The sequence below is a fragment of the Pinus tabuliformis genome, chromosome 1_2 (genome assembly GCF_031772625.1).
Source record: "Pinus tabuliformis cultivar Carrire ecotype Pingquan chromosome 1_2, CPIR1, whole genome shotgun sequence".
Taxonomy (NCBI): Eukaryota; Viridiplantae; Streptophyta; class Pinopsida; order Pinales; family Pinaceae; genus Pinus; species Pinus tabuliformis.
In genome coordinates this window covers 677,876,684-677,948,772 of record NC_142298.1, presented here as the reverse complement: position 1 = coordinate 677,948,772, position 72,089 = coordinate 677,876,684, and the positions used below count along the sequence as shown (strand labels likewise).

General features: G+C 38.7%; 1 protein-coding gene across 1 annotated transcript; it reads left to right on the top strand.

The window, feature by feature from the left end:
* Positions 1-19,171: 19,171 nt before the first annotated feature.
* Positions 19,172-60,148, top strand: LOC149207502 (uncharacterized). Its single transcript, XM_089393908.1, has 5 exons — positions 19,172-19,381; positions 19,468-19,561; positions 19,720-19,957; positions 59,742-59,864; positions 60,007-60,148. The coding sequence occupies exons 1-5, from the start codon at positions 19,248-19,250 to the stop codon at positions 60,117-60,119; spliced, it is 702 nt and encodes a 233-aa protein (XP_089250034.1). The 5' UTR covers positions 19,172-19,247; the 3' UTR covers positions 60,120-60,148.
* The last annotated feature ends 11,941 nt before the right edge of the window (positions 60,149-72,089 follow it).

Genomic DNA, 72,089 nt, shown 5'->3' with positions numbered 1-72,089 from the left:
GATCTCATGACAACCCCATTCTAATCGTAGAAGACCCTCTCCCAACCATCTAGTCCGGCCAATACTCCCAACACATGAATTCCAAGTTCAGTTAAAGAGGAGGTCACTCCAGTACTTGTTCTTTGATAACCTTTAGTTATGTCTACATATTAGTTTTCTTGCACTCTAGCACATAGCATAAAGAAATAGGGCAAAGCTTTAGCTAGTCTAGTCATAGAGAATTTTTTGTTCTCTAAACATTACTAGTTTTTTGTGGGAATTGTTAAGTTTTTTCTTTATCAAGATGGTCTCATTGTAAATATTGGTTTCCCATAGTAGAAATATTTTTTGAACATTCAAGGGGGATTAGTTTCCCTAGTGGCAAGAACAATGTACTATGATTTGTAATTTTTGTTATACCTATCTATATATCTATATATATATGAACCATAATAGGAAACATTTCATATTAAAATATGTGCTTGGAGATGTAGCAATATAGTGAGAGTACAAACGTTATGGATCATGCCTAGTAATATAGTCTTTTCATCCATCCTGATGTCTAACCAAAATCCATTGAAAAATTCTACTAGAGTATGACTTCTAAATGTATAAAGCCTCCAATTCAAGTCTAAAATCCAACAAATTTTATCTTCCATTTAAACCAATTATGAAATTGATGTTCAACAATATGCACCTGATCTGGATCCGAAGAGGGTGCATTAACTTTTAAATCAAGAACCACTACATTATCAAAACTAAAAAAAGTTACTAGATTTGTTGAAGCTCCATAATTTCATTTTAGAGAATGTCAATTTCATCTTTGGCTTGTTGAAGTTGCACCTTTTGGTCCACAAAAGTTCACATGATCGATGTTAGACTCATTTCCAACTAATTATAATTTAATTGAAGTTGAAGAAGCTCCTCACGCAAGGATTGGATCTCCTACTCCACTCTGCGTCAATGATCCCCTCAATACATCCTCCAAATTGTAGACACGACCCAGAGTCTATTCACAATGTAGAGTATGAATATAACTTTCCAAAACTTGGAGGTTACCACATCATCGATAACGAACCTTCCCTTTCGAACCACAAAGAAAAATTTGATTTTTGAAGTGAACAAGCTTACAATGAGCGTCCGAGATGGTATAATTTTATGTCAATGAACTAAGGTTGACATGTAGAGACACCCTTCCTATACGTAAAAATGTATTGGAAAATGATAATAGCCAAGGGTTCCTTGCCCCACTCCCTCACCCTGTGATGCCGCCCATAATTCACCAACATTCCTAATGCTCTTATAGAGTAAACCTCCTTAATTGAAATAATTCACTCCCCATTTAACCGAACAACCTCCCACGCCATACCAAGTTTGTCCATGCACCAAGCCACCTTAAGAGAGTGATGCATTACACCATATCTTCCCCATTGAGTGTGACATTGAGCCACATGAATGCCCTTGCTGCCACCTAAGGAAATTGGAGCATGTGACTCTCATGACTACCATTACCATAATCCAATGATATTAATTGATCCATAGAATCAATTAAATCCAAGATTTAATACATGTGCACCAAATTGTCTTACGAGGGTCCTACCACCACCATGAGGTACATTAAGCACTTAATCCCCTACATGTCAAATAGCCCATAACATGAACATACCTCCACATGCCATCCAACTCCATGGGAAAAATGTGTCTCCATCCACCGTAATCCATTTCATTGATGCATAGAGATTAGGAGATAGGGTAATGACCTACCCTTACATTCACGAGAAGGATTCTAGATTCCAAAGTGGGGTCCTTCTTTGCTAGGATATCTGCTTCCTCATTGTTATGTCTTAAGACATGAATCACTAAATGATCCCTCGAACATTTTAATAGAAAATAGATCCTATTGAAGGTGATGATTAACTTTATATCCTTAGGAAAGGAACCCAGATAGATATGATGCATAATGTTTTGAGAATATCCCACAATTATTACTCTACTCATATTAAGAGAGGGAACCTGATGAAGCCCCTAGAAAAGGGCATAAGCTTATGCTTGATTATTTGTAACACACCCAATAATCCAAAAGAAAGATAAGTCTAATTGTCCACTAAGGTGAATGATCATTGCACCCCCCCCCAGCCCCCTGCTTTCCCACCTCACTTATACAACCATTTCGTAAATTTTGTTATATTATTGTGAAATAGAATGTTGTATTTCAATTAAAAAACAAACAAACTTAATAGCCTAACTTATGGTTGTAATTATGCATAAGTTTATACTTTTCAATCAAATTTAAATTTATACATGAATATAGGATCAAACATTTTCACCAACTCCATGATTGTGTATTTTGAATTTTAGGGAATATTCAATACATATCAATGTTCAAATCATAATGAATACTCATGAGATACTGTAAATTTTGAATTCATGCAAATATCTATATGGAAAATAAATGTTGCTAAAACTTATCTTGCTTTTAATTGATATATTTTAACACATACATGGTATATTATGTTATATATTTGTGTTCAAAAAAAAAATTGGTGTATTTTGAAATACGTATTACATTTCCATTGTCTTTTGTTGTAAGTCCTTTATAATTTATACGGAAGGTTTTTTCCTCTAAATATTTTACATTGAGTTTTTTTTGTTATTTTTTTCTATGATGTACATATTACACTAATGTAATGGTTTTCTCATCAAATTTTAAATGCAATAATAAGAAATAAATGGGTTATTACTTATGGTAAAGGATACCATATTTTTATAAATATGATTTGATTGCCAAACAATTTAATAAGTCACGGTTTATGTGGTTTGAAAGAAAAATATTATTCTTCACATCCTTCCCAACTTACTTTTAGTTGTCATGGGCATACTGTAAGTCTTGGTTCCCTCTAAGAAAACCAAAAAATTCCAATGGAGCACTAAAATGACATTTGCAAGCTTGAGAAAAATATTCCCAAATATGATTGTATGGTTGTCCAAAGGATCCATTGTCAAGTCCAAACTGCCAAACCAGTCTCCAATCTTCAAGGGTGTAGAATGAACTAATATTCTTGTTGATTTCATTGTTTATTTCACTCCCATGAATGTGGTGACACTACTCTAAGGCTTATGGTGAAGTGTTGTCACAATCTATTCACTTACAAAGTTGTGAGTTGTGCCAATGTCTATCAATGCTACCACCTTTAACCCACTCGCACTAACATTCACAAAATAGATACCATTCAAATCTTCACCTTGCAAACCATGTTCATGACCTTCCACCACAAAATCACCCATAAGTACTATCTAGGCACCCAAAACCTCCATGTTTCCCTTGAAGTTTATAGTTTTTTCAAAGGATAATTCATTGTAAAATGATTTTGGTAACAAAGAAGACAAGCAACATCCATATCTCAGGACTTACATAACTTATATTTCTTCCTTGCCATAATGTTTCTAGGCATACTCGTTGAGCAATCCCAACTTAGACATCATCTAAGTCTCTACTTGGTTTGTCAAAGCTTGCAACTTTAGAACCCATGCTTCAACATATGCACTATTTTTCTTCGGTGTCACTGCATGTGCCTAGTGTAAGTGATGGGGTCTTGATTCCAATGTTCCAAGCTCATGGTCAAATCATCCATTTTGTCCTTCCATGACTCTTCCTCTATGATTTCCATGTTGCAACTCATAATTGAGTTGAACTTTTAGGTATATACAAAACACTACCTAAGTCTCATAAATGTGGTTCACCTTGTTACCTTAAACTTGCAATGTACTTGAGGCAACAAGATCATTCGTTGCTCATTATGGACAAATTATCATGGCTCCCTACTGCACCAAAGCATTAAGTATATGTTTTCTAGTATCGATTCCACTTTGTATTCACTTTCCAAACTTGTCTAAAAGTATACTATTTTTCTTCAAGTTTTCCCAAATGTGATGCTGTAATTATTCAAATCTCACTTGCCATGGTATTGATAATGGTGAAAAGTATCCAAAAAAATTATTCTATACTACCTATCATGGGCCTATAGTCTGCCTAATTTTTCTTTTTGAATTGAGTTCTTCCCAAATAATTTTTGCGCCTGAGGTCATGCAACATTACTTTACCTTAGCTACATGGGCTTGGCTAGTTTGCACTTACTGCAACTAGACTAGGCCTCTTCACTTACGACAACCCATAACTTCACGTTAACCTATAAGAACTTATATACACAACTAACTCCAACACAACCTAATTAATCCAACAATGGCTATGCATCCAACTATAGTGTTAAGACATCCTAACAATTCTTAACACCTATCTGGTAAACATTGGTGTAAGGAATGAAAACACACAATAGAAATAAAATATTCACAATACAAAACTATAGACAATTCCCAAGACATGGGCCCTAACACTTTATAATATGAAGAATGTTTACAAGATATATCAAAGGAGCAAGGTGAATGGCCTATGGATCAATTATATGCTACAATTACACTTAGGAAAGACATCCTACAAAACTATCAATCCAACCCCTAAAGGACCCATAATTCAGTGTCCTTTGTCTCACTTAGAAAATTAATTCATTCCACTATGCCCAAATCCAAAACTTGGAACAAGTGTAAAACTCATTGCACACTTGCGAATGAATTCCAAGAACTCGTTGCTTCTTTCACCTTTGCAGTTGGAGACATCCTCCTTTTTAAAATGTGATTCTTGCCTTGCCTTATAACCCCCCGTTGCTCTGAGGTGGACCCAAGTTCCCACATAGTTGACTTTCTCCCCTTTTATGACTTTCTTGTCAAGTCATTCCAAGTCATGTTGGGTTTGCACAGGGTGTCCCAGGCACACCTAGGTCATCCCATCTACTCAATCAATCCATTTGACCATGCCCAAATATGGTTAGTGCATTTAGTGTATGTCAACTCATTTGAAGGAAAATCCATCCAAAACATCTTGGTCAGCCTGGTGGTCCCAAGTGTGCCCGATTCATCTAATTCTAAATGCTTATGATTAAAACAACCAAGTTCATCTAACTACTCACAAGCACACCCACCAATGTGCCCAACTACATTTGGTGGACATACACCTAATGGATGCATGCCAAATGGTGTACACCTATGAGTGCGCCCCACAATTGTGATCCACATCTACTTATACTCAAAGGCAATTCAACCATTTTTTGAAACCCTAGAGTGTGGACCACCCAAATTTGTTGGTTCACATAGTCTAGGCACCCCAATCATCAAGCTATTATATGCCCTCTTATCCCCCATGTGAAGTGATTATTTATAAAAACCTTCTTTGCCTCTTTTATCCAAGTCATTTTCAAAGTTTCTCTTGGTACATTTGACTTATGTGAGATGCTATTATTTGTAGTGCACCCTTTCTATCACTAGGACCACTTGATTTATCCAAGGTATGCTTTGTCAATGAGCCAAGGCATCCAAAAATTATTTTTCTGAGTATCATTTATCTCTCATTTCCATTCGTACTAATCACCAACCATGGAAATTATCATGCAATGGAGACACTCGATGCCACTCAAGGTGAGGGCCATACAAGAAGGTTGCAAAGGATAAATTAATCATTTTCCTTAATATATTTTTATCTTCATAATTTTTTTTAACTTAAAAATACCATTTCACAACAAAGAGTTCTTTAACTTGTTAAACACTATCAAATGATAAATATTTTATCACTAATATGTCAGAAAATGAAGAATTGTTAAGTAACATGTAGCTTGAGAATCCTTTAAAGTAAAAATAATTTTATTTTTTTCCAAATAAAAAATCATAATTTTATTAATCTGAAAACAAAGAACAAAATTACATTCTATAGATGTTGCTAAGCATTTGATCATGTCAACCTTTCGAATGATGCAAAATAAAAGAAAAAAATGTAAAAAATTACATAATTTTTTTGGTACTAAGTGTGATAATAATCACTTAGTTTCCCATTATTCCCTTTATTTTTCTAAACTTTTTTCCAAACCCCATGGTTGGGATCATCTATTACTATTTCCAACTAATTTCTAGCTTCCTGGAAATGGATTTCTTTGTCTGAATCTGAGCTCTCGGATACACGATTCCTCTTTATACCCTCCGGATCCATTTTCATTAAGTGTTTCCTCTTTATACTACTCTAATGCTTTGATCTATGCTAATTATGTACGCTTATGGATATGAGTCCCGACTCCTAACTAATCCCCAACTCCTTCAATTGCTTGGCTGCCTTATTGTGCATGAGCATCCATATTTGGAATATTCTCCATATTCTCTTCTTCTTCTCCTAAACTGTCATGTACCTGCCATCTCTTTGGATTATTGGCTTGCCTCTTTTTCCTTTTTTGTATCTTTTTTGCTAATAGGCATGTGTTTTGTAGGTGACCTGTTTGAAAACAAATTCAACATTTAAATGTCATGTTCTCATAATCTAAGACCTAGGTCCACTATAGGTTTCCAGGTTTTAGATGGATATGCCAAGGTAGACCTTTGCTAAGGTATAGCTCCACACAAATTCTAGAAAAAGTAAATATAACTTTTTCTATTCTATCAAAGTCCAATTTTTTGAATTTTCCAAGAGAATTTCTAATATCTTTCAGGACCTGATGGTGCCAGAAAGGGAGAGGGGGGTTTGGTAATATCACCCAAAATGACATTGTAGTGAACAACATGCTTTTAGCATCAAATTCTGGGAACCATGGGGTAATGAAAATCCCATCCCTACCCCAGAACCATGGTTCGTCTATTAGGACTTTCTCTATATCTTTCTATGTGTCAAATTGAACTATGAAGAAACCCTTGGAACATAAGTAGATATCATAGTTGGGTGTCCAATAATAATTTACTCATCGATTTAGATATCTATATCTTGACCAAAATCCATTAAAATTTCTTACAAATGCCTTAGATTAAAGGTCATCAAAAAATGATTTTATCTTCGAACGTTTAACATCAATCACTAGTTCTTTTTCCGCTTGTTCCACTATGTATGGTCCTGGCATGTTTTGGATATGATCATCAAGAGCGACAACCTTTCACTACATCCTTGAACAAGGCTGGTCCATTAGGGTTTGTGAAACTTGTAGCTCCACCCCGCAACATTAAATTTAATATTATGGTGGAACCTTTTGCCAAACCATAATATTTCAGCTGGAGAGAATCCTATAACACTTTTCCTTGATATAAAAAAACTTGAAGAGTTTCTGGTATTCCCTGGTCATTTTGAATGCTTTAATTCAGATATTCCACTAGATCCCAACCCCAGATCCACATGATAAATATCTTCCCATTAATTTTTTAAGGAAAATATAATATTTTTCTTTCTCTATCCATCTTTTATCCAGATCTCAAGATAAAAGACAAATAGGAGACCCATAGGAGGGAAAATCCACTTTGTGAAGCTTATCTCACCATCTAAAATACTAACCTCATATCAGGGACACAAACCTTCTAGACCCTTCTCAACTGAATGCATCACCTCTGGAATTGAAGTTTTGTTAACGCCATTGCCTAAAGCCTACACTTCCGCTATGATATCCTTGGGAAACAAGATAATTTCAACTTAATGATAAAGAGTTTGTAATTAATAATTTTGATAGAGAATTTGAAGGAAGGGGTTTATCTGCATTGGAGGATGGGATATACGTACTGGAAAGGACATCTAGGCCCAAAATCCTTAATGAATCAATAACCCTCATCTCCTTGATTAGAAACAAATCTATTAGTTGAAAAGTATCCTCAGATCTCGAAGACTAATAATTGTGTAAATGGAATTTAGGCATTCAATTTCTAAACTTGAACCACATCATTTGGCACATACTCTTGTGAACCCTATTAAATAGTTGGATGTATCTAGTGAAGAGGATAAGTGTCATAGCTCTAGCTCGTCATGGAAGAAGAAGTGCATTAGGGAAAAGCCTACGAAGGTGTCAATACTAGTCAGAATAGATAAGTTTGGGTGTCCTTCGCAAATCATTGGAAATACCTTAGTGGATCATTTATATGAAAATATGATCAAGTATGGCTCTCTGGAATAATGAATGGAGAAATTGTGGAGGCCTATTTTAGGGTATTTATTAGTCTTTCCGGTGGGTTGATCTTTCTAGTGCTAGAGCCCTAGATAAAAAAAAAGTTTTTCTGCATGGTGCATGTTGAGGATTTTTCAAGTGGGTTGATCTTTGGTTGGATTCTTGCATTAATAGCTCTCTCCACAGAGTTAAGGAGTTATATAGCGAGATGTCAATTTTAAATATCTATGGTCCCTATTTAGAGAGAATACCTTTTTGGAAAATCTAGTGGAGTTAAGTGTCTTGGCTGCCCCTTATGGCCTTATAGTCCATGATCTAAACTTTACCCTCTTTTTTAGGGAAGTTTGGGTGGTTAATTTGAAGTAAGACCGATGGAGTAACTTTTATCAACCTTTATAAAAAATAATCGATTGGACGATGTTGAACTTATTAAATTGTCTCTTACTTGGCATAATTTTTGTGTTAATGTGGAGGCAGTTTCAAAAAGGCTCGACCACCTTTTGGTTTTCGAAATTTTGATGGGAAATCCATTTATTCTAAATTCTTAGGTTGCTTCTTTTAGGGTTATCAAATTAACTTTTGATTATGTTTAGAATGGTTTTGGACAAATAAACACTACCTTCTCCCTTGAAATTCAATAATTTTTGGTTCTAGGAAGAAAACTTATGTGGAAGATTCTTTGGAACATCTTGTACTTTACCATTCCATTTCATTATTGTGTCAATTACAGAGAATATTACAAGGGTTGAGGCTGAAAAAAAAAATAAAAAAATAAAAATAAAAAAAAAATCTCATTTTTTATGCTGAAAATGCTCAAGTATAGCAGAAAGAGGCTAGGTCTCCTATTAGGAATATTTTCAAAGGCAATGCATAAGGAGTTTTTATTGAAATTTGTTGAGCATAGTGTTGGAATTGATGTCAAATGGGTAAGGATGGAAGATGTATGGTGTGTCAAGTTTAGGGGGAGTCTTCTGGTAGCTGTAGTCTTTAGTTGAGAACCATCATAGTAGCAAATTAAATGCTATAAAGTATTATAACTATGGTGGTTGGAAGTCCCAGTATTTGAAGGTTTTTCTGCCTCAATAAATCAACTCAGATGCTCCTAGAAGTGGCACTATTTGTTAGTTATCGGAAATATCTTTCCAATGGTATGCTGTAGTTTGAATTTGTCCCTTGGTAGAAAAAATATGGTTGTTCAAAGTTGAAAAATCAAAAGGGGTTAAAAATTGGTGTTCTTGGCCATGGGTTCTGCAGTCCAGTCAATGCAGAGGTGGAATTCGGTGCATACGTGGCAACATTGTATTGGTGCAGGGTAATCCTAGGAGGGATTGCATGGAGTCCACCCATGAGATGTAACCTTGATAATTAAATCTTGAAAATTGCCAAAGGAGCTCAAGACCAAAGTCTTGGGGACATGGCTGCCAGGATGAGTTGGCTCATAGGCCCAGGAGTTGGTGAGTTGAAACAATATTCAACCAACCAAATTCAGGATAGTCAATATGGGAGGTTCCACCATGGGACACATCACCTCGAAAGTTCTTTCCAAAGAGTTTCAAAGGCTAATCACAAAAAAAAATTCCAAGGAAATGGTTTCAATGAGATAAGGGCATGTCCATTAGTTGTAGTGGGTAATTCCTGACTTGGTGTTTGAAATATGTGTCTTGGAACTTATAATTTTGTGAAGAGATTCATTGAAAAAAAAGAAGTCTCAGACCACCCCCTCACCTCTGTACCACTCGACAGAGATGACATGGACCATAGGGGTAGGCACGGTGGTAGATAACATCAATAATCTAGAGGCTCAGTATAAAGTCAACATGACATAGACCAATCAGTGGTTGACACATGGCATGCATATTTGGCACTTTTGGGTGGCAAAGTGGGCCTATTTTGGGTGACAAGTGAACTTGTCAAGAGAGGCTATGTGGCACAGATGATGTCATCTTGGAGATATGACCCCAACGTTTTTGAAAGTAGCTTAACTGAAAAAGGCAGAGAAGACAGTCCCAAGGAAACAAAGAAATTTCATTGGTGATTAATAGGATACAAACATGTTTGGGGATGAGTTGGCATGGGACCCAATGGTGAAGTGGCATACACATATTGATGGAATTTTCCCTATTGGTCCACGTGTATATCATAGTCCCACAGGTGCACATCTCCCCGATGGATATTTCCCTAACATTTTCCAAGAGTGGTGCAAGAATTAGGTTCCCGGAACAAGATTGTTGGGATGAGGTGGTAGACATAGTGGTTTGAACATGTAACCCAAACAAAAATATGATTGGCTCATGATCAAAGTAGGGGACCCCACCAGGACATATCATCCCAGAGGTATGATCCCAAAAATTAGTAGAGGAGCACAAATTGTAAATGTTTGAGGAAAAAAAGTCGGGGAATGGGAATGTTCACAATATGTAGCAGATCTTTCAAGTGGTGGAAAGGGTTCCTAGGTCACGGTTTTGTGTGCATTTTTTTGCATTGAAAGACCATGGGACTACAAGCCTATTACATTAAAATGACGTCATGGGCTTGTACATAAAAGCACCAAAGGATTAGTTTTGTGGGATGGAGTATGAGCAAGTTGGTAGCTCCTTGTGTCATATTTAGTAGTTGTGCCAAATTAGTTGTCAATCTTACTAAGGAAAAAAGAAGGATGAACAGGTTGGTAGTAGTTATTTCCCAAACTTGAAGGGTTTCTAAAGATTAGAAGCCTTTGTCAAATTTTGTGATCACTGAAATTGACCACAGATCCTCAAGAAGCTTACTCACACAAAGGAGTTAAGACCAATAACAAAATGTTGTACTGATGCACAAAGGTTGATCAATGGAGTTGGTGAAGAGTTTTATTTTAGTGATGGAATTTATCTGCAATCTATCCAAATGACAAACAAAGTACTCTTGGTGCAATTATGTATTAAATGGAAGAAATCCCTTTAGGTAGTTGTAGAAGACCCGATACCCTATCAAATTCTATGATATGTACAAAATCGGAGTAGACTCTTCGTTTGAAGTAAAATGTAGAAAGAAACAGTACATCCCTATGCCATACAAAAAATTGAATGAACCAAGTCCTTCAATTGTATTGGGTAAAAGAAAATCACAAGTCAATGTTGAAGTCAGTTGACAAGAAAAAATTGAATAAGAAAGGGGAGGCATACTATGTAATTGAAGTCTACTAATGATCGTGTTGTTTTAGTTAAAGTGCTCAGATTCAAATTAATGTACTTTCTTTGTGTCAATGATAGAAAATTAGGCTACTCTGATTTGTGTATTGTGGCTTGTAGTTCTTTTTTTTTGGGGAAGAGAGCAACTGTATGTGAGTTAAGATAGCTAAGACTATTTTGAGCTGTGTAAGTGGTGTAGCTCTGTGCATTGGTAAGAAGGGCTTGAATGGTTGAGTGAATGTTGATATAGTTAAAAGAAGAGTAGAGGGTGCAATAGAATTGAAGAAGCAGAGTTAAGGGAAAGTGAGGGTGTATGTGTGTTGATTAGAGTTGGAGTTGTAGAATTCAACAAATGAGGCCATTTTAATTTGTGCAATAGAAGTAGGTCATTATTCTTAGTCTAAAAATTATATAAAAAGTAGGACACTTGGATGAAGCAAGTAGGGGCTTGCAACTATAAGAGGTTGGAGCCTCTATGAAAGTTGTCATTTTCTTATTTGAAGAGTAGCTCTTGTGATTAGGTGCTCACAAATATATTATGTAATCAGAGTTACCATCTTGATTATCATCGTAATACAATCTCCCTCACGAGCTATGCAGATAAATGTGAAGCCTAACAAGTGATTTGGTTCAGTTTGGTAATACGGGCAATGAATTTGGGTTGCAAGGAAATTGGAAGCATCCGGGTTTGCATCTATGGCGCCTCACTGGGGTTCCAACCTTGGGTGAGGAGGGGAGACGACGTTTGCAATTGCTTGGTGTGGATTGGGATATGTCTCTTGGTCTACCCTTGGGACCCAGGTACTCAGACAATTGTGGTTTGGTATTGCTCCCTCGCCTCTATTGACTGCAAGTCTTTTTTGCTCCTTCGATAGTTTTTGGCTCCACTCCCGCTCGCCAGGACCCTTCCTAGTCTTCATAGGTGTGTGGGTATTCGTCTGTATTCTAGTAATTTGTGCTATGGGTTCAAGTCTCTCTTTTGGCCTGAAGGTAAATTCAGTCTCTCGACCAACAATTGGGGTTATGGGGCTCACCATTCCGATGGTGAGGAAACGACCGCCTCTCTAATCAAGACTTTACGTGCGATGAGGTAAAGGCTTGATCTCACCAAAGAATTCAAAGAACCGCTCAATGCCGAGATATAGAAGTTGGTAAGGCGGTGTGCTTTCCCTTCCTTCTCTTTTGGTTATCCCTAAGCATCTCTTCTACGCTACCAGTTGTATGGTCTAACCCTAAGTCTCTATAGGTCTCTCTAAGCCTTTCTTAACCACCCAATGTTCGGCTTAAGACCCAGTGCTCTTGGCTTTATCCCACCCGATACCAGTTCTCCCTCTCACCCTATCTTTTTGGTTTCACTCAATGCAGTAGTAGGGGGTCAAGGGTATTCCCGAATAGTAGTACTTGTGTGAAAATTCGGGGTGGTATTTGGGAATAGCTCTGCTCTGTTACCTGATTTGGGTAAACGCGTGCCTGTCTCGCCTTTCTATTAGGGGTGTCAGTCTGGTGTTTCATCCTCGCTCGGGTAAGTGGGCACGTGGGTTTGGACCGTTTCATCTCCTGTGTAGGTAATGTCAAGGTCTCTTTGTGGGCTCCCACTGTTGCGAGCCATCAACCACCGTGACCAACAAGATGCCATGACAACGAGGTCGTCCTCGTCGCAGGTGGAGGCAGCAAACCCCGACTGGGTGTCTCGAGCCAGGCCACCACTCGTCCTCAGCCACCTCGTCCAGTTAGGAAACATAGGTTGCAAAGGCTATTTCTCCAGCTAGTTTGCGAGGCTGCCTAGTGGCTCCCGCCTCTATGGAATCTATCACTAAGCAATTGCGGCACATACAAATTGACATTGACATCCTAAGGGATCACATGTATGAAGATCACAATGAAGTTGTAGCCTATCTTGTTGATATTCAATACAGTCATAATGCCATTCTAGAGTAGTTAGACAACCTTCGACACAGTCAACAACGCACTAACGACCACCTCCGTAGCTTGGAGGCACAGGTGGAACACATTGACTTCCACATTCATGATCGTGTTGGTTACTTTCCAGCTCCCCCTGTAATGCTTCCTCATCCCCCTCCTTCATATGTTGCTATCAACTCAAGCTCAGGTCTCTTTTTGTGTCACTCATAGTTTGTTAAGGCCACAGGGCCCTCTGGAAATAATGTATGCACACTGTCTATCTTGGTATTCTCCAACCCCCAATCTCAAAAAGTTTGGTTGGAATGAGGGAGTAGGGGCTGTTGAGAGCATTTTTTTACGCTATGATGTTCTGGAAATTTAATGAAAGCCATTTTGAATGATGAAAAAAAATGAGTACCTTAACAAAACACCCACACCCAATCACCATCTATCCAAAACCCTTAGACAAATTTGATTTATAATTAATATTTATTTTATGTTGATAATTAGCTAAATAATCAATATTTTAAACTTAAATGGAAAAATAACATAATATCATCGTAATAACCAAATGTAAAGTTCATTGCATATTTTATTAATTCATCCTTGCAAAATTGTTTATCTTGCTGGTCGAATAATTCTATAAAGGTTAACAAAATCTCCAATATCCATAGAGATTGATTTGAGTAAAAGTTTATTTAATAATATCATGGTATAGTGTTGAGCCCATCACTCGCTCTAGGAAGGTTGTGATGAGAATACTAATTTTCATTGTAGAATACGTTAATAGGCAAGCAATTTCTAAGACCATGTCTAGCTACTTTAGTTTTTTCACGAAACAAAATTGAAAACAATAAATCGAATATATGACAATCATAGTGGAATAAACTTCCAAAAGTAGTTCCAACAAAAAGCATGCAAAATGATAAAACCAACGAGCTTGGGTAAGACACCCAACCCTTTTCCTAAAGTTGTGATGATGTGGATTTGATTCTTCCCGTTCTTTATGGGACATCATAGTTTGAAACCCATTGGGTAGGATAAAGAGGCATTATAAATTGAAGTCAAAAAGAGAAGCATTGTATCAATTGACTTTAACAAAAGTAACATGTTTTATGTCAATTATATATGTTGAGTTATAAATTGAAGACACAAAGGGAGCATGATATCAATATAGTGTAACAAAAATAACAGGTTTTATGTTAATAATATATGTTTAGTTTTGATTGGTAGTTTAGTTGGTTGAAGTTTTCTTGTTAAGTTTTTGGTTCTTTGTCACGAGGTGTGGGTTCAATTCTGAGGGCTCATCGTTTGGGCCATCATAAGCATATTACATAGGAAAAAGGAAATTTACATTTTTTTTTTCAGTTGGAAATTCATTAAAGTCTTGGTTTTGAGTTAATACAGATTAAATTCTACAATAATTTTTCTCATAATATTGTATTTTTCTTTCAATTCAATTTTAACTTGTTCTCTGAAAACTAAATAATATCAATTGATAACATATTTTATAAAAGCTATGTATTAAATTTTGCAGTAATGTAATGTAATGTTCCTTAAACATTTTTACTCAGTCAAAATAAAATAAAAATAAAAATAACCCTACTTTAAAATAAAAATAACTTTAAACTAAAATAATAAGGTAATCTTGATTTGGTCAAGGTACCAGTACTTGCAAATAATGGAGAAACGGATAATTGTTTGGTTGTGTGTTGTAATTAGGAATTAATTCGTGATTTTAGGGAATTAGTTCTAGCCATCCTAGTCTTATGCATCTTTATAAGGTTGTAATTGGTTGTTGTTAATTTAATGAATGTATTCAGCGGTATGGGCAACCTTAGGGACTCCTCTCCAGAGGACTGCCGATTTCATTCATCTTTTGTCTTCCTTCTTTCTAGTTTGGAGAGCAGCGAAAGAAGTACTCAAGTATCTTAAAGGTACAATTGATTTTGATCTTAAATATACTAATTCATTTAATGTTGAGCTAACAGGTTACTCAGATTAAGATTGGGCCGGTAATCTGGATGATAGAATATCTACTACAAGTTATGCATTCAGTATTGGATCTGGGATTGTTTCATAGAGCAACAAGAAGCAACCTACTGTATCTTTGTCATCTACAAAGGCAGAGTATAAAGCTTTGTGTGTAGCAACTTGTGAAGTTGTTTGGTTGAGGCGACTTCTTCAAGATGTTGGAGAAGAACAAAATAAGGCTACAGTGATCAAGTGTGACAACCAGAGCTCAATCAAGTTTACAAATAATCCAATCTTTCACGCAAAGACAAAGCATGTTGATGCCCAATTTCATTTTATTAGAGATAAGACATAGTCTAAGGAATTTTTTATTGAATATTGTAATACTTGTGACAATGTTGTTGTCATTTTCACTAAGCCCCTTGGGAAGATTAAATTTGAATTATTTAGGGAGGTGCTAGGTTTGGAAATCAATCATTTGTCCATTAAGGGGGGAACTTGAAAATGATGGAGAAACTGATAGCTATTTGGTGTTGTGTTGTAATTAGGAATTAGTTTTTGATTTCAGGGAATTAGTTCTAACCATCCTAGACCTATGGATCTTTATAAGGTTGTAATTTATTGTTGTTAATTCAATGAATGTATTCAGCACTATAGGCAACCTCAGGGACTCCTCTCCTGAGGACTACCGATTTCATTCATCTTTTGTATTCCTTTCTTTCTAGTAACAGTAGTTTTTAAGCTCCAGGTTTATGAGAACCCATGGTATTGACCTGTGGAATTCATATGGTATATACCTTATTTAAAGGACGAAATTAAACCAACCCAGATCCATCTTAACTCCGAATTTATCAAGCACCGAAAGGGATCAAATATCGTGAGATGCAGACCTCTTGAGTAAAAAGAGTTTTGATTCCTCTTGGCGCTTGGTAGATCCGAAGTTAAGATGAATCTAGGCTAGTAATATTAAATCTCTATCCCATTATGGTAGATATGTTGTAATGTAATGTTCTATTTAACATTTTGACTTGGTCAAAAATAAATAAATTAAAAACACAAAATTTATAATTATAATTAATTTATAATTAAACCAACCTAGATCCATATTAACTCTGATTTACCAAATACCGAGAAGGACCAAATCTCTGGAGATGTAAACTTAATGATATTTATTATAATAATTTGATTTTAAAGCTACAATTTTAAATGGTGTTTGAGATTTTTTTATTTTTTTTGGATAAAAGACTTCCCTTTACAATACACACACACACACACACACACATATATCGAGTTGTCTTTAGTGAGACTTTTTGGAAGCTTTTCCGGTGGGTTTTTCTGGTCTAATTTCTCTAAAATCCGGCAAGAATTTATTGAAATCACAAGCTTGATGGGTAACCCCTGCATAATCGAAGTGCCCTAGGGGTTTTTCAGGATGTTGAATCCATATATACAGTCAAAAAACCGGTTTAAATAACACAAATCAAGATTTCAAATGAAATTTTTCTGCTGGATTCCTGCACTGAAAAGTCCAAAAAGTTGCACTAAAGACAACTCGTATATATATATGACAAAATTTATATCATTGATTAGAAGATAACATTACATATATATGAGTATGATTGCTCACGTGCCACTAGGGAGACCAAACAGATAACGTAGTAATAAATCTAAGACCACGAAAAATATTCCAACATCTAGTAGCATTGCTTTAGATAATATAGTTTTCAACTATCAAGTAAACTAGATAAACGAACATGGCCAAAATTAACAATAAAGTAGGGAGCTTTGTAGAGCTTCTTAAAACACAAAATTGATACATAGTAGACCATGGTTAACTAGTAGGAGACTTGGGTGGGAGTTATAGCTTGTTCATCTTCCTCACCATTGTTGAAGTCCAAGTTGGTGAGTTTCTTAGCGAGTATTGATACCTTAGTATGTAAGTGTGTAGCTTATTGACTTGTTGCTACAAGGCATCTATACAAAGAAGTATTTCTTTTCGAGCTTAACTAAGCTTAACCAAGAGTTTACCCATCAAAGTTTTCAATTGCCAATATAAATCAACCATTTGCATGTATTGAGTTTGTTTGCATGAAATTTGAACACAAATCAAGATTTCAAATGAAATTTTTCTGCCGGATTCCTGCACTGAAAAGTCCAAAAGTTGCACTAAAGACAACTCGTGTATATATATATGACAAAATTTACATCATTGATTAGAAGATAACATTACATATATATGAGTATGATTGCTCACGTGCCACTAGGGAGACCAAACCGATAACGTAGTAATAAATCTAAGGCACGAAAAACATTCCAACATCTAGTAGCATTGCTTTAGATAATATAGTTTTCAACTATCAAGTAAACTAAATAAATGAACATGGCCAAAATTAACAATAAAGTAGGGAGCTTTGCGGAGCTTCTTAAAACACAAAATTGATACAGAGTAGACCATGGTTAACTAGTAGGAGACTTGGGTGGGAGTTATAGCTTGTTCATCTTCCTCACCATTGTTGAAGTCCAAGTTGGTGAGTTTCTTGGCGAGGATTGATACCTTAGTATGTAAGTGTGTAGCTTATTGACTTGTTGCTACAAGGCATCTATACAGAGAAGTATTTCTTTCCGAGCTTAACTAAGCTTAACCAAGAGTTTGCCCATCAAAGTTTTCAATTGCCAATATAAATCAACCATTTGCATGTATTGAGTTTGTTTGAATGAAATTTGAACACAAATCAAGATTTCAAATGAAATTTTTCTGCCGGATTCCTGCACTGAAAAGTCCAAAAAGTTGCACTAAAGACAACTTATATATATATATATATATATATATATATATGACAAAATTTATATCATTGATTAGAAGATAACATTACATATATATGAGTATGATTGCTCACGTGCCACTAGGGAGACCAAACCGATAATGTAGTAATAAATCTAAGGCACGAAAAATATTCCAACATCTAGTAGCATTGCTTTAGATATATAGTTTTCAATTATCAAGTAAACTAAATAAATGAACATGGCCAAAATTAACAATAAAGTAGGGAGCTTTGCAGAGCTTCTTAAAACACAAAATTGATACAAAGTAGACCATGGTTAGCTAGTAGGAGACTTGGGTGGGAGTTATAGCTTGTTCATCTTCCCCACCATTGTTGAAGTCCAAATTGGTGAGTTTCTTGGCGAGGATTGATACCTTAGTATGTAAGTGTGTAACTTATTGACTTGTTGCTACAAGGCACCTATACAGAGAAGTATTTATTTCCGAGCTTAACTAAGCTTAACCAAGACTTTACCCATCAAAGTTTTCAATTGCCAATATAAATGAATCATTTGCATGTATTGAGTTTGTTTGAATCAAGTGATTCCTATGTTAGGAATCCATTGTCTTATGCTTTCCACCACCTCAATGTTAGACAAGAACTTGTGCTCCACCTAACCTTCTTACTCTACCAGATCTATTTCATCCTAAGTAGATCGCCAGGTGCATTCCAATATTAATGAGGAGAGACCTTTACATTGGCTTGGGCCCTAGTGTGGGGAGGCTGCTCTTTACTATTGTCACCATGTTCAGAGGAGTTGCAACCATGATGAGGCATTATGACTACTGGTAGGAAGGAGTGGGGACGCAGAGGGGAAGAAAGACAAGGGAAAGGAGGCCCAAGGCCAACACTTCAACGAAGAATCACTCCAACAGAGCAGAGGAGTAGAGGAGCTCTCTAATAGAGTGGCGAAAAAGCACGATGAAGCTGAGAGAAAGAAAGTTAAAGAGAAACATAACCAAAAAGAAACAAGATTGATCATGTTGAAAACCAGAGAATTGAGAAAAAATGGAAGAAAAAACAGATTAAAAAACAATAAAACAAGAAAAACTAAAAAAACCCAAAGATATAACATGTACCCTACCCTAAACATGCACTCGAGAAAGAATTTGCCATCAATTCCAAATATCAAACTCATAACATACCATAATTGTTTCCTAATCTGCATCCCAAATGTCGAACTACACCCACCACTAATGATATGATGTTCTAAAGTAATGAGAATCATTATAGAGAACAGGAAAAAATGACAAGACTAGCCTTAGTGATCCTTAACAACTAAGTAACATACTCAACATTAAACTCCCGCTGCCCCAACTGACCTAAAGTCATTTGAATTTCACATATTTAAATAGCTGTTCGCCATCGGTATTGGACTTAAGTTCAAAACATTCATGTTTTCTTCCCGCCACTGGCACCGGCGCAGCAGAATGAGCATGATGAAGCCCAAACAATCTGCTGCATCATCTCCCTCAATCAGGCAGTTCGGGCAGCGATCCATTTTGTCAATTTTCGATCCCCAAGTCGTGTGAGTTGAATTCAGTTCTGTATTCTATGCGGGTCTGTTATGAGTCTCATTCAATTCATTCATCCTTACAATTTTATGAAACGCAGGGAAAAGAAAACCAGCAAAGCTTCGTCTTCTTCGGTCTCTCTGCTTGATTTTCTTGACAAAAGATTAGAAAAGAGGTCTGAAAAACCTTCTCAGGTACGATTAAATGTAAATATGTGTACGTGTATGCTTGTTTGTTTTATTCCTTATCAATCACAAAGATCGCTAAACCCTGGTATTAGATAAACTTGCAAACCCTGTATTCACTGGTATTAGATGGGGGTTCTGAGCAATTAGATTTTTGGTTTGTGTAGGGAAGCACGGACGACAAGCCTTCTAGTGCAATTGCTAGTCCTATTCCCAGGGTTTTAAGGGGAGGGAAATCTGATTTTCAGCCCAATACTAGTATCGCAAGTTCAGTATTCCAACAGTTGAAACATGTGCCCAAAGAGCTGAAGCAACTACAGGGAGACTCAAATCCACCCGCGAATCCTCCAGATGCCCCAATTAACAGAAGAAATTCACTAAAGAGGAAGAGCTTTTCATTGACAGGTATGGTGCTATTGCAAATGTTTCATTCTAGTCTCCCGTAATTTTAATTGGTGTCTATTTTCAATTGGTAGTCAAATTCAAGGCCTATCCCCGATCAACTGACTATCCTACCACTGAGCAACCTCCCCTGTCCCAGTTCCTCAAATCTAGTAACCATCTATATCTACTTTGTTCTGTTACCGTACTGAAAAGTGGACAGGCTACGGGACCATCCCGGGACCTATTCTCAGCCGACGGACTGATTTATTGTGGAGCTACACGTACCTTCATGGCAGGTACACTTAACAGTTTGATCTAAAGGTGTGGATTACTAACTCCTAACACCCCGGCTTAAGCCTCATTTTGGCTCAGGCCTTCCAGCCACTTCAAACTACTTGGTCTAGATGCCATGTTGAAAAGTAGACAGGCGAGGAATCAGACCCAAAACGTACTTTTCGCTAATGGGCTGCCTTATCATTGAGCTACATGCCCCTTCCTTATGGGCACCCTAAACAGTTTGATCTAGAGGTGTGGATTGCTAGCCCCAGGTTGCAACACCCTTCTTAAGCCACACTTTGGCCCGGGCCTTCCAGTCACATCAGCATACTTGGGTCTGATACCATGTTGAAAGTTGAGCAGGTTTATTCAAACCCAAGAATTACCTTTGGTTGACAGACTGTTTTGTCACTAAGATACATAATGATGAGCGGCTCTAATGGTTGATCAAAAGGTATGGATTCTGATTGCCACCTTCAAGCTTCTAACACTGTTCTGCATCCTCCCCTTCAAGCACTCTTTGTCAGGCTTTCTAGCCACTTTGACCTACTTGGCTTTGATACCGTGTTGAAAACTGAACATGCTAGGAGCCAAACCCACGATTTACCCTTGACTGAACATTGAGCTACATGCTCCTTTATGATGGGTACCCGTAACTTTTCGAATCTTCGACCGAAAGGTATGTGTTGCTACCTCCAACAATAATCTTGGAACCATCCTACAAATCTAAGTGGTCAAGAATGCATGATGCCCAAATCAAGTGTCAATGTAAACTGCCTGCCGAAGGAAAATCAAAGAAAGCCATTCAAAAGGAATTTGTACTATCTTTCACCCCCTTATCAACCTGTTGCCAAATGTCTTTCATTATTTATACCTTCATAGTAGAGAACACTTATTTTTATCGGCAAATATTCTGAGCCTCATATGGTGTATCACGATCATTGAATCTATGAAAGACTTGCTGTTTTGCATTGAATGAAGTTGTTTTGGTAATTGATATGCTTACTGCAATTGTGACAATAGGCCTTCCACAGGTAGAGTGAGTCCACAAAGTCTTTTGTGTTGTTATGCTTCTAGCAATGAGTTAAATTGGAGTTCTTCTATCATGTGAGGCTAAGCGTTTTATTATATTTTCAGGAAAAGATAAATTCACTAAATAGAAAAAATCAAGGCTTTACTGAGAAAAAGTGGATGACACTAGGAATCACCTCCCACATAGTGATCTCAGACCATGAAAATATAATGCCCTACTTGACACATCCCTCCGGATAGTCCAAATGGTATGAGCCAACTTGGGGATTCTCCCTTCGCTGGATTGGATCTGGGTGTTTTCTTACCAGAAATATTTTATACCAATGTGTCGGAAATAGTCACAGTATGGCAACTTATTCATAGTCCTTCACGTGGATATTTTGTTTTAGCTGTTTGGCATTTGAAAAATAGGGTTGCCAGGATTTAAGGGTTCAGGTTGGGGTCAATTATTCCAGAATCCAGGTTTGCACGTTTTAGTGCAGGGACAAAACAGACATAAAAATTAACATTCTAAAATGCCAAAACCTTTTGCCAGTGCAGAGTTTGCAGTCAGAGAACAAGTGTTCTCACTTTGATTTAGACAATGCTATAGATCCTAAGATGTAATTTGCTTAGATGTATGGAGTGAGTGTTTACTATCCTTGATGTCAAGTTCATTATGGAACTGTTAGGCCTTTTGAACTCTCTGGCCTCCTTTAAATAATACTGGGTATTTGATTTAATCGGGAGAATTACAAAATACAATTTTGGATGGTCCAATTCCCAAGATGCTGAATGCAAGTTTAAAGCTCAACTGTGCCAACAAAATTAATGCTTGCTATTCTATCTGAACTGTGTAAACAAAATAAAATTAATGATTGCTAGGCTATCTGGTGGATATTGCTTTTTCCAAGTCAAATTCATGGCTAGAAAGTTTCAGATGAATTGGGCCCATCTTAAGTTTGGAATTTTTGCATCACCCCAGAGCTAAACGTTCCTAACAGTTTGCCTGACAGTTTTTTCATTGCATCAATCCCATAAATGATAACAATGAAATTATCAACCGGCAGAAGCGTGCATCTTGACTTATGAGTATGCTAGGCATATAGAGAAAACTTGGGTTTGGAACAATGTTCCACAAAGTTTTCCTGAGAACGGGGAGATGTACATGGGATGTGTAGAAGCAATTCTAAATTTTGGAGAAATTCAGGGTGGATGTATGTCAGGGTTCTATTTAAAAAAAATATAAAAATAAAAATAATAGTGGTAAAATCTCAATAATGACATTTCATCCCATGCAAATTCATAATTGTACAATGTATTTTAAGCAGTAAATAGTCAAATAGTATTAAACCTAAGCAATCGGATTCATCCTCTCCCCTTGTGTCCCGAATCCCACGTGCTGGACATGATTCTCAAGGGACACATGTCTGATTTGTGGCTCGAGCGTGTAGAAAAATTACGATATGCACCCTTAACCCAATTTACAAGTTTGCATGTGTTTGCTTAGGCCCAACCCACATGTTTTGTCATGTTCATATAAATTTCAGTATGCATTCATTGCAAACATTAAAGAGTACCTCTACTATTTTTCACTTTCCTATCAACTGAAATTTAACACATAATTTTTGACAAACATTCACACATATGAGACACTTATTTTTGGTCAAGTTGATCCCGGAGAAACCCCACAGCCTCTTGGGAAAAACTGGTCTTCAAAGGAGGATTTTATTGCTTAAGAAAATTTAAATAAGTACATAAAACACAGTACTTATCTCCCTTTTTGCTGTAGCATTAATTGCACTCATTTTGGAAATTTGCGCCCACTGAAATTTCAGATTTCCACAAAATTTACATGCCCAGAAATTTAGCAAATTATCTTTGCCCAGCTCCTCAAAATTGTGCCTAGAAATTCCCTTGAAAATAATGCTGAAGTCTACCTCATTTTTTGTGCAAAAGGCTGACTGTACCTCCTCGAAATTCGTGCCCGACAGTAGTTGGAAACCTCCTCGATTTCCGCACCGTGTGTAGTAGACTTTTTGAAAGTATGTCTTGAATTTTGGGCCTGAATTGAGCTACTTTGAAATTTGTGCTCAAAACCTCCTCGAAAATTGGGCACAACCTGTTTTTTGTGCTTATGTCCCTCGAAATTTGTGCCGCATCTTCCTAGAAATGCGTGCAGCTGTTTGTATAGTCTCCTCCTTGGAGTTTGAGCCCCTTCTTCCCAGTTGTAAATTCTCCTCCTCCTTGAAGCTTCCTCTTCTCCTCGTGCTCTCTCAAGTGTGAAGTGAAGAATGAGATCCTTTTTCTCTCTTTTGTCTCATTGGAAAAGATTGAATCCCTAAACTTAGAATCCAATGGTTGAGATTTAAATTCTAAATCTCAAGATGTGTGGTTGAGATCAATTCTCTCAAATGACCCCCCTCACACATTGGCCCCATAACTTAAAAGTCTCATAGTGCTTTTTTTTCAAGTTGTGTACATTTTTCTATTTTTTCTATAAAAAGATTTTTCAACTCACTTTAATATTAGAAAAGTGCACTATGTACTTTACACATAAAGTCACTTTATAGAGTACAAGTGACTTTAATATTAGAAAAAATACATGGTACACCACTTCTAAGTATTTTTTCCACCCACAACATTAATATAACTCATAAATGTCATCAAGACAAAAGTAATTAATGTGTTCACTAAGCTAAAAGGGATAAATGCCTAGTAACACCTCTCCTTGGTACTATTTCCAACACTCTCTTACTGAGGAAGGTGTTGCTCACCACTCCTATCTTGTCTCTGAAGAAAACATGCTTGCTTCTTGGCAAAGACTTGGTGAGAATATCCACTGCTTGCTTATCAGTGGATATAGGCTCAAGCTTCACTACTCCTCGCTGAACCTAGTCTCTGATGAAGTAGTATCTGATCTATATATGCTTTGGTCGATCGTGAAATACTGGATTCTCAGCAACTCTGATTATCACAATAAATCGTAGTTGGTCTCAACATTTGACCAAATAAACCATGAAGCATCTTGTGAAGCCATAATGCCTTACACCTTCCCTGATTAGCTGCCATATACTCTGCCTTTGCGCTGCTCAATGCCATTGACTTCTGTTTCTTGCTAAACCATGACACCACTGTCGAGCCCAATGAGAAACAACATTTAAAAGTATTATTCTGGTCATTGACACTACCAACCCAATCTGAGTCTGTGCAACCAATCAATCTGACTTCATCACATCTGACATAGTCCAAACCATGATCCACACCTTGTAAGTACCTCAACACATGTTTTGTAGCCATCCAATGTACTCTCTTGGGCTCCATCATAAACTAACTCAATGTGTTGACTGTAAAACAAATATTTGGTCTAGTGTTGACCAAATACATCAATGAACCGATCAGTTGACGATACAAAGTGGGATCCACTAACTCGGAATTAACATCATGCAACATCTTCCAGTTGGTGATCATAGAGTAGCCATAGGCCTATAACCATCCATAAGGAATCTCCTCAAGATATCTCTTGCATGCTTGCCTTGGCCCACAAAGATTTGCCCATCCTCTTGCCAATTCTCCAACCCCAGAAAGTAATGCGTCAACCCCATATCAGTCATATCAAACTCTGAAGCAAGATCTCTCTTGCAGTGCTGGATGAGACTATCCCCCCTGTAATAAACAAGTCATCCACATATAGTACCAAAATGAGTGGATCATCACCTACCAGGATAAAGTATAGGTTCATATTTGCATCACTCTTCTGGAAACCCATTTACTGCAAGTAGGTATCTATCTTTTCATACCATGCCCTTGGTGTTTGTTTCAGTGCATACAAGGCTTTCTTCAACCTACACACATGAGACTCCCTCCCATGCAACTCAAAGCCCTCAAGCTGCTTAATGTACACCTCTTGTATAACAACATTGAAAAAGGCAGTCTTCACATCCATCTGGTGAATCCTCCATCCCATCTCAATTGCTCTAGATATCACTGCACTAATGGAAGTATAACGAGCAATTGGTGCAAAGGTCTTCTCATAGTCAACTCCCTCTACCTGTGAGAACCCCACGCCACAAACCGAGCTTTGAACTTCTGCACGCTGCCATCTGCAACATGTTTGATCTTGTAGAGCCACTTGTAAGTCACAACTGACTTCCCATCAAGATGTGGCACTACCTCCTAGACATCATTCTTCATGATATAGGCATACTCCTCCACCATGGCATCCCTCTAGATGTGTTGTCTAGCGGCGTCCTCAAAACTAGTTGGCTCTGTCTCCACAACATCTGCAACAAAGCCACCCAACCTCTCTGGTGGTTTGCTCTCCCTCAATGACCACTTGGGTCTCCCCACTGCCTCTTGAGCCTCCTTCAGGGTCTCTTGAAGTGTTAATTTTTCATAGGGCTATATTGTTCTTTGCATTTCTTCATTAATACATTAAGTTCACCCCATAACATCATAACATTATTTAGATTTACTTCATTATTCATCAGCATATGCAACTATGTAGAAATAATAATAACATCATCATCAATGTAGTGAAACATAAAGGAACAAGAGAAGAAAAGCATGCACACATAGAGACACTAGGATTGGTCGGGGACTAGGGAAAAACCCACTATGGGGAAAACCCTTGCAAATCTTCTTCTAGTATATTGTCATCGAATGATTCAACAAAAAGAAGAGTACAATGATCCATATCTTCACAACTAGAATATCCATGAAATGCATCTAAACATCAAAACTCTGATTCAGATAACTCTAATGTATAGTCACTCCATGTAGCCTACTGTCGAACACTTTTGTCACTGAGCAAAATCTTTGGAATACAGAAATCTCATCACATGGTTGCTCTTTGTGAACTGCATGATAGCAACTATGGCAGCTCGGTCGCTCCCATACCATTTTGTGCTAGTGAATGGGGTCCAAACTGACCCAGACTCTCGGTTTCTCTCATGAAGACTCTGTGCCAGCGTCCAAGGGTCCATGGTCGCTCTCATGACCACTGTGTGCCAGCGTCCAGGGACCCAAATGCTCAGTTCTGTGCCAACGACCAGGAATGAAAAAACCCTAGTTCAGTGCGAGCTTCATCCTGAAGTTTCGGACCCTTGAGTGAGCTTCCTTTGTCAGACTTTTGCGAGCCAAGGAAAAATAGAAGAGGAGAAGAGAACTTGATCAATGTGTCCAAATGAGCTTGAGGTCTCTTTTATTTATAGGCTTCCATGAGGGTCCACTTGACCTGTCCATTGGTACATGTGCATAGGGCTGACCTGATCTAGAATATATGTATGAATAAAATAATTCATAACTCAACTTCCGCTTGTCCAAATGAGGTGATCTTTAGGTCGATTTTGGTCCTCTCGGAAAGAGGAATCTGATGCCATCATCATCTCCATCAAATGAGTAGTCCAAAGTGGAATTTGAATGCAATTGCATATTTTTAACACTCCCTCTCAACTAGGGAGAATTCCACTTGCCAATATCGGACCATCGATCAACATGACATAAATCCCATCTCAAGTATCTCATCATCTCGGATCATCAATGTACGATTGTTCCTGCTCATATGTTGAATATTCTCGATTTTAGAAGAAGAAGAATTTGCCACTAGAGGGGAGCTTAAGCTACCACCCTCTATTCATCGGGCTACAACCCATAATTTCTGTCAACGGGCTACTACTTGGAATATTTGTCAGCAGACTACTACTTGGAAATGTGTCATCAGGCTACTACCTGGAAATGTCATCGGGCTACTACCCGAAAATATGTTATCAGGCTACTACCTGGAAATGTCATCGGGCTACTTCCTAGAAATATGTCATCAGGCTACTACCTGGAAATGTCATCGGGCTACTTCCTAGAAATATGTCATCAGGCTACTACCTGGAAATGTCATCGGGCTACTACCCGGAAATACCATCGGGCTACTACCCGAAAATACTGGCGGGGAGTCAGATCTACGATCTGCATCAACATCGGAGAGCATATCATCAGGGAGCATATCTCAACTTGGAACCACATCGGGGAGCTACTACTCAACCCGAAACCTCATGGGGGAGCTACTACTACGAACCTATATCAAGCAATATGTGATATATGGGAGCTACTACACAACCCATCCTATTGTCCATTTATCTTCCCATCAATGACCTTGAATAGTCAAGTGGTAGAACACCTACATCATAATCCTATCTTGGGCAAGATACCCGACTTACCAAAGGTAAGTATCTCACATCCCAAAGCCTCCTCAATTGTTGGCCAGACAGAGAGGGGTAATCCCAACAAGTCCTGCTTGTGGGTATGATGCCAATTGGGGTATACTCTGCAAAAACCAAGATAGGGTGAGCTACTACTCCAACCTTATGGGTAACAGATAGGGGTAACTCCCTATTGTCTAGAGTTCCCTCAACCCCAAGAGCCTTCTATCTCAATTCCATACCTTGGGAGCTCAAACAGGGGGGAAGAGTATGGATTGGTGTCCTTGATCAACGCTGCTCTCATCATACTCATATCATTGTACTTGTATCAAGTAATTATCATCTATTAGTAGCAACTGTCACCTGTTTATACATGACATTAAATTAAGTATCATGTTAGAGCATAATTAATCATATAAATCACAAAAAGATTACCATAATCATCCTCCCTCTCAAGGTGGTGCCAACCACAAGCCTAAGCTTGTCTCGCACAACTGCACTATCTCAATATATGCGAGTATCGCAATCCCAACTATATATATATATATATATATATATATATGGGATTCTCTGCCAATTGGATCCCACTCTTTATTATCGCAATGTATCTATGTCATATCCAGATCATGCTCATACAACTCTCTAAGGAGCTTCTTCAACCTGCTCATAGCTAGTCATGCTAGCAACATCATACTCAACCTTGGTTGTGTCATGGTCCTCTCATCATGGCAGATATCATACTAAGGCAACACTCATATGTGCTCATCAATAATCAACATCAACATATCCATACAATCATATATCATAGGAAGAATATCTCAGACCAAGAATAGATCATATCATGCAAACATCTTGAAGGATTCTTGGAGGCAATGTGTATGAAGCGGCTCAATCATGAACTTATTCAGGTTCTATGCACATCATACAGATGGATGTTCAAAACAAAATATCAATGCTTCAATCAACTGTCAGATGCCATGTCAAGTTCAAAAACATTTCCAAGGATTTGCATTTCCAATTTTCAATGCTTCTTCAATAGCTTCACAATATAGATTATCTTTTCCCAACTTTAGAAATCGATTCATCATGTCATGATACATTATTACGAGCTTCAGAAGCCATCTCCCTCTTACTTATATCATTAGAGGTTTTTTACCTGACAATAGTAGATCGTCAGTATATAAAAACCAAAATCAAAATCAAAGTCATACCTTGGAACACTTTTGAGGTAAAGGCTTGAATCAACACATCATCTGGCTTCATCAGATAACTGTCAATGCAAACATATATGGATCGGGGGAGCTTGCTTCATGCAATGCTCACTGCAACCATAACACTTTACCAAACCATCAGCCTTTCATAAATCCTTATTGTGCAATCAAATCAGCTAATCAAAGTTTAGAAACCAGATCAATACTAATATCAAAAGTCATCAATATCTCAGAGTCAATTCTTTGAACCAGATGACAAGTAGGGCTTTCATCAAGTCATGACATCATCTATTATCATGCCAACAGGTTGTCATCAACCACACAATATCAATCAAGTCATTCCCATAATATAAGTCATTGGAAGTCACTATGCTCATATATCATTGTCATCAAGGAAAATCATTAGTCGTCAAGTCAAAACATCATGTCAATATCCAAGTTTGCTATCATAAAACATATCTCAATCATTGAGTTAGAGATCTAGGTCATCATCAGACATCATACAATTCATATATATCAATCAGCCAAATCATCTCAAACTTTTGTAGCACAAACTTCAAACATAATGACATATCTATATGTATATCATGGTCACTTGTAAACATTCAAACTTCCTTGTTTTCAAATCTTTCGTATATTTGCTACTTATATGTGGAACTGACATCCTCTAGGTGAACATCTTGATTCAGAGTTCATATAGCTTCAAAAATCTTCAAATAATGGTCAACAGAAGTCAAACCTTTGGTTGCTCTCATCAATTTAGCATGGGAGCGACTTTGGTTGCTTAGACGCTGCCTGGGCCTTAGCATGCGTGCGTCCAGGGATGAGTATTCCCAGTTCTATGCCTGCATTCAAAGCAAAAACCCTAATCTCTGTACAAGCTTCAGATTTGAGATCTTGCTACAGATCAATAATGTAAGATGCACATAAATCATATTCCAATAGTATCGAATGGAAATAGTAATATGAGTAAGAATCTTGAGAAGAGATTCTCCCTGTAACTGGGAATCTACTTCATTCGACTTCTTTCATGTCATCAACATGTCTTTACTAGTCATGCAACAACAGATTTGTTAGATCATAAAATCAAACATATACCCATCATGGTCATAACATGCTCACGTAAGCTACTATGTCATATCATGACATCAGTCTTTCATCAAAGGTTAGATTCACATGATAGGAACAACGAACAGGTGTGACAACATACTTCAAAGATCATGAACACAATATCACTTCTATCAAGTCAATCCATCAGGTTTAGGGCATTCAGTTTTACCATATGCCATAATTACTATCAAAGACATGACCACGGTTAATAAGAGATCTAGAGTATCAATCTCATAGTTCTATTCATCAAGGTTACCATAGGACCAAGTCAGGTCATTCAATAAAACTTTATCAAAACAACACGAGTGTCAACATACTTTCATCATACTTATCACAAGCATTATCAATATCAATGAGGTAACCTTCTATAAGAGATTCATCATGTCAAGAGTATCATTTACTAGAGTTAAGGTACTAGCCTTCTTCACAGAATCAGGATCTCCAAGAACAATAGATGTTAGCCAAACATCAAGTTATGCCACTATATCCAAGATCAGCAATAAGTAGCCTCATAGAATCAAGAAGATCAACATGATCAAAATATTCAATACCAGGTGCATCATTTCATCATAAGAAACATAAATCCAAATCTCTTTCATATGCAAGCATGAACCATTTGCAAAGGAGACATTCTCAACATACCATAAGGCTTACCTAGTCATCCAATGTTATAGCTGAAACATAACATTGAAACAATATACCTTTCATACTTTGTAGTGTTCAAATACCTGTGCACCTTCTCATAGGCAGCTTGTAGTGCTTGTCACCTTTTCATCAAGTGCCTTTTTACCTCTTTCCAAATCTAGATTTTCTTTCCTGCATCTCAAATGATCCTCAAGAGGGATCTACTTATCACATCTCATCAAAGAGGTTAGATACATCCATATACTCAAATACATATGCAAGAAGTATAAGCAATGATAAAAAAAATAATCAGATCCATAAGTCTAAACAAGTGTAAAGACACAAAGAAACATCATAAGTCAAGGAGTACTTATTTTCAACGAGAGGTGATCCTCTCCCTCTTGAACCAACCTTCAAGAGTCATCACTATCCATAGTCCACATAAGAATGTTGCCTCCAATCAACTTTATCAACATCTAGGTCATCAGGGCTTCAGAAATCTGTCCCAAGTGCTTGAGCATTTTCACATAGACCATGCTAGAGTTTCATACAACAAATCTCAAGACGTTGCCATAAACCAGGGTTTCTCTCAGACCCTAACCATCAAATCCTTATGCACTAACTACCAAGGGTTTCTTTCATATCCTAGGATTCTTTTAGGTCTCCACCATCCTCTTCTTGCTTCCATCCAAAGTGTCTCCATGGGGGTGATCTCCATGGCTTTTCTTCAGCCCAACTCTGATACCATGTTAATTTTTCGTAGGGCTATATTGTTTTTTACTTTGATAATTGCATTTCTTCATTAATACATTAAGTTCACCCCATAGCATCATAACATTATTCAAATTTACTTTGTTATTCATCAACATATGCAACTATGTAGAAATAACAATAACATCATCGTCAATACAATGGAACTTAAAGGAATAAGAGAAGGAAAGCATGCACACATAGAGACACCAGGATTGGTCGGAGACCAAGGCAAAACCCACTATGGGGAAAACTCTTGCAAATCTTCTTCTAATAGATTGTCATAGGATGATTCAGCAAAAAAAAGAGTACAATGATCCATATCTTCACAACAACTAGAATATCCATGAAATGCATCTAAACATCAAAACTCTGATTCGGATAACTGTAATGTACTGTCATTGCTTGTAGCTTGCTGCCGAACACTTCTGTCATTGAGCGAAATCTTCGGAATATTGGAATATCATCTTGGAGTCTTGGTTGTAGGGAGGAGCTATGCAAGTGACTATGACAAACATGGTCGCTCTCTATGAACTGCACGATAGCGACTATGGCAACTCAATCGCTCCCATACCATTCTGTGTGAGCGATCGGGGACCAAACTGACCCAGACTCTCGATCATTCTCATGAAGACTTTGTGCTAGCATCCATGGTTGCTCGCATGACCACTGTGTGCTAGCGTCAAGGGACCCAAATGCTCAGTTCTGTGCCAACGACTAGGAATCATAAAACCCTGGTTCTGTGCGAGCTTCATCCTGAAGTTTCTGTCAGGCCAGGCGGTAACTCCTCAAATCAAATTGTTTATTCATTAAGATTACTCATGGTTATATACAGGAGGGAGAGACTCTTGGGCTTCACCTCCTGATGTCTCTTCATTTTCCATTATTTACTATTTACATTATTTACAAATGTTCACCCAATCCCAATTATTAGGTGTCAACATTCCCCCCTTAATCTAAAGGGATGTTGGTGAGTCCAAGCATTGTTTTGAATCTTTTGAACTTTTCTCTTCCAAGCGCTTTAGTGAAGATGTCTGCAATCTGCTCATTAGTGGAACAATGGCGTAGATGGATTCTCTTGGCCTCAACATGATGTTGAATCAGATGGTATTTTGTATTGATGTGATTCGTTCGATCATGGAACTTTGGGTTCTTGGCCAACTTTATTACAAAGGCCTTGTCAATCATGAGTGGAGTTGAATGTACTTGTTTCACCTGCAAATCTTCCAGAATTTTCCCGAGCCACACAATTTCTTTTGTTGCCTCAGTTGCTGCCACATATTTTGCCTCTATTGTGGAATCTGCTGGAAATGATTGTTTGCGTGATCTCTAGGAGATAGCTCTTGATCCAAGGCTCATAGCATAACTTGAAGTAGATACCCATGTTTTTTTGTATCCATTGAAGTCTGAATTAGAGTATCGAATCAAGTTGAAGTCGCCCACCTGTGTATACTTGAGTCCAAAGTCTTGGGTTCCCTTCAAGTACTTTAGAACTCTTTTTGCAACAGACCAATGCCCCTCACAAGGCTTTTGCATAAACCTGGAAAGGATTCCAACAACAAACGAAATGTCTGGTTTGGTAGTAGTCAGGTAATTGAGACTTCCTACAAGATGTCTACACTTTGTTGCATCCTTAGATTCTTTTCCTTCAATGGATGTGAGCTTTAAGTTTTGTTCCATTGGAGCAGTCAGAGGATTGCACTCAGCCATGCCAAAATTGTTCAACACATCTCCAATGTACTTCTTTTGAGAGAGGAATATAGACTTCAGATGTTGAGTTACTTCAATACCAAGATAGTAGTGAACATAGCTCAAGTCAGTCATTTCAAAACCTTTCCTCAATTCCTTCTTTATGGATGCAATGTAGCTCTCATTGTTCTTTGTCATCAAAAGATCATCTACATATACCACAAGATATACAACTGTTTTGCCAACTTTCTTGACAAACATAGTTGCATCATCAAGATCATAATGTTTGAAGTTGAATTTCAGAAGATGCTCAGTTAACTTTTCATACCAAGCTCACGGTGCTTGCTTGAGGCCATACAAGGATTTCATAAGTTTGCATACTTTATGTTCATGTCCCTTCACAACAAATCCTTTTGGCTGGGACATAAAAACATTTTTTTTCTTCAGATCTCCATTCAAGAAAGCAGTTTTTACGTCCATTTGATGGGCTTTCCAATCGTTCTGAGCTGCCAAGGCAAAGAGTGTTCGGATGGTAGCCCATTTTGCTGTGGGGGCAAAAGTCTCCTCATAATCGACCCCTTCCTTTTGTGCAAAACCTTTTGCCACAAGCTTGGCTTTGTGCTTGTCAAGTGAGCCATCAACTTTGTACTTGTTCTTGTAGATCCACTTGCAACCAATTGGTTTGGTTCCCAATGGAGGATCAACCAGCTTCCAAGTGCCATTCTTTATCAAGGCATTATATTCCTTTTGCATCGCTTCTTTCCATTCATCATGAGAAGCGACTTCTTTGAAGGAAGTTGGTTCGAAATCTATAGACAAATTCAGTTCACAATCATAAGAAACATCCATATCAATAGGTGAATCAGAATCATCTACGTCACCTCCATTTTTCCTGGTTGAATTTCTTGTTCTGTCTTTCCAACCTCATCAGGATGAATACTTTCAAGTGTCTTTATCAGCCATTTTGGGGGACCTTGTTGAGATGGTCTAGGCTACTCAGTTGACTGAGTTGGGACTGAATCAAGATTGAGTCTCCCAATTTTGTCAATCACATCACTCAACATATCATTAGTGGCTTGAGCTTCATGTGGGGGAGAGAGTGCTTCAGAAGAAGATTCCACAGATTGATCCAATATAGGAATCCCCCCTTCAAGTTGTGGAATCTGATTATCAAATTCCTGAAACGATTTTGCATGTTCGAATCTATCCAAGTGATCAAGTTTCCGTTCGACAACATTGTCAGCTTTGGAAGATTCATGAAAGGTTACATCTCTAGATACAACAAACTTCTTATTAACTTCATCATAAAGATGGTATGCTTTGGAGGTATTTGAATACCCCAAGAAGATACACTTACGACTCCTTGCACCAAGTTTGTTTCTTTGTACCTTTGGTATCAAGGCATAACAGGTGGAACCAAAGACCCTGAGATGCTTTATCGAAGGAATGTGGCCATACCACATTTCATAAGGAGTCTTGTTTCTAATAGCATTAGATGAACATCTATTCTTTACATATACAACACATATAACTGCATCAACCCAAAACATCAATTTTACATTCTTAAAATACATCATGGAATGTACCATATTTAAGATTGTCCTATTCCTTCTTTCAGCTACTTCGTTCTGTTAGGGATTATAAGGCACAATTGTTTGATTTTTGATCCCATGCTGGCGAAGATAGTTTTCAAGTTCATTTCAAGTGTATTCTTTTCCATTATCAATGCGAATAGAGCCAATATGAGATTGTAGTTTTCAATAAATCAACTCAACACATTCTAGTGTAGTCATCAATAAATGTCATCATATATTAATTTCCATTTGCAGAAGGAACAAGCATTGGACTGCATAAATCTGATGAATGAGTTCAAGTTTTCTATGTGCTCTGGAATGTGAATCATGAAAACACTGTTTGCTATGCTTTCCTAGAATACAAGCATCACATTGCTTAAGTTTCCTAGGAATTGTAGGCAAACCAGTAACATCATTTTTCTTCAACAAACGAAGACTGTCATAGTTCAAGTGTCCAAATCTAGCATGCCATAAAAGACTTGATGGAAATGTACCTTCATCATAATGAGAACTGTATGAGAATTTTTGTACACGAGCAAAGGTACCTTGCAGTTTCAGAAGTCTTTCTTCTTCTATCCCCGTCATGACAAGTAAGTGATTTGATGCTTTTCTTATCTCAACCTTGCCATCAAACATATGAATGGAGTGTCTTTGCTGGCAGATGTGGACCAAGGACAACAAGTTTCTTCTCAGCTGTGTGAGATATAAAACATTGTGCAGAAGAAAGTCTGGAAGACCAGACAATTTGAGCTTGATTGTGCCAAGCCCTGATGGCTTGAGTTTTGATTTGTCTGCAAAGTATACTGCTCCATCAACATTTTTAGTAAATTCTTCAAAAATATCTCTTGTAAAAGTCATGTGGCAAGTTGCTTTTGAATCAAGCAACTAATAATTTTTCCAAGAAGCAAGTGAAGCATTAAACAAGTTTTCATTTACTCCAGTATTACAATGTGCCACAACATAGTGAGCGGATTCAGGTGCTTTACCTTTCTATTTGTCATTGGTTTTACCTTTGGCTTGATTTCTTTTCTGCTCAATTTTGTCCCAAGGCAACTTGCATGTGGATGCATCATGTGATCCATCTCTATTGCAATGTATGTAATGAAGATCGGATTTTTCTCCTTGAGAGTGTTTGACCCACCTGCCTCTGAAATTTCTTCTTCCTCTTCCTCTTTGACCACCTCTTCCTCTGGAAGAATCTTGAGCATGATTCTTCTCTCTGTGTGCAAGACACACAACTTCTTCAGAAGACCGAGGAACTATTTTCTTCCCAAAAGCTTTCTCTCTCTCAACAAATTTCTTCATAAGGGAGTCAAAGGTATTCTCTTTGAGGTTTCCATTTGCTTGCAACGACTCAAGATAATTTGAATAAGTGGGATAAAGTGCCTTGACAAAAGCTATCAGAGGAATGTCTAGTTCAACATTAGAGACTTTGATATCATGCATAATAGATCTTACTTCTGATGCTACAACGAGAGGATCATCATTTTGTAATTCAAGATTGAACAATTTAATCATCAATTGGACAACTTCAAGCTCAGAGTGTGATTCATAGAGTTCCTTCAACTTCGGTAAGGCTTCAAAAACATTTGAAAATGGTGAAATATGGCGACTCACCTCTTCATTTACAGATGCTGCAATCAAGGCATATGCCTTGCTGTTTTTGTTTTCCCAAATGGCAAACTCATTATTTGAATTGGGCTTTTTAGGTGCATTGTCTCCTACACCTTCACAATTTCCTTTCCACAATTCATTGAAAGTGAGAGTGTTTGATCTTCCTAGACCACTCAAAATAGTTCTCCTTGCTTGTGAGAACCACTCCCACGATAGATATCAATGAATGCATTTTAAAATCTGTGTACTATAAAAAAATGTACTTCTGTTTCCAATATGTTGTAAGAAATTGAAATTTTGATGTATATAGTAGAGGTATTTATGGCGAGGGGTTATTTGGTGGAGGTGATATTTGGGAAAGGTGTATATGGAGGAGGGAGAATATAGAGGAGGGAGTATTTGGGGAAAGTATTAATTGGTGCAACAGACAACGTTAATTATGGTGGACAACGTTATGGTATATGGTGGAGAAAGTGGTATTAATGCTATCCGGCAGGTCGGACCAGCGATATTAACGTAATGGGCCAGCTATTATCAACGCAATTCTGCCAGCGGTAATGAGTATAATGGTATGTGTTTGCAGTGGAGTAATGGTATGGGGAGATGAGCGGTGATATTAAACAACGCAGGTATGTTGACCGAGAGGTATAATGTGCGGTGACGATTGTGTTATATAAAATAAATGCAACATGGAGTATGGGAGTAATGAGGTGGGAGGCGGAGTATTACACGACTTCGGTTGGAGATCTCGGGATATATGTTATACCATTCAACAATTTGTAGGAGCTATATGTTATACCATTCAACAACGGAGATATACGAAGGCAGAGTTATATAACTGTGTAAGAAACAATGAGTTGGGGTTATATAATTGTGTGATACCATTCAACGCAACACAATTAGTAATACCACAATGATACTCAACGCAACACAGTCACGCCAACACAATAATACCATTCAACGTATGGTGGTTTGCAAGGATACTAAGTCGATACCAACAACGTACATACCATTCGTGCCACAGTCATAGCGATGCCAAGGTCACAATCACAACACTTCCGACTTCAATGCACCAGCGCACCGCTCTGGCTTCAATGCACCATATCACCGGTTGATCTTCACTGTACCAACCACACCACACTTTGACACACTGAGATGAATCTTCTCCTTATGTTGCTATGCTAGCAACACAAGATGTTGCAATGCTAGCAACACAAGATGTTGCACGAAAATATGCGCAGAAAATAGTGAGAATAACACAATGGTGCAAAAAATAGAGAGAATAACATAATGGCGCATAAAGCAGAGGGATTTGAATGGCAAACCTGAGGTGTCAGTTTGCAAAATATAGGCAGGAGGGAGTTACAAGGCAGAAAGGAAGCCAAAAATGGGACTGGCTCTAATACCATGTCAGGCCAGGAGGTAACTCCTCAAATCAAATTGTTTATTCATTGAGATTACTCATGGTTATATATAGGAGGGAGAGACTCTTGGGCTTCACCTCCCGATGTCTTTTCATTTTCCATTATTTACAAATGTTCACCCAATTTCAATGATTAGCTGTCAACAGTTTTAGACCCTTGAGCAAGCTTCCTTTGTCAGACTTGTGCGAGCCAAGGCAAAATAGAAGAGGAGAAGAGAGCTTGATCAATGTGTCCAAATGAGCTCGAGGCCTCTTTTATTTATCAGCTTCCATGAGGGTCCACTTGACCTGTCCACTGGTACATGTGCATAGGGCTGACCTAATCAAGAATATATGTATGAATAAAATAATTCATAACTCAACTTTCGCTTGTCCAAATGAGGTGATCTTTAGGTCGATTTTGGTCCTCTCGGAAAGAGGAATGTAATGCCATCATCATCTCCATCAAATGAGTAGTTTAAAGTGGAATTTGACCGTAGTTGCATATTTTTAACATGAAGCCATCTTGGCTTCCTCTTGCCTGCAGTAGTCTCTTGTGGTGGTATGGGAAAATCCTCAACTGGTGCCTCTCCACCTAGCGAGGATGGCTTTGAAATAACCAATGGAGATCTTGAACTCTGAGATACTGTGCCTGATGAACTTGCACCAGGTGATCTTGAACCAGGCAAAACTGTGCTTTGTGAACTGGTCACCCCTGAAGAAGGTGAACCTCTTGATCCTGAAGTACCACCTGATGCACTTGAAACTTGTGGTGTGGCTCCCTACTGAGGAGCCTATTGCTCTACCTGATCAACTTCTCGAGACCTTTTCAAAGCTCTCTCCTCCTCAAATGTCACATCCCTCCGCAGGACAATCTTCCTTTGTGCAGGAAGATATATATGGTAGGCTTTGCTGGTTTTGCCGTAATCTACTAGGAAACCCCTCTCTGCAGTGGGTTTCAACTCTGTCCTCTTCTCCCTAGAGATGTGTGAATATGTAAGGCACCCAAATATCCAGATGTGCCCAACTTCTGTCTTCTTTTTGATATACACCTCCTCAAGGGTCTTTGCTCTCGAAGACTCTATGTGGGCTACTGTTCTGCAAATATACAACAATGTTACACGCCTCGGCCCACAAGAAGAAAGGTAAACTCTAATCATGCAACATAGTGCTAGCTGCACCCACAATTGTCCTGTTCTTCCTCTCTGCCACCCCATTCTACTGAGGGTTATAAGGCACAATTAGCTCCCTCTTGATGCCAACACTCCCACAAAAATCCCTCATCTTCGCAGAAGTGTAGTCACCCTCATTGGCTGATCTCAACACCTTGATCTGCCTCCTTGTCTGGCTTTCCACAAGAGCCTGAAACTCTTGGAATCTTCAGAAGACCTCATCCTTGGTCTTCAAGAAGTAAATCCAAGTCCTCCTGGAGTGGTCATCAATGAATGTCACATAGTACTCATATCCACTCAATGAAACATGGAACACAGGACCACATACGTCAGAATGAATCAAGTCAAGGATACCTGCAGCTCTGTTGTCACTGCTCTGGAAAGGTGTCTTGATGTACTTTCCCAAAGCACACCTGCTGCACACATCATGATGCTCTGTGCTGAAGTTAGGCAACCCTGTAACCATCTGCCTTAGCAGCCTAAAAGCTCCATGGTGCAAGCGGGCCATCCTCTTGTGCCACAACTCACATAGCTCACTGCCACTGGTTTGCACTACCATAGCTCTAAGATGTTGAAATAAAAGTCTGTATAATCTCCCACTACGAGCTCCAATCACACAAGCAAAGTTGATACTGGATCCATTGGGATATATCAACACTTGTCCCTTTCAGAACAATACCTCATACCCCCTGTCCTCCAAGCTAGAGACTGATATCAAACTCTTCTTCAACCTTGGAACACAAAGAACATTTGTCACCTTCAGAGGAGGTGATGAGTCCCTTTGAAATGAAACTGTCCCAATACCTGTTGCCTTGACTTTGGAATTGTCGCCAAGCACAACCTCCAAGTCAATGTCATCCTCCAAAAGGTTCGTGAAGTTCTCTCTAACTCTGGTCATATGGCAAGATGCTCCATTGTCTATGAACCATGCACGAGAAGATGGCATCAGTGGCTAAACTCACCACCAAAGCACACTCTGAATCAAACATAGTCTCAAAATCATCCACTTTTGCTAAAGCTGCAACTCCTTGTTTCTTCTTACCCTTCTTGTTGGGACACTGAACAACATAGTGACCCATCTTCCCACACGCAAAGCATTTCACTTTGGTCATGTCCTCCTTAGCCTTCTGCTTCCCCTTCTCTTGTTTTACTCCACTAGTAGATCCCTTCTTGATCTTCTTTCCCTTCTTGCCCTTTGCTACAAGAGCAACATTCTCCTCTTCACCTCCCCCACCACTCTTGCTACGACCCTTCGCACTCCTCTTGATCTCCTCCTAGATGAAATCGTTCCACATCTTCCTCCAACTAGGAAAGTGCTCTCTGGCCACCAAGCCGTGGATAAAGCCATTCCACTTCTCGGTGAACCCATCTAAGGCAATCCTAACCAACTGCTCCTCTGGAACAACCTCTCCAATGGCAGCTAACTCATCCTTCACCTATGAGACTCTGGTGAGGAAAGAAGTGACACTGTCAGTCTTGGTCATCTTGGCGTTGTGTAGTTTTTTTCTCAACACCATCTCCTTGTTTTCATTAGAACTTTGGTGCAAAGAGACCAAGGACTCCCACATCTGATATGTATATCTTATCCCTGAAACATGAGGGAATAAATGGTCCTTGATGGCATCTAGAAGGATCCTCTTTGCCTTCACATTTTTCTTGTTGAACTCCACCAACTGAGCTATATCAGTTGGTGCTTGCACAACTGTTTCAACAACATCCCACACTTCCACATCTTCTAGTGAAAGCATAATCCTCTCCTTCCATGGGCCAAAGTTTTTAGCCCCCATCAATTTGAACTCTACTCTCAGCCCAGTAGCCATGACCCCATAACCAAAAAAATGAAGCAAATCTGGAAGCTAGAACCTTCCTCCCTATGAACCGCTGAAATCTTTGGGTTTTTGGCAAGGTTTCAAAGGTATTGGTTCACTGTTTGAAGATTTTAGATGCTTGCTGCCATCTTTATCAGCCAACTGAAATTGAAGATTTAAGCCTCAACTTGGCTTAACTTAGCTCTGATATCATGTAGAAAAATTATGATATGCACCCTTAACCCAATTTACAAGTTTGCATGTGTTTGTTTAGGCCCAACCCACATGTTTTGTTATGCTAATATAAATTTCAGTATGCATTCATTGCAAACATTAAAGAGTACTACTATTTTTCACTTTCCTATCAGTTGAAAATTAACACATAATTTTGGCAAGCATTCACACATATGAGACTTATTTTTGGTCAAGTTGACTCGGAAAAACCCAACAGCCTCTTGGCGAAAACCAGTCTTCAAAGGAGGATTTTGTTGCTTAACAAAATTTAAATAAGTACATAAAGCATATTACTTATCTCCCTTTTTGCTGTAGCATTAATTGCACTCATTCTGGAAATTTGTGCTCATTGATATTTCAAATTTCCACAAAATTTACATGCCCAGAAATTTAGCAAATTATTTTTGCCTAGCTCCTTAAAAATTGTGCCCAAAAATTGCCTCAAAAATAGTGTTGAAGTTTGCCTCATTTTTTGTTCAAAAGGTTGATTGTACCTCCTCGAAATTTGTGCTTGACAGCAGTTAGAAACCTCCTTGATTTTTGTGTTTCTTGTAGCAAACTTCTTGAAATTTGTGCCTCAAATTTAAGGCTTGAATTGAGCTGCTCCTTCCTCGAAATTTGTGCTCAAAACCTCCTTGAAAATTGTGCCCAACTCCTTTATTTTTGTGTTGCTGTCCCTTGAAATTCGTGTTGCCTCTTCCTAGAAATGCATGCCGTTGTTTGTACAATACCCTCCTTGGAATTTGAGCCCTTTCTTCTCAGTTGTAAATTCTCCTCCTCCTTGAAGCTTCGTCTTCTCTTGTCTTCTCCTTTTGCTCTCTCAAGTGTGAAGTGAAGAACGAGATCCCTTTTTCCTCTTTTGTCTCCTTGGAAAAGATTGAATCCCTAAACCTAAGATCCAATGGTTGAGATCGATTCTTTCAAATGACCCCCTTTACACATTGGCCCCATCACTTAAAAGTCTCTTAGTACTTTTTTCAAGTTGTGTACTTTTTATTTTTATTTTTCTCATAGAATGATTTTTCAACTCACTTTAATATAAAAAAAGTACACTATGTATTTTACACATAAATTCACTTTATAAAGTACAAGTGATTTTAATATTAGAAAAAGTATATGGTACACCGTACAACACTTCTAAGTACCTTTTCCATCCATGACATTAATATAATTCATAAATGTCACCAAGACAGAAGTAATTAATGTGCTCACTAGGCTAAAAGGGATAAATGCCTAGTAACACCTCTCCTTGGTACTATTTCCAACAAAGTGTGTCTTGACACATGGGATTTCTTGGACACGTGAATTAGATTCAATGAGCCAACGAATCTCGATTTCAGGATACGTCCCATTGAAAAATGTGCCATGCGGCTTTAAAAGCTCGATTTGGACCGATTTATGCCTCATTCCTATGTCTCTCTCTTGCTATGGGTGTGTGGGAGTGACTAGCAAAGGATTTGAGAGCATTTTGGAGGTAATTCAAGAAACAATTAGGTACATTTTGCTTCCATTTTTGCTACAATAATTCGCTTGTCCATTTTGTTTACATGTTTGTGCATTTTTTCTTCATTTTTTTACAACATTCATGGCTCAAACAAGGGCAGCAGGGAAGGGGCAAAAGAAAGGGAAGGATGTCCCCATTGGTGATGCCCCTCTTGTTCCAATTTCATCAGGGTCTGTAAGTGTTCCCTTTGTTGGAAGTGGGGCTGCAATAACAACTTCAAATATTGAGGGCATACTAGATTAGAAAGACAAGTTCAAGAAGTAAATACCCCTTGTGGAAGTATGTCACAAGAGATCAAGGGCTAGGCAACAAACTGAAGGGAGGAGACAATTTTTCTTAGACATACAACTATTGCAACAATCATTTCAAGAGCACTTATTTCCATGTGAAAGCTCATTTGTTGGGCTTACCAGGGTGTGGAATTGGAGCATGTTCAAATGTGTCTATAGCTAGGAGGAAAGAAATGGAAAAAGAGGTCAATGTTGGTGTGGCAAGGGTGGTTGCATCATCTAAAAAAACAAGAATGAGGATCCCCTTCCATTCTTGAGGAAAAACTAAGTTGCAGGAAACATTGCCCAGGGGTTCATTTCCGATCGGAAATGAAACAGAAACGAGGAAACTCATACCGTACGGCTTGTTTACGGCCGTACTGGCTCGTTTCATGCTGGGGAAACATGGCCAGTATGGTCGGAAACAAGTTTCTAGGTTGTACGATAGAGTTTCCACTTCATTTTTTCGCTTCTAATTTTTTATTGAGTGACTAAAATATCTTATGGATGCTTCTAGATGCCTCTCTCAAGTTATAAAAGACTCTCACCTCATTCTCTCATCATACAATTGAGCAAGTCATTTCTCTTGGAGACAGACGATTTTAGCAAAGGAGAAGAGAGGAAGAGAGCAGTGGTTTCAACTAGGACGTTTTCAACAGTGAGCAAAGGATATTTCAGCAGCAAGAGAAAGAGATTTCAACAGCAAGAGAAAGATATTTCAGCAGTAGATTTGGAGTGCAGAGTTTCTGGCTACGACATTCTTGGATTTTGGCTAAACTACAACCATATTTCTCATATTCTGGCATTCTGGGGTAGCTTCAGCTACAGAAAATTAATTTGGACAAGAAGCATTCATTTTCTTAGTTTTTTCCTACTATTTCTTCAATTTTTCGAGGGTTTATGCTGCCAAAAATATGAAAAACGTTTTTTCTTTACAGATTTGTTTTTTTAATTTTTTTTTGCAGCAATGGCTTCTAACCAAAGTGCAACTACAAGTTCAAGCCCTAGGGCCAACCCAAGGGATGAATATTATCTTCTTTGGAGGCATGTTCAGAAGCTTAAAAAATGTGGAGGTGGTGGCTTATGGGAATGGCGATGTAATCTTTGCAGTAATTCGTACAAGGGTTCCTACCCAAGAGTGAAGGCACATCTTTTGCATGGAGGAGGACAGGGGATTGTAGGTTGCACAAAAACAACAGACCCATTGGCAAGGAGGGCATATCAAAGAGAGCAAGATGAGGCAGATGGAATTAAGAGAAGGCATGATGAGCTTAGTCAAGCTACTCCTCAAGCTCCATCTAACATTGAGCCAAGGATTGTAGTTGAAGCAAGGAAGAGGAGAGCCAGTGCCACTCAACAACATGAACAACCAACATCCAAAAATACTAGAGGGGCATCCCCTTCAGTTTAGGATAGCAGAATTGCTAAATTGGTGAATGTGCAAGCGAGAGAAGAAATTGATTCCAGAGTGGCTAGGTGCATTTATGCATGTGGTATCCCATTCAATGTTGTTCGCTCTCCTTACTGGCAAGATATGATAAGGGCAATTAACAAAGCTCCTCAAGGGTACAAGGGGCCCAACTATGAGAAAGTCAGAACTTAGCTTCTAAAAAATGAGGAGTTTGTGGAGGATATCTTATCACCAATTCGTTCTTCTTGGAGTAGCTATGGGGTTACCATAGTCTCAGATGGATGGGCAGATACAAGGCACAGACCATTGATAAATATCATTGCCACTTCCGCCAAAGGAGCAATGTTTATAAAGGCGGAAAATTGCTCAGGAGAGGTAAAAGATGCACAGTTCATTGCGGATGTTATTATAAAATCTATTGAACAAATAGGGCCAAACAAGGTGGTGCAAGTTATCACGGATAATGCACCAGTTTGCAAAGTTGCAGGTTTAATTATTGAGGGGAGGTATGACCACATCTTTTGGACACCTTGCATTGTCCATAATTTGAATTTAATCTTAGAGGAGACCGACAACAAAGTTCCATGGATAAAGGAAATCACAAGGGAAGCAATGCAGATTGTTAAATTCATCACCAACCACAACCAATGTCAGGCAATATTTCGCGAGTACTCCAAATTGGAGTTGTTAAAAGTTGCTGAGACAAGATATGTCTCAAACTTCCTGGTGTTGCGCCGCCTTGTTGAGGTTAAGCATGCATTAATTTCTATGGTGGTGAGTCAACTTTGGGTTGAGTGGAGACAAGAAGATTCAGAGCGAGGATATATAGTGCAGTGTTGATAATATCGGTATCGGGAAAATATCGGCGAGGGTCCGGAAAATATCTTATCGGAAATATCGGCGAAAATATCGGCAAATATCGGCAAGCATAAAAAATGCATAATATATTCATTTTTTTTCAGATTTCTAAACATATAAAGCAATAACAACATGAACTAAACACATTGGCACATAAATATGAAGAAAACACTGATATATATGATGTCAAATAGAAATGATACATCAAACTTCAAAGGTGATACCAAATCTTGCTGATCCCTGATAGTGATAAATTGATAATTGTCCAATCAAGGACTCAAACAAAAATTAAAATAACATCACATATCCTGCTGATCCCTGATAGTGATAATTGTCCAATCAAGGACTCAAACAAAACAACATCACATATATAAAAGTTTAAAAGTATTTCATCATCATGAGTTATAAACTTATATGTAGCAAAAGTTGCAAAACAAATAAAACTAGCAGCTATCTATCTGAGACCATTGGCCTCTCCCTAGCAGCTTTCTTTCTGTCTTGTTCAGCAATTGCTTCACGAGCTTTTTGTATAACCTCTGCACTAGAAACCATACAAGGCATCACATCTGCTGCATCATATGCAGAGAGTTTAGCCAGATGGTATTTCAATCGTGTAATCCCTCCTGACATCTTGGTCCCACACAAGTTGCATGATATATATGCCTGATTTGCCCCACCAACAGCCTCCCCATACTCCCAAAATGGGTCCAAGGCTTTTGGCATATTTGACATTTGTAGTGAACTAATTCAAACCTAGGGCACAAAAAAAACAAAAAATTGGCATTAAATGAGTATAACTATACAGTGCCCAGCAAACACTCAAGAAACTATTTTAATTTTTAAAGCAACATCTTCATGTTCAGAATTTAAACAACAAAAGCAAGCATAAAAAATGCATAATATATTCATTTTTTTCAGATTTTTAAACATATAAAGCAATAACAACATGAAATAAAGTTTAAACACATTGGCACATAAATATGAAGAAAACACTGATATATATGATGTCAAATAGAAATGATATATCAAAGGCGATACCAAATCGTGCTAATCCCTGATAATTGTCCATTCAAGGACTCAAATGTGGAGAACCAATACAAAATAACATCACATATAATAATAAAAGTATCTCATCATCATGAGTTACATGTAGCATAACAAATAAAACTAGTAGCTATCTATCTACTGCCCTCTCCCCCTTTTACGGGAAAACATGATGGGCTGTTTGTCAGGCCTGCCCCTAGTAGTAGAAGGCCCTGACACTGCCTCTGCACCTAATGTCAAATAGTGAGTGATAGGCATGGAGCTATGCTCTCCTATATCTATAGCAGATGGTGTTGATGCTGATGCTCCCGCAGTGTCCTCCTCCAGCGCCTCTTGCTCCTCCTCTAAGTGCTGCTGCTCCTCTGACTCCGAGTCCTCCTCTTGCTGCCCCTGCTCTAATGGATCATCTGCCACTGGCTCCTCCAACCATGAAGGTGACTCCTCCAATATGGGCTCCTGAGACTCCACCCTCCACGGAGACAATACATCAATATTGTCTAAGGAAATGGCATCTGGATCCACTGGTGATTCTATTTGCCTCACTCGAAGTCGGATGTTGTAATGCACATACACCAAATCGTTGAGGCGTGCGAACTCCAACCTGTAAGAGTGTCAAAAAAAGTAATGAGTCTTGACTCTTGACTCTTGACACTTGAAGGTCATAAATTAAAAATTAAAAATTACAATAAGTGTAATTGCTCAACTGAAGGCTTGAGTTCAAAGTTATACCTGTTGCGCTTTTTGGCGTGTATTTTCTCAAATACACTCCAATTGCGCTCACACCCTGAAGAGCTACATGTTTGACTCAAGATTCGTATAGCCAAATTTTGCAAATTTGGTACCCTTGCACCATAGCTTCGCCGCCAAAGATCTACAACAAAATAATGAAATAAAAAATTCAAAAACTTAAAAGTTAAAACATAATTAAATTCAAATTTCTAATTTCTAATGAGTGATGACTTGTCACTTACGTGGCATGAAGAGGGCCCTTTCCTTAATGGCATCATCAAAGCCAAATAGGCCAACACAATCCTGATAACTATGTATCTCGCGGCTGATTTTGCGATGAAGCTCAGAATCAGGTACCATCCTCTCAATACAGGAATGGAGCCCTTCCATCACCTCGCCATCAAAACGAAATTTGCATTTGTATGCAAATGCAGGGTTGAGGAAGAGTGCTGCTGCATGAATGGGTCGATGAAGCATCCCTGTCCACCGACTATCGATCACATCCCATAACATCATCGGCCTATTAAGGCCAGCAGAACCCTTGTCTGCATAATAGGAACGAATGGCCTCCTTGGCCCTATCCATGCCCTCATACAAATAAGGCATTGCAGGCTTCTCTCCATCCACCAATCTAAGAACCTTTACTATAGGTTCGCTAACTGCACATGCTTCTTGTACTCCACGCCAAAATGTCTCAGAGTACACCATTTTTTCAATGGCTCTCCCATCAGGTCTCTTGCTGTATCTACAACCACGCCAATCATCAGACACAAACATTTGCTTCAACTCGTACTGACATCGAAGCAAAGACTGAAGAGTAATAAAGGTTGTGGCTAAACGTGTGATGGCAGGACGCCGCAACTCCTTGTTTCTAGTGAACCTCCTCATAAGGCTAAGAACAAAAGCATGGTTATAAATAAACTTGGGGATGCTCCTAGCCATATCAACTGCCTCCTTGATGAAGGAGAGTTTCCCCATATCCTCAAGCAACAAATGAAGACAATGCGCTGCACATGGAGTCCAGAACAATGTGGGATGCCTCTCCATAAGCATTCTGCCGGCAGACACATAATTAGCTGCATTGTCTGTTACGACTTGCACCACATTCTGCACACCAATCTCCTGAATGAACCCATCTAACAACTCACATATCGTTGCTGCATCTTTGATATGTTCTGATGCATCCAACGATTTAATAAACATGGTACCTTTAGGACAATGTACCAAGAAATTTAGAAGGGTCCTACCCTTCCTATCTGTCCAACCATCAGACATCACTGTGCATCCAATGACTTCCCATGTCTGTTTCAACTCCGCCAATCTAGAGTTGATGTCCTGTTTTTCTGCTTGAAGAATTGGCCCCCGCAACTCCTCATATGTGGCACTTTTGTACCCTGGGCCCACAACAGCAATAGCATCACACATTGGTTGCCAAAATGGATTGGTTTTTGTGATGCTGAGAGGTAAGTCGCTCCAAAAAATACACCTCCCCATGACTCTATCTGCTTCTTCCTTCTCCTTTTTTTTATAAAGCGATTTTATGCCAGGTTGTGCTCCAGCTCCTGTTCGTGGAACAAAAAATGATGACCTCGCATTCACACTAGCAGTAGCGCTAGCATGTGATGGTGTGCCAGTTGTGGAGCCCCTCCCACTAGGGCTAGTAGGGCCACTACCCTGAACATCAAAATCAGGAGAAGATATCCCAAAAGATCTACCTGCACGTTCAGCTTTGTTTCTTTCCGCCTCTTCCTTCTTTCTGTCCTTTTCTTCAATTGCCTCAAGAGCTTTTCGTATAAACTCCGGACTAGAAACTTTACAAATGCCAACATCATGTCCAGGGAGTCTAGCAAGATGGTATTTCAGTCGTGTAACCCCACCTGTCATCATGTCCCCACACAATTTGCATGAAAGATATGCACGATTTGTCCCACCATCAGGGATCCCATACTCCCAAAATGGGTCCAAGTTTTTTGGCATATTTGTATTTTGTAGTGGGCTAACTCAAAAGGAAACCTACAGCACCAAAAAAAATTTGGAATTAGTAACTTAATAAGTTATTAAGTAATATATAACCCTTGTTTTTTTAATATATAAATTTATAAAATTCTGAAGAAAAGCTCAGATCGAACTACCCAGAAGAAATGTCAAGCATAAAATCAAAATTCTGGGCAATTCTGTGAATAAAACACTGCAGACCTGGGCCCATAGACTGAAGTTCTCAAGGGAATCGAACTGCATCATTTGAAGATTTAAAAGTCTAGAAATTAAGCATTTACAAGGCCGAAATCCTTATGTTAATGAGCGAGGTTCCGAGATCAAGTATTGAAGTCTGAAATCTATATTAAAATCTGAACAGTATCTCATTTCAGAAATCTGAGAACTTCAGGAGTCTGTACATTTTTATGGGTAATTAATTCAAGGAATAGAATATCTCATTATGGACTAAAAGAAGCCTTTTTTAAGCCCGCATAAAATTTACTTGTTGACTGATCAGGACCGAATTGTTTGAAAGCCTTATAAGCCTAGCTGAAAGGTCAAAAATTTGAAGCCACAGTCTCTTATGAAAAGGTACCAAGACTTCTGTTGAGAAAGGACAAAAATCTATGCACATATATGTATAAGAAATAGGCCTCAATAGTCACATAAAGCCGACCTGGAAGGACCATATGATCAAGATCTACATGCATTTTGGAATGGGTGTCTAGCAAGAGTAAAAGAAGACTTTTCTGCGTTTTCTACCATCAAGCAAGTAGTCTATATCAATATAAAGAGGAGTATATCTAAAGAGCTGTAGCAGTTCCTTCTTGGAAACCTCTACTACAAGTAAAGAGAAGCAAGTATCAATATCACTCTTTATGTTTTAGTCAACTAACAATGTGTATGCAGTTTGCAAGATAAGGCAACAAGCTCAATAGAATACCAAAACAAAGGTATGTGTAACTTGTTCATTTGTAAAGAACGTGATTCTTAGAAAATTAGTTGATTAACTCCTAGATAGTACATATGAAAAATCTCACTTGCTTCCGCTTGTCTAGGATTTGTAAATAGTTAGAGATATATGAACAAGAATAAATTATTGGTCTTTGTCAAATATATATGTCGTAGACAGTCTTGGAATAAGTTAGGAATCTGAGCGGCTGTGCCAAAATAGTGTTAGATGGTGGCTCTTGAACGGTGAACCATTGTATAATACATAGAAGCGGAAAGAAGATGCCATTTGGAAGTTCTAAAGAGATTGGAATGTTGAAGAAGTAGTGCCATAGGGTCATCGACCGCATTTTGAATAAGAATCTATCCGGCCAGTATATAGTAGACTCTAAACTTTAAAGTATTAAACCCTCCGCAGCCAAAGTATTAACGCTGGGGCATACGCATACCTGTAAAGTTGTAAACCGGAACCCTCCGCAGCCAAACTTCGTAGCGTCTCCAGGCTCCAGCTCTCACGAAAGTTCGAAACAGAAATGGCTCATTTAGGGCCTAAACCCATTTTATAAAGGCTGCCGGCGATTTTTATGGTCGTCTCGCGATATTTGTTAAAATATCGCCGAAATTTCGTACATATCGCGATAAATTCGAAATGAGAAAATATCGCGCTATATTCCAGCCGAAATTTCGTTTTCATGAAAATCGCGCGATATTTACGATTTTCGCCGAAATATCGGCGATATTATCAACACTGATATAGTGTGTAGATTGTGCCTTGATGAGGATTGGTGGAGCAAGATAGATTTCTTGCTAAAGTTCACAACTTCTTCGGAATGCTGACACTGGCCAGCCTTTCTTAGGAGACGTATATGATGGCATGGATTCCATGGTTGAGAAAACTATGGAAATCATTTCACAAGAGTCTCCACAACTTTTGTTTGTTGATGATCATTTTGCTGATTTAGTCAAGAAAATCATTGTTGATAGGTGGAATAATTTCAACACTCCATTGCACACTTTAGCACATGCCTTGAACGCCAAATTTTATGCTGAGGAGCTTATTGCCCAAAGCAATGGGAAGAGGAAGTCACCATAGAGAGGTGGCTAATGGGGTGAAAAAAGCCCTTATGAGAATATTTCCATCTCATCTACATAGGGAGGTAAAGGAAGAATTTGCCAGTTTTGCTGTGGGATTAGATGATTATGCAAATATATCAGCCTTGGAAGAGAGAAGCACCGTGAATCTAGTTAGGTGGTGGATTTGTCATGGAGAAAATGGTGTACATTTGCAAAACCTTGTCATTCGTGTTCTTTCACAAGTGGCAAGCTTTTCATCAACAGAAAGGAATTGGAGCACTGATGGTTTTATTCATTTAGTGAAGCGCAATAGGTTGGGCTCACAGAAGGCAGAGGATCTTGTTTATGTGCACTCCAACCTTCACCTTGCATCTCGTAGGGGTCCATAATACAACAATGGTCCTTCTAAATAATGGGATGTGGATGCATGAAGTCTTGATTTGGATCTCTCTCTTGCTGCCTTGAATATTGATGTCCAGCTTGGAAGTGGAAGTGGCCCATCATCTTCTTCAGCACCACCATCCATTGTTGAGCATGCTTCTGTTTCTATTTTTGATGAGGATTACCCTTTTGTCTTTATAGTTCTTGCAGCTTATAGTCTTTATTGTACTTGCAACCTCGTATATATAATAAAGGTTGATTTGAGATTTGGATATATAATAAAAGTTGATTTTGCATATTCCGATATTGCTATTTTTATTATGTTATCATTCATGAGTAAATGTGATGTAAATTTAATCATAATGTTTAGACTTTAAATGTAATAAATTATATATCATGTATGCTTTATGATTGCACATAACATTTCTTAAATGTCCTAAATTCTATTATATATATATATATATCTATCACGTTTCCCCATTTCCAAAATTTGAGGGGGCCATGTTTTGTACCCATGCCTGTTTTAGAAACTTGTACCCGTTTTCTCGTTTCGTGCAACTTAGAGGAAAAACAACAACAAATTTCCATTTAAGAGTTTTGGTGGGGGTGTAGGTCAAACAACAAAAGGAAGCACCGTGGCACTTGGTCCAATGGACAAGATTTTTCAGAAAGAGAGACGAGAAGAGCTTGATATCACCATTGCCTTTTTTTCTATCTAAACTTCATATCCTTTAATGTTGCATGCTCACCTTTATTTCTTGAGATGTGCTGAGCTCTAACTCAAGGGGCTCCATCAAGGTATGTGCCTCTTGGGTTAGAGAAGCTTAGAACCACATTGTTAACTAAGGAAAAGAAAGAGGTGGACAAAATGCTTGAGCCTATTAAATCAACATGGCCAACATCTAGGGTTAGTATTGTTTTTGATGGATGGACAGATTCAATGCATCACTCACTCATCAACTTCATGGTGTCTTCCTTGAATGGACCAATTTTCTTGAAGCCATTGGATGTACTTGGACAACACAAGGATGCACAATATATGGTGAGTTGTTCATTAAAGCTATTGAAGATGTAGGTGTTGATTCTTGCTTGCAAATTATTACAAACAATGCACCTGTTTGCAAGGCTGTTGGCATGATTGTGGAAGCTAAATATCCACAAGTATTTTGGACACCTTGCATTGTCCATTCCTTGAATTTAGCACTTAAAACTATTGCTTCTAATGTGCCTTGGATTGGAAGTTATTGAGGATGCACGACATATCTACAACTTTGTACAAAATCATACTAATTCCTTCACACTCTACGAGGAGTACAACCTTTTATCGTTGTTGAAGATTACAGATACACAATTTGCCTCTTCATTCATCATGTTGAAGAGGTTGAGGGAGGTCAAGACCACTCTTGGGGCCATGATTATTTCAAAGTTTTGGTCTTTTTCGAGAAAGGCTGATCAAGTAGCCTAAAAAAGAGTCAGACAATGTTAGATGATGCTTGGTTGGAGAGCTTAGATCTCACTGTTAAGATCATGACCTTATCATTTCTTTTCTACGATTTGCAAATACAGACCAACCCATCCTACGACAGGTTTATGAAGGATGACATTCCATGATTGAGTTTGTAAGGACCATTATTTTACAGAGTGAGTACCTTGAGTATGAGACATCATCGAAGACCATTTTCACCACCATACATGATATTCTTGTTAGCAGATGAGACAAAAATTGCACACCTTTGCATTGCTTGGCTCACTCATTGAACCCAAAATATTATAGCCATGAGTGGCTGAATGGTGGACCTTCCGGCAAGTTCCCTCCTCACATGGATGGTGAAATTTCATAGGGGTGGAAGGATGCATTGATGCGGATATTTCAGGATAGAGCGTCATTTGACGGGGTGGAGGATGCCTTTGCAAAGTTTTCCATTGGCACTAGGCGATTTGCAGGCTATGATGTGATTAGAGACAAGGGGCTAAGAAGCCCTATTCTTGGTGGGGAACTCGCCCTCCTCTATAGCAATTAGCCATGAGGCTCCTCTCTCAAGTTACTTCATCCTCTTGTTGCGAGAGGAATTGGAGTACATATGGGAATTTGTATAGTGTCAAGAAGAGCAAGCTTGAGCAGTCCTGAGTAGAGACAATGGTGTATATGCACACCAACCTTCGTCTTATTTACAAGTAGAGGGATGAATGGTTGAAGGGAAAGACAAAGATGTGGGATGTCTTTCTTGATAATATGGGTTTGGCCAACAATGTTGAGTTGGCTTTAGCCAACTTGGATCTGTTGATTTGGGGTAGCATCGGATGTGCTCTAGCCACGAAATTTGGTGGAGAGGCTAAGGCACATGAGATCTCCAATACTCGGAAAGGGTTTGGGCAGATTCTAAACAATTTGGGAGATATTAAAATAATTAATATTTTTAATGGAGTCCGTAAGTTTAAACTTTAGGGAAACTAAAATATTAATGTGAATTAATATAAAACTGTGCTAGAATGGTCCAAAAGTCATGGATCAAGCCAGATCTAATCTTAGCCATTGATTAGGGACTTAATCTCGGTTGTTGATCTGTGAACGAGAAAAGTATAAGAGGAGGCTTGAGGGTCACTTAGAGTACATACCAAGAGATCAAGATTTTGACTTTCTGGGGCTGGGTTTGCTAAGAAAGTTGAGAGAGTGATTTGGAGTTGTAGATGAGGGGCAATGAATACAGAAGCAGAGAGGCAAAGATAGTGTCGTGAGGATCAGCGCAACAGCCGGGAAAGATGATGCAGAGGGTAGAAGCCGGAACTGCTAGGAACAACCGGAACTGTTGGAAAGAGCTGACGCAAAGGGCAGAAGCCGGAACTGTCGGAATAGCTGGGAAAGTTGACGCTGAAGGCAGAAGCTGGAACTGCCGGGAACATCAAGAACTGTTTAGAACTGCCAGAATAGCTGAGAAAGCTGACGCAGAGGGTAGAAGCCAAAACTGTTGTGAATGCGATGCAGAGGGCATAAGAGGTTGACACTGTCCGTAGAGGCTGACGCTGGGGTTTTTCGTGGGGTAGATTGGAGCTGAGGAGCTGTCAGAGTGTTTATACGGGGTTTCAACCGGAGCATCTATCTCCGAAGGAGAGGTACTACTGTCAAGATTTTTCTCTGTTGGGTGAGCCGGATTTGGCACCTAGATTGTATTCTGAAACTGCTTAATAAATCAAACCCTCAGATAGCTGCACCAGTTTTCCCGCATTGGGTTTTTCCGGGGACATTAGTCCAAAAATAACAGTGTCATTTGTGTGCTTGTTTCTGTTTCCTTCAGTTGATGATCTATAATGTGTCAAGCATGTACTTGTGTTTATTTTCAGTATTTACATGGTAAATAACTTTTTAATTAATCAGAACAAGTAGGAAGGAATAAATCAGAAAGTACATGGAGAGTTTCTAATGGATAGACTTAGAAACTTCAACATGGTATCAGAGGGTGGTTGCAGATCACAGGAGAACTGAGGACATCGGTCGAGCAGAGCAGCAACAACAGAAAACCACTGTCCCAAGTGACAAAAGCTGTTCCTAGCAGCAAAACAACAAGGAAGGGGTGACGCAATGCCTGCTTTAATAAGTTCGGGCCAAGAAGAGGCTGCACAGAGGTTGAGGGAGGCAAAGACAGGCTCACGCAGAGCCATGCAGAGGCCAGGAGGGCTGACATAGTTGGCTTAGGGAGCTAGTTTGTCAGTGTTGGGACTGCGTAGAGCCTAGGAGCTCTCACCTGCAGGTTTCTGGGGTTTACGAGGTTGTGGATAAGTTGCAGAGTGGAGCTGGTGGGGTGTTGTTGTCGGAATAGTACCTAACAGGGCAAGGCCAAGGAGGAGGGAGTTGCTATCGAAGGTTTCTAGCCGAGAAATCTAGATCAGAGGTGCGGTTGCACAGACGATTAGAGTAGGGGGCATCTCGACATCGACAGAAGGATTTCTAGGAAGGAAATCGAGGTTCAGAGGGAGTCACATCGAGAACTTCCAGGAGGGAAGTAGAAGAGCAGCGGAATGACACTACACGGAGTAAGAGAATAGGGCAGACTTGACAAAGCGTCAAACTTCGAGTTTGGAAGGCCATAATCTTATCCGTACTTGACAGAAATCATGTCAAGCACTTCGCCTTGAAGATGATAGCGGTCCCAGTTGACCCAGCTGACAATGACATGTATGAGGAAGCAATGGCGAGGGCCAAGAGTATCATTCTTGACGGGGTCACAGATCATATAGTACCTCATATTGCCGAGAAGAATACAACAAGGGAGATGTGGGAGGTCCTGACCAAGTTGTATTAGCATACTTTTGTGCAGAGGAAGATGCTCCTAGAAAATCAGTTGCGGTCATACCAAATGCAAAAGGGAGAACAGATCGACACCATCCTCGGTTGATTGAAGGAGATTCGAGATCAACTGACTTCCATAGGGGCCACACCAGATCCAAAGTTGATGGTGAGAACAACCTTGAATGCAGTCTTAGAAGATTGGGAGGTGTTTGTCCAGAGCATACTGGGCAGGGCGACCCTTCCAGATTGGGAGGAAATGTGGGTGGCTCTGCGCAGGGCGACCAAGACGGGAAGCAACATCAAGGGGATTAGAATCAAGAAGGAGGAGGAGGTGGATGCTGCCTTAACATCTGAGGATAAGCAAGAAAAGCGGAAGAAGAATGACCTCTCCAAGGTCAAATGCTTCCACTGTGGGGAGCTGGGTCATTATGCGACCCAGTGTGCGAGGAAAAAGAGCAAGGGAGAGGCTTCCGAGACCAAGGCAGTGCCTGCAAGGGCAGAGAAGGAAGTGGAGACAGACGATGTCTGTGCCATGAGTGCACACACACCACTTGAGCGAAAGTGGGGAGACATCGAGCTGTAGTCAGGAGGACTACAAAAGATTAGGGGCAGGATCCTCAAGGTACCCAACCTCTTGGATTATACCTGATTACGGTAGCCTCGAAGAGGAGTAGTAGGACTGGCGGATGTCGGTCAAGACAGATGAGGATGGAGCGGTAGAGAGAGCTACAGTGCAGGATTCCTAGGACAACGCGAGGTTAGCAGGCTGCAACAGTGCTAGAGGCACGGGAGTGTTGCACCAGTGCAGGATGGCACAAAGAGGTGTGCAATGGTGCAAGATGCAGGGAGTTGTTGCGGCATCGCAGAGGTCATAGAGGGAACACTTGTCAACGACAGAGGGATCTTTAGCATCGAGAGTGTCTCTAGCCTGATAGAGATGTTAGAGTTGGGAGATCAGTTGCTTACTTCTCAGTAATTGAGTTGCAGTGCAGTAGTTAGCAGTGGTGGTGCTATGGGCAACATGATGCAGCATGATGAGAGGGGATGCAGTGCAGACGCAACAGTGGCAGTGGTAGGGCCATGGGCAGCAACATGGATGCAGAGGGAGTTGTCGTACAGATGCAACAGTGGCAGTGGCAGAGCCATGGGTGGTAGTACGGGATGCAACAGTACAGATGATGGGCATAAGCCCTAGCATTAGGGATTGATGCCGAATGATCAGAGTAATACTCTGTGAGGATTATTGCTAGAGCACAATTCTCGCTAAGAGGGAGTGTTTATTGGGGTAGTATCGAATGTGATTTAGTCACAAAATTTGGTGGAGAGGCTAAGGCACATGAGGTCTCCAATACCCAGAAAGGGTTTGGGCAAATTCTAAACAGTTTGGGATCTATTAAAATAATTAATATTTTTAATGGAGTCCCTAAGTCTAAACTTAGGAAAACTAAAATATTAATGTGAATTATACAAAATTGTGTTTAGAATGGTCCAAAAGTCATGGATCAAGCCAGATCTAATCTTAGCCGTTGATTAGGGACTTAATCTCGGCCGTTGATCTGTCAACGAGAAAAGTATAAGAGGCTTGAGGGTCACTTGGAGTACATACCAAGAGATCAAGATTTCAACTTTTTGGGGCTGGGTTTGCTGAGAAAGTTGAGAGAGTGATCTGGAGTTGCAGTTGAGGGGTAGTGAATACAAAAGCAAAGAGACAGAGATAGTGTCCGGAGGATCAGCGCAGCAGCTGGGAAAGTTGATGCAGAGGGCAGAAGTCGGAACTACCGAAACAACCGGGATAGTTGATGCAGAGGGCAGAAGTCGGAATTGTCGAAACAACTGGGAAAGCTGATGCAGAGGGAAGAAGCCAGAATTGTTGGGAACAGTCGGAACTGTCGGGAAAGTTGACGCAGAGGGGAGAAGCCGAAATTGTTGGGAAAGCTGACGCAAAGGGCAGAAATCGGAACAGTCGGGAACACTGACACAGAGGGCAGAAGCCGGAACTGCCGGGAGTAGCCGGAATTGCCGAGAACAGCCGGAATTGTCGGGAATTGCCGAGAAAGCTGATGCAGAGGGCAGAAGTGGCTGACGCAGTCCCTAGAGGCTGACGTTGGGGTTTTTCGTGCGGCAGATTGGCGCTGCTGGAGTGTTTATTCAGGGTTTCAGCCGGAGCATTTGTCTCTGAAGGAGAGGTACTACTCCCGAGATTTTTCTTTGTTGGGTGAGCCGGATTTGGCACCCAGATTGTATTCTGAAATTGCTTAATAAATCAAACCCTCAGATCGCTGCACTGGTTTTCCCACATTGGGTTTTTCTGGGGACATTAGTCCAAAATTAACGGTGTCATTTGTGTGCTTGTTTCTGTTTCTTTTAATTGACGATCTGTAATGTGTTCAACATGTACTTGTGTTTATTTTCAGTATTAACATGGTAAATACTAAATAACTTGTTAATTAATAATAACAAGTAGGAAGGAATAAATCAGAAAGTACATGGAGGGTTTCTAACGGATAGACTTAGAGATTGTCACTTTTGATGATGGTGATAATGTTGGGGTCAACCTCCACACCAACATATGCAAAGATTACATTGGATACAAAGGAGGAGGATGCAACAACGAAGAGCAGTGGTGACCATGACAGCGATGTTGATTTTGATGATGATGATTGATGAGCTACCTACTACCTTGTAGTTGTTTTGTATTTGCTATTTCTATTTGCCATTGGCATTGCTAGTCAGGTGTCCTCAGGACTTAGTTGTAACACATTTTGATTTTGATGACTTAATGAGAAAACTGCAGTTTCTTGTCTTTCTGCTATTGGATCATCGATGAATCTGTCACATTTGTATTTGTATGCATAATGTTACATTGTACAACTTACAAATTTACACTGTACAATCTAGATCTTTGTCTGAATTTGTATCATGAATGACAATTTGCGTAATATGAACATTGAAATCATATATATATATATATATATATATATATAACGTGTCCTATGTGTCTTGTTCCGGGGGGTCTACGTGCCCCGTGTCAGACACTCGAATTTGAGTGTCCCCGTGTCAGGTGACTTAGTATTAAATTCAACATTATAAATCATATAAACACGATTCAGGTTCAGTGATGAAATACATTGATTTATAAACTATGGACAAAACCGAGATAATAAAATACTGATACATTGATTTAGATTCATCATTTTAAAATTTAATTAACACCAAAAAAAACAGTAGATACTGAAATATGAAATAATATTTGATATGACTCAAACTAAAATTACTAAACACTGAGGAGACTATCTGGCAAAAATTTGAGGAGACTATCAGAGGTAACCATTTTGGGGAAATGTGTTCCACACTGGGGAAATTATTCCCCCCCCTGTTTCCCTAAAAGAGAGACATAGGGAAACATTTCCCAGATGCCCTCTGTCCAAGAGCATGGAAAACATTGAAGCCACATCCCCGTGAAACATTTTAGGGACCACTTCCCATCTATACTTTTCGTCAAAAGTGAAGGAGAACAACCCCTTGGTAGGATGCTAGAAGTGAAATGTCTTATAAGCAGAAATATATGCTATATTTGAGCTGACATTATATAACAAGCTTTCTAGCATCCTATCACAGTGCTGATAGATTGCTATAATGAAACACCGAGAAGACTTCCCGTAGTCATCTTTGCACTTTTGTGGAAACTTGCCTTGGTATTTTGGTATCTGATTTGCGTAGATTTCTGAAGATAAAGATTACGTTAGTAAAATGTCTAATAACAGATTTTGTAAGTGTTTCCAAGCTATTTAGAGCAAAACATATTGGAAATTCTGCTCGTGCAACAAAGGCCATATTCACTATACGCCAACGATACCTGAGGGTGGATTAAAAGAATTCCCAAGGACGTTGTTAAAGGGTGATTAAGATGAAGCCAAATACAGGATTGATCTACCACCGACCTTCTGTCTTCCCATTTCAGTTCTCTCACACAGAGTCGGCTTTTCAAGGGAAGACAGTGAGGTCACTATCTTGAAGAGTTTGGACATTAGCTTATATTTACTGTTAATGGAATGTTGCACAATGTTTTCTATAATCCTCTTGCTATCCAAAAGGCTTGTTAACTGTGGAGAATCTTGTCTGCTTCTCAGCTAACCATATGAAATGAGATTAAAACATACTACACCAAAGAGTATGCTTGTATACAACTGCCAAGTACATGTCAAGGCATAACCAGCTTTACCACTTTAGCTTACATGCGATTTCTTTTTTCCTGCCATGCCATGTAGTTTTTTCCAGCACGTTTTTACTTGCAATCCTGAGGCCGTATTTCCATACAAATAAAACCTTACTGCAATTTCAACACTGACTTCAATTCAATAGCTCTTTTCCTCCAACCACCCTTTCAAAATTCCTCCTATTAAAAGTGACACAATTCTTATGGGTTTCCTTGTATCAGAACTAGATGAAACATGTAAGGATTATGCTACTGACTTGCAATGGATGATAATTGGAGATCATATTCAGACAGTCTAATATTGGTAACTATTTATTGGATTTCAATGATGATAAACTTAAAGAATAACGATCAGTTACAATAACTGAAAATGCTTCTTGAGGCCACTTCACCTTAGGAACTCAGTTTTTTGCGAATCTCTTTTCTGTATTTTTCAGATAATATCCAGATGTCCTCTTCCTCTTCCTCCTTTCTTGTTCTTGGAGACGATCCCAAGCCTAAAAGGAAGCTAAATGTCCAAAGGGGGGTGGATGAAATACCGCGTACTATCTTCAATCACTGTAAGTATATTTCTTTCCCACACTCTTGTTATGCACCATCTTGACTTTCCAAATCACAAGTAGTGAGTTTTCATCCTATGTTGAATCCTTCAATGCAAGCCAATCGAAGGCTGATTCCATGGTAATTTCACTGTGGTTTCAGATGCTGATGGCGGCGGTTGGTGGGATACAGACATGGTTGGACTTGATAGTGATGAAGTTGGCTCTACAGAAATATGGGAGGGCATGGGTTCGACTACTATCGGAGGCTTATAGCAGTAGTTCCCCAATTTGTTGAAATACCATGATACCTAAAATCTAATGGGTTTGATACTCTTGCTATCGAAATGTTTCCCTGAAGGGACACTGTTGGAATTTATTGATATATGTAGAGCTTGATGTCAGAGATAGTGGCTGCTGTTGGTAATATGTAAATTTCATTTAGTTACCTGTTTACGAGGTCTAATCTCTGCAAACTTCGACTTATAAACTTTTCGATATTTTGGCATCTCTTCAAGTAAAGTTACAGTCCACATGGTAATCACTATTCAGATGCGCTGTAAAAATTATCCAAGGTACAACAGCACTCGCACAAGTCAAGTGATGCACTGCTGGCTTCATCCAATTTTAGTTTTTTCCAGAGCAGAGTTTCTCTGTATGTTGTGAGATTATTTCGCTTCTCCATGTACAACTACATTGTTTTCTCTTGTGTCATGGAATTGATTTTTTTTCAGACATTTAAGTGGAAAACAATGCTGCAAATAATCCAAACAGGGAAAATGTGTGAGCAACTTACTCCACTAGTGGAGGATAGCCCATTTACATCACAATTAGGGAAGTATAGCAGAAGATGTGACAAAGATGCAAAGGCAAAATTTGCAAATATTGTAGGTGGTTTGGTTACAATGAACAATCCAAGTTTGATGAGGATGTCTTTATACGGGTGTTTTTATATCAAATTGAACAGTATTTAGATTACTTCAATTATTTGAAAGATTGTGATTCAACGTTGCTTTAAGTAACAAATTGTGTGGCTGACATCAAAGCTTTAATGATGTATTGACATGCCAAATGGACACATTACCAGTAAATTTGTTCTTGTTTGGGTTTTACCAGTGTGAATTTTAATAGACACTTCGAGATTCAATACACTTAGATTTTGATCGGTTGGTTTTAATAAATAGTGATTTGGTTATTTACTTGCAATCTATGATTTAACATCTCTCCAAACTGACATGGGTTGATTGGGTTGATGTGCCTGTGCTTTGCAAACGTGTGCATATAGTCTTCATCATTACACAACTTTTACGAGTGCTGAACATACGATATGTTTTTGAGTGATCCTTGTGACGGCTGAGTGTCATCGAGAGAGTTAGGGCAAGGGGTCTTGGCTATGGAAAACAAAATCTTAACTTTCATTGTGAATAAATCTTAGAAATTATCTTTGTGGCACTTTGAGTTTCACATTTTATTAAAAAGATTAAATTTTGTATTAGAAAGGATATTTCTGATCTTTAGAAATTATCTTTATTAATCATTTCGAGTTTTATATTTTATTAAAAAGATTAAATTTTGTATTAGAAAGGAAATTTCTTATATTTAATGTAGTATAATCAAATCAAAACCTAATATAATAAGTATTAATGATATGGTGGTTAAATACTTATTAATGATATGGTAATTAAATCATATTAGTATACAAGTAATTTTTTTTGCAAAAGTAAACAATTTGGCTAATTAGATTTATAAAGCATGTGAGTGTCTAAAATATTTATTAATTTATGTAGTTTTTTAGTCTATTTATTTGCATTGTTTATTAAAATCTATTCTTAACTTGATAAAGAGGTATAAATCACTTGGCATGTGGTTTGAGGTATTTTTTGATGAGGTTTATTGTAAGGGTGAAATTGTCTTGTATAATCCTAAAGGTTTTCTTTGGTGAAAAGTCTCAATTATACTCACTTTTTGATATTGGGAACCTATTTAAATTATGGCTTGAAAACCATTATTAGTTTGGAATTTTATTTGTTTTGATCTAGTTCATTGTTTAAGGTTTTCTTTAATGTGCAAAATGCAGAATGATGCTAGAGCTACCTTAGTAGAACCAAATAGATAAACATAACACTAAATATATCATCATTTTTATGATCATCAAGAAGGTATTGTGTAAACAAGGACAAAAATATAAGTAAAAAGATGTGTACTTGAAAAGTTGGGAAACAATCATTGATTATAGTACTATGCTTGTGGCTATAAACCAACATTGTAAGAAACAAAGAAGTGCTCGATGTTAGATAGAGAGCAGAAAGAGATTGCACACCAAACACAAAACCACTATCTTTTGTTGAGCTCACAGATGTTACATATATAGTATATAGATCGTTGACTTTGACAAGTCTAGATTCTAAGAAAGTGGATTTGATTAGCTAAATATAGCTAACCTAGAAACTCATGATTACAACTCACAAGAACCTAGAACACGTGGAAGCATTACGTCCAACACCTTCCCTTAATGCTTACATGACAAATTACAATACTAAAGAAACACAAATATTTTGTCATATCTGTCTGATATGGTTTTCATCAACACTTACATCCACCTTGGAATCTCATAGACAACACTCTTTCTTCACCAACACAACTTTGAGCTACCACTTGACCTCCATTTAAAATATATTTTCTTTTGACCATTGTTGACGAACTTGCAAAATTGACGCTTGACCTCTCGAAGGACAATTTTGATATTGAATCATTCTATGGAATTGTCACCATCTGTTGAATACACGACCTTTCACTATATTCACTAGTTATCTAAGATAGTAGTTTAGATATCGAATGTCTTCAATAGTCAATTATACAACTTGACCTTTCACAAAAATAACTTGTGTTGATGCTTTCGCATCACGATGAGTCACATCAGCTTGACCTTATTAAGAACAACTTGTAACTAATTCTCCTGGAGCACGACAAGTACCATTAGTCTGTTCAATAATTGACTTGTTCTTTGTGGTTCTGCAACATATTTTATACTCATAAGTGAACACAAAAAATCACACAAAAACACTTTACGTATTCTATTTAGAGCAATTCTAAAGGTCATCTATAGTCCATAGTTTGTTGAACGATCAAAATTGAAATTTTTTAATCTGAGACAAAGCCATTGCAATTTGAACTTTGCTCATGATGCTCTCTCGATTCTTCTGTTGGATGGGGTCATTATTCCACTGTTCATGTTTATGGTTTTCTTTTCATGCTGCAACCTTGCTCTTGAATCCTAACAACTTCCTTCATTGTCAAACTGTTTACCATTAAAATGCAACACACGCAAATGGAGATGGGGATTTTCATATCAATGACATTTAATATCAAGGGATCCACCAACTCGAAATCCATTTGGACGCTGCCCCTCTAATTTGCATTCAAGGCCAAATTCGAGTTGGAAGGAAACAAATAATTTGTCATAGTTGACGTCGTGGACTAGTAGGTGATGTTCATGTAGATAAGAAGATTGCTCATGATGACCAGGGATGCAAAATTTGAACAACAGACATCCAACACTAGTTCACATAAACTTCTTGAGCTTGCAAAGAAAATCATAGGACACAACCCCATTGATAACTATAGGATCATCTCTACTCCACGTTTAGTCATCTTACAATTGCAGCGAAACGCACCGGTTACGAAAGGTTTCAATTAGTTCAACAACACTGTGGCTCCACTTTTGGTCCATCCAGTGCCCAACAAATTCACTGTGGTTGATGTCCAGTGATTGAAACTTGTTGAGATTGAAATTGATGACTTGGAATTGAGAAGAGAAATGATTGGCTAAAATTGCATGATCTTAGCCCCTCGTGAGAGAGTTAGGGTTGAACCAACTCTGATATCGCGTTAGAAAAATCGAGGGAGCAGAGAGAGATTGCACACCAAACAGAAAACCACACTATCTTTTATTGACCTCACAAATGTTACATATATAGTATATAGATCATTGACTTTGAAAAAACTAGATTCTAAGAAAGTGGATATGATTAGCTAAATATAACTAACCTAGAAACTCATGATTACAACTTGCAACAACCTAGAACACATGGAAGCATTACTTCTAGCACTAAATAATTATTTATATAAAAAAACTAATTGACATTGCCAAAAAACATCCTTAAATCAATTCCAAAACTCAACAAAATAATAGAAATTCTAACAATGAAGGTTTTAGAATTTAAATTTGTCTTCAAATAGTTTGGCCACTAATAGCTTTCCCTCATTAAAATTTTACAAAAAGTTTCCAAAATATATAGATTAACAATCTAAATCAAATTTAATATTTAATACATTTTTGTTCTTTTAAGAAACTTTCCCATCATCTTTGATCTTTTTATTCAATTTAACTTTATGAAAATGTAAAATCACAATACATTCGAAATGACAAAAATACATGTATTTAATAATTAAAAGTTGATCTCCTTTATGAGAGCAAGGTCTAGGCTTTTGCTATGCTCTGCAAATTCTAGGGTTTATTTTACATAGTTAGATTGTTTTAGGAGTTTATAACGATTTTGGATCTATTGGTATTCCCATTCAATCTCCTCATCTTTGACATCCTTTTCATAGAGCAGTTGGGCGAAGTGGGCATTCTGGTTTTGCAGCCAAACTTGCACTGGGAGCATCGTGGCAAGCTAGAAATCCAGGGTGTTTCTTGCCAAAAGCGGTGCAAGGTCCAAAATACAAGGTTAAATCTAGTATGATTAGAGAATATATCCAATATATGTAGGATTACGCTTTGATTTGCAAATTCATTGGATTATGACCCTTTGAAAAATCATTGATTGGGTGGATTCAAAACAAATGGAAACTCTAGGGTCATATAGAATGGAGTTAGGGGCAAAAGGATTCTTCATCGTCATCTTCTCCAGCTTGGAAGATAGATCGAAGATTTATGAAGGAGGGTTGTATTTTTTAAACAATGCAAGGCTCTTCGTGTGATTTTGGAAGAAGTATAATTCGGAGAAGGAAGATTTCCTTGTTGCCCTGATGTGAGTTCATCTCTTTTCTCTTCCTTGGGAGGAGGAAACCCTTGAAGGCATTGACAATGCCATTAGCAATTTTGTCAAAGTATCTTAGATCTATGTTACATAAATATCTCTTAGCCTCTTGCAACCTCCATAGATATTTATTATCAGGATAATGTTTGGAAGCAATCTTTAGATTATGAACATGTCCTTTTTCAATGTTGACATTATCATGAATATGGGCATGCTATTAGGGATTGTCTAATGAATACCAAGAAATTGCTTGAAGAACACCCTTTTTAGAAAGGACAAGATAATGTGGGAAAAGTCCCCCAAAGAAGACGAAATTTGAGTCTTCAAGGTACCTCAAATCTTGATCATATATGTAGATTTGACAATAGGTTTGAGTTTCTCTCCTCTCTGAAGGAGTCTCCAAAGTAAGACAACATTGAATCAAACATGTAATTAGTGAAATCCCATAACCCTCTATCGAATCCTACAAAGCCAGTGGAAAAGTCTCTTGAAGAGCACCAACAAAGTCCATCACCATAGGAAATGGTTAGTTCCCTTAACGAAAGAGGCTAAAGCAAAATCCCTTCTAGAAGATATTGTTGTAGGCTATTTTACTCATTTGATCAATCAACCTCCTAATGGGATAATTCACATCTTATTCCCCCTTTACATCATCATTGCACAAATCCCTATGCATGACTCTCTCATTCCCCAGAGTTTTTCCCCTAAACTGTATCATCTGAGCCAGTTTTAAGACCAACGCTCTCTGGACTCTTGCTGGACTGCGTTCACCTACAAGTTGCTCCACTGTGGTCTGCGTTGATCACCTACAGGTTGCTCCCCTTTGCACCTACGTTGGTTCTATAAATTCGAGAAAAAGAGAGAGAATCCTCAAGCTTGCATTTCCAGAAGCTTCCAGGATTTGTTGTAACCATTTACCTCAGATAAAATTTTTGAATCCTATCATATCCTACCTTGGAGATTCCATCACTTATCTTTAGATCTTATCCTCCCATCAAGAGCAGATCTCAATCCCAAGATTGGTAAAAGGATAATAACTCCCAACTTACCTCACTCTATATATTTACAACCTTCCATATACAAGGGGTTGGATTTTGGAGAGTGATTCTACCCTTATGTTGATGTTGTGAGAGTTATCCTTTCATGCATTTAGGGTGATTGGGGGTACACTTTGTGACAAAGGAAGGACAAGTCAACAACTTGGAGGAGCTCTTCTACAAGATGGACAACTATTTATGGTTATAAGTCACTCCATTTATATCAATACGAAGAGTTCTTTGTTTTCCTATATGTATGTCATTATTTCATGTATTTCAATACTATGTTGATTTGTTAAATAAAGTAGATAGATGATGTTACATAGATCTAGTAGTTTCTTGGCTTGTGTTATCTGGTTGTGCAAGTTTTAATTTTGGCAATTGGAGCTAGGATTAGAGCATTCAAGCCAAAGGAGGAGCGAAACGTATGACAGATTCCAAGTAGGTTTCATCCCTTCATCTACTTACTTTAAGGAAAACATTGGGTCCTTTGTCTTTTTGTTGTTCTAGGTTAGCCACCAAACCTAGGGGAGATACTTTTGTCCATAATCGTATATCCCGCATATCAAATTGGCGAACCCATTGGGGAACGATGTATTCCCTTGGTACTTTCTTTGTCCATTGTGTTTGCTTTACCTCTTTCATAGACCTTTGCTGCTTTAATCAGCCAAGAACATACCTAGGAAGTGATTTCATTGAGTCTTGTTTGCAATTTTTGTGTTAGAATCCTCTTTCCCTGGACCAACGCACTCTCTGGTCTACTGACAGAGCATTGTGCCCCACCTGGGCCCTCTCTGTGTCTACGTTGCAAAGAACTGGTTCGTCTTCTGCACCTGCGTTGATCACTCTTTTTGCACAAATTTTGCCTTGTTTGCTCAGTGTTGCTTTACTAAGCCTACTTCCAGCTGACCTTTGCTGAGTCTTGAGTGTCTCGTGGTCTCTTTGAAGCCTCCATTTGGTTTGCATTTGAGTGTGATTGCCTTTGGTAAGAATTGGTTTCAATTTTTCTTTGTTCTTATCATTAGGTCGCTTGCAAACTTGTTTCGTTTGATCATTGATCCCTTGGATGAATTATTATTCTATTCCTCATTCTGAATAGTGCATCTGACTCTGTGATTAGACTTTACATCTTAGGTTTTCTCATTTTCGAAAATTAAGTGTGGTGAAAAGAAAAAATCTTGCATTGGCCTTTAGGGTTTTGCATCAATATTGATTTAGGAACAATTGCATGAAAAAGGAATTGCATTTTTCATCTTGTTTGTTGTATTTTCTATGCTGCATATTGTTTGTCTTTTCCCTTAGCTGGATTTTCATTGAAGAGAAAGATTCCATTTCCTCATGCTAGATTTGCATTTTAGGGGATTCAGGTGAATTCGTGGCGATCCATAAAACTAAAACTTAATTCAATATCAACTTAAAATTTACTGAATCAACCTAAGGAGCATTTGTAACATTAACAAAAACACATAGAGGTCTAGGCTAGAGATGCATTCCAACGTCGTTAAACGTAGGATCTATCATTGTTTCTCAGCGTTGCACCTCGAGGGTGAAATCTCGTTCCACGTATGTGAGTGTATAAGATCGTTCTCCACGTACCTTTGGGTATATTGGTGGCGCTCCATGCACATAAATTATATGGGAACACTCTCATCGAACTGTTACGCATTAGACAGCACTACTACGAACTGCACTCCCACGCAGTTCACTCCCACGTATTGTAGAGTATATTTTGGGAGTCCCCATTAGGTTTCTATCCATCCGTAGGTAATCGAGTCTGCCACCTTGTATACTGTGATACAATGAACACAACATTCAGGGAGATTGGATGCCGTACGTTAAGTCCTTGGTTTTCTAAGTTGTATATTATAGTTCATGATTGCTTGGTAATCCTTTATGCCTAGATTACCCTCTTTTTGATTTATTTATTTTTGTGTTAATAAAATTTACTATCCAACATGGAACAACAAGATCCCCCACTCCATCGTTCGCGTAGAATGCAAAATAAGCCTCCTCTTACACTAGAGGCTGCTCTTGGTCATCGTTAGAATCATAAAAGAATGCAAACTACCGAATCAAGAAACTCGGGACTACTTCTGGTCCTCCTCCTAAATCTGATCAACCAGAATCATCTGTCCCCTTGAGTATTGAACCCGAGGTTACATCTACTCTTTTCGGTGAAATTGACACAACTGATATTGAATTGCCTGAAAGTTTGTTGCCTGAGGTTATACAACCTGACCTCCCTGAATCAAAAACTTTATTTCTTGAGGTCATCGAACCTGAGGAGCCTCAGTCATCTTTTCCTGTTACTTCAGGTATTCCATCTTCTCTTCCGTTGTCTCAAAGAAATCCACCTACTATATATCTCTGCCCCGACGGTGAATCACTTCCACCTGGACTTGTGAGTATCGAGGAGATCCCACAAGAAGAGCCTCATCCTTCTACTCAGTGGGAGGCACTTTTCCTTTATCAAACCCATCATCTTCTTCCTCCTCCACCTCCTGTACAAACTCCTTTTCCTGGTTATTTTGACTCACTCGCGAATTTCACGCGGAAATCCACATCGGGATTATTGACCATGAGTGGAACATATATGGATTCCCAACTTTCATCTACCACCATGGTTGATACACCAAATGTTGCTTCCACATATATGTTTTCGACATCATTAGAGGCACATCTATATGGTGACCCGTTTGTCGCACCCGGTTATCGGCCTTTATCTGGTACCTTCTCTAGTGCATCTTCTAGTTTATGGACAACCCCATGTCTTCCGTTTTGGGAATTCCATCTGGCGCTACTCAACCTGCTTCTTCTCCTCTTACATCGACAGTTGAACAACATGATGGCCCTTATGTTAGTGGGTTAGGTTATTTTCAAAAACCTAATTATCCTTATGTTGGGTACCCTCAACATGAGGGGAAATTGCCTCCATCATCCCCTTCCCCTTTGGCAAGGGCGAAACCTGTTGTTGGTATACCTCAAATTGGTAACCAACCCTATTATAATCGTCCTAATCTTGGGATGGCTGCTAGTGTTTGACAACCTACTTTTCCCGTTCAACTTGGTTCGATGTTTGGTTCTGTTGATGCGCTGAAATGTACCACCAACAACTAAGGGGGTCTCCCCAGTGTGAAGTCCCAATTAGACCTCACACCGTTTGGGATAGGAGCCCCATCCGGTATGTGGGCCCAACTGCCACCATGAATGTTTCCGCTCTTGGTTATCAAATGAGAAGGTGTCAGAGTGGGACAAGAATGAAATGCTCAGGCAGTGAAACAAAATCAACCCAAGATTGACAAATTGCAGAAAGAGGTACAAACAAGTCTCAACAACAATAAGAAGAGATATGCCATGAGAGGGATTAGTGAGCTAAAACCCAATCAAACATACAATAAACAGGAACATGCCAGAATTTAATTGCAAAGTAGTTCACAATAGGTCACTAACATGGCAAGGAACAAGTAAACACAAATTCGAAAGCAAAACATACATGCAACCACTATGTACTAGTCCATAACATATTGCATATATGAAAGCGCACATACAAATATAGTGAAGTATCAAACAACTAATACAACCACCATGAGTAAGCATGGGAATCAATGTCGAATAGAGAGAACATCTTATTAATGCTGTTGCAACTTCAAGTACATATCTTGCAATTGGTCAAAACCCAATAGTGGAACATGGGCTGCTCATATCATTGCCCAATGCCAAAACCCTATCCCCATTGCAAATCCACTCTACTAGCTGCCAAGAGCTGAGTGGCTCTAGCTCTCAAGCATAAACCAACTATCTCTTGTCTTAGCTTCAACTCAAGTGCCAAAGTCTTACAACAACTGAGGCATGGGGACACATTTATAAAGGTCAGGTGATTGTTCACCTACCGTGACCTTTGACCTTCCCTCATGCCCTTTCAGCTACCCTCATGACTCTTGAGTTTACCCACTTTCTCAAGCCAAAATGATTGTTACATGCCCACATTAGTCCTAACATAACTGCTGATATAATGGTGGGAAATATTTACATTATGATGAAGGAGAGAGAGGGGAGGATGTAGGGGGTCATTGGAAACCCTAGAATGCTTGTTGCCCATATGTTGCAACGATGCAAATGCTTGGTCCTGGAACCGTCTTGTTTTCTTGCCACTGTGCTTCGCTTGCATTCATCAATCCTCTGGTGATGTGCCTTGGATTTTATTGAGAAGTACTTGGAGCTTGCAAGGGACCACCTAGATTGCTACGCAAGCTTCATGATACATCGTAAATCTTATGCATAGATTGAGATCTTGCTACCTTCCTTCTGCCTTGGAGCTAGCTTGACTTCAATATTTGTTGTTGACCAGGATCATGCATTTCCGCAACATCGATCCCTTGGGTCATTTTAGAAACCAATTCAGCTTAAGTGTCTGCATAAATGGCAAGGATCTGCCTTCGCAGCTTCAATCCTACACATGTACACAATCATCAATTAAGAATCAAGACAAATGTATTCTGATGAAATATAAGAAATAAATATCACAATTAATAATGAGCAAGAATTCTTAGCCTTGAAATTGCTTGCAATTTCATGGTCACAAATTTGTGTGTTGCTCTGCTCCATGTCTTGGCATCGAGGTGGCACCAATGGTTGCTTTCCCTGAGTGGTCAGATTATTATTGTTATACCATCTTTCATGCTCCTTTTCATCCTCGTCCCACATGTTGGGCATTGTTGTTTTTAAACATTTGCAAAGGTGTTAAGTAAAATTCCTTGGCCATTGCCATTGAATAACACGACCCTTTGCAACCTTCGAACCTTGCACTACCTGAATAGTATTTGTGGATGCACAACGTATCTACGAAACCCGGGGTTAGCGTGCTTTCTTCTTGAGCCTGCACCCATCATCAACACTCACCGTTATGCTTCTCATGCCATGTTTCTGGAGGTGAGCGGATGCTTTTATTTTCGTTGAAGTCATGAACCATCTCAAATTCCTCCTTGAATTCATATCCTTTGTTCTCTTATCTAAATAATAAGACAAACTTGGTGCTATAGTGGGAACAAGGACCTTTTAGAGAAATGATTTTCACCAACGATATATGGTAGTCTTTGGTGATTGTTCATGGGAACCAATGTTGCTTTGTCACTCGACGAATTAATTCATGCTCCTAGGGAGAACGACGCCTGACAAAATGCTTCCAAAGCAAATATTTCACGCGACTTGAATCAACATGTCCTTACACTCTCTTCATGCTATATACTTCCATAAATCAATTGCATATGTTGCGTTAAGGCTTAGAGGATTTCTCAGTGTGTTGATTCCTAGTTATATTTTTCCTTCTTGAAGAGACATTGGCAAGAGGATCTTGTGTGGTTGCGTAGTCACTGAAGGGGACAGGGCACACTAGTGGTCAGCTCCTTCAGGCGCGATTTTGCGACCAAGTGACTTGGGAGAGGTCGTAGAGTCGCCTTGAGGGAAAGTCACACCTTTTGGCTGCAGGTTGGAATGCTACATAACAACTTTAGTGGATGTTCGACTCACTGGGGTTGCATGGTCACATCTTTCTGGCACTTGTTTGAGGCTCCAAAACTGTGATCTTGTGACTCGAAGATGTAGCATGGTCGCAAGTCACATTTAGAGTTTCATCCCTGAGCATCATCCCATGTGACTTTGCGACCTGTCTAGTTAACGTGATGGTTCAGTCATAGTTTTAATCCACCTGATAGCGCAATTATTAGAGCATGATGCGTTCCTTTGCTGGCTCCTCGTCCTTCACACATTGTCGCGTTTCTTGAAGTCAAACTGCCATATGAAATCAGTGCTATTACTCCATAATTTACAACATGCATGTTCCATAGACACCCGAATATGTGCAATTCCATCACATCCATCGTGTGGTTGTAACCATTCAACGTTTGGGCTTCCTGTCCATCGCATGTGATCAGGCTTAATCTTCACTTGTCTAATCCAACTTATTGCTACTAACACGCTTCCCTTCCAGTCATATAGTATGAGACCAATGGCTTATACATAGCATGCCTGTCTAGAAGAACAATTTGGCCTTAATGCTATGGTTGTGGTCCTCAACGAATCCAGCAATGGGTTATCGTTTATATCCTTTGAATGCAACGATTGAAAACTTCTTAATCACATAATTTGGTTGGCTTTCAAAGTGGTCTTCT

Bases quoted from the DNA above. Each gene is read 5' to 3' on its own strand.
- LOC149207502 (XM_089393908.1), top strand. From the start codon at position 19,248: ATGTTTTCTTCCCGCCACTGGCACCGGCGCAGCAGAATGAGCATGATG. The intron at 19,382-19,467 runs GTGAGTTGAATT...TATGAAACGCAG, and splicing joins ATTTTCGATCCCCAAGTCGT to GGAAAAGAAAACCAGCAAAG. The intron at 19,562-19,719 runs GTACGATTAAAT...TGGTTTGTGTAG, and splicing joins GGTCTGAAAAACCTTCTCAG to GGAAGCACGGACGACAAGCC.